The sequence below is a fragment of the Arvicola amphibius genome, chromosome 9 (genome assembly GCF_903992535.2).
Source record: "Arvicola amphibius chromosome 9, mArvAmp1.2, whole genome shotgun sequence".
NCBI lineage: Eukaryota > Metazoa > Chordata > Mammalia > Rodentia > Cricetidae > Arvicola > Arvicola amphibius.
In genome coordinates this window covers 10,315,397-10,387,485 of record NC_052055.2, presented here as the reverse complement: position 1 = coordinate 10,387,485, position 72,089 = coordinate 10,315,397, and positions in this window count along the sequence as shown.

Genomic DNA, 72,089 nt, shown 5'->3' with positions numbered 1-72,089 from the left:
TGTTAATATTAATACGTTTAAAGTAATTGTGAGAAAGGAGAATTTAAAACACATTAAAAGTATATTAAAGAATTATAACTTAAATTGCAATATAAACAGACTTTCAGATACTTATAGAAAACAGAAAAAATAAAATTCTAATAGAGTTTTATATACTGAAAATACCTGTAAACAGAAAAATTTTAGACATTTGAATCCTTTTACAAATATTTTAAAATATCGGTAAATGATGACAATAGAGTGCAATCAGATCTTAAAATGTGATGGACACTCTTTATACTCATAGTTTGAATATAATTTTGTAACATGTTTTACAAAGCTCAATTTTTGATTGCCAATCATCAGATAGCGCAGGTTCTAGTCTTCCACTGTGGTCTATGTCACTCAATAACTTAAACTGTTTGATTTTGTAGTATAATTTTTTGTAGCATACAAATTTCAGAGTAAAACTCTTGATGAATACAAGAAAAATGAAAAATCAAGTAAATTGAGGTAACAGGAACTAATAATTAGGAAAAAAGTATAACTTAAATATGAAAGCTAAACCAAAGTGAACGTTTCAGTGCATTAATGCAATGATCATACTTTTCTAACTATAGAAGAGGAGTAAGAAGAAAACTTTAAAGCTAAGCATAAAAATATGTAATAAAATTACTGAAGAGAAGAAAATAAAGATTAAACGTAGACAATAAAACTGACTTGCTATGACTCCCAGAAGGAAATAAAGGAATGGATCAATGGGGAAACCTTATGTTAAAATTTGTTACTAATACGTATATTCATTTAATTATGAAAATTATGTAAGTCCAATAAAATCAGAAATTAGAAAAACTAATAAGTTCTTTGGGAATTGAAATAAAAATTAAGATAAGAAACATGAGGATATGGTATAGAATGACTTTTATAGCACTAGCCTGTGTCAAAAAATATCTCAGGAAGAGCGTATTTAAAAATTGTGATTCAATAAAATATGATGATGTGCTCTTGCCACTGCTGCCGAGACTAACCTCAAGAAAGAAAGACACAGCTAAATAAGCTGGTTTCTCTCTCTTTAATACACAGTGACCCATGCTGAATTTCCAGCAGTGAGGAGAACAGGACAGTACGGTTACCCTGAAACTCAAGGAGTCTGTTCTAATGACAAAGGTTCCGACTCAAGAAATCAACCGACAATAATAGCAAAAATGAAGATCTTTTCCATTCAGTAGGCTGCCTTTTTGTCTTTTTGATTGTGTCCTTTACTTTACAGAAACCTCTCAGTAGGTCCCATTTATTTACTGTTGCTCTCAGTGTCTGGGCTACTGGTGTTAAATTTAGGAACAAAGAGGTTAAGAACATGATGGGGACACCCAGGGAAACAGCTTATCTGAGCTAATGGGAGCTCACCAACTCTGGCTGGACAGAAAAGGAACCAGCATAGGACCAAACTAGACCCTCTGAATTTGGGTAAGAGTTGTATTACTGGGGCAGACCATGTGGCTACTGGCAGTGGCACCAGGATTTATTCCTACTGCTTGTACTGGCCTTTTGGAATCATTCTCTCTGGATGGATACTTTTCTCAGTCTAGATATAGGAGGGAGGGCCTTGGTCCTTCTTCAAAGCAATGTGTCAATGTGGAGTGGGTAGGGTTTGTTTTGGGGTGGGAAGGTGGAGGGAATTGGAGAAGGGTAGAGAATGGGAACTGGGATTGGTACGTTAAAATGCAAAAGATAGCTTATTCTCTTTTTTTTTAAAAAAAAAAGATAAAATAAAATAAAGGAAGAAAGAAGTAAACCTTGCTTTACACAGAACTTAATAGTGTTTTTATAATGAGTATTGCATGGAGAATAAGCTTCTCTACAGAAGAAATTGCCGCAAATGACAGTTAGAAAGAGGTACACAATTTTTTATGAATAAAATATAATAAAAGTTCAAGTTATAATATTGAAACTTCAATTAACATGTTTTTCTGAATGGATATATGAGCCTCCTTCAAACAAATACACTGTTGTATTATAAGGCTACAGGTCGATTCACCTTAACTGCTAAGAGTTGGCTTCATTTGGAGGAAGAGAGTCTAGACACTAGAAACCCATAATACTATGTGGACATCTGAAGGATGCCCGCAGAGTGTGGAGATGTCTGCTCTCATTAGTTCACTTCTGGTCTTCTTGTCAGCATGGCAAAGAGCCAAAGTTAAGAAAAATCACACATAAGCGGTCAGTAGAACAACAGCAAAATTCCTGAAGACAGTATCAGTCATTGTATAATGTAAAAAACTCATTTTGCCTTCTAGTTTCTTGGGAACTGAGAATTGGAGCAGATAAAATATACATTGAGTGCCACTGTTTTTTTTTTTTTCCATTACACAGATAAGGATATGAGCTCAACATGATAGCGACACTTGTTAAGTAAGGTTCAATAACTACTAAGATGGAAAGACAATGTGTACGCGAGTAGCCTGACCCAAGAATGCATGTGTAACAACACTATACTAAACACTGCTTTTGTATCCCACAAACAGCACTATTGGATATATATATATATATATATATATATGTATATATGTATATTCTCTTGTTGTTTTATACAGAATAATCTTGCCTTCTACTTGGGATATTTGTTTCAGAAAATACACACTTTTCTAGATGTTGAAGCACATCTGGCTGCCATGACTCCTAGGGGTAAAGTTTAGAATGTACCTTAATTGGAGATCTCAAATGACTCAACTCTGAATTCAAGGCTACAAGGGAAATTAAAGCATCACAGACCCTTTTGGTGGTATCTGTTCTGTGGCAGTTCTGTGCTCCTGTTTTTTAAACTTTGCATATAATTAACTTCAACGTGAAGGAGGAAAGTGACTGATACATTAAAATGTGGCTGATAATATTCTCAAAGAAAGCTCCAGAAAATTAAATTAATAGCACTGATCACATTGCAGGTTACCCACTTAGGAGACATCCATGAGCCACATTGACAATACTAAAGGGACAGCAGTGTCAGCACTGATAATTATAAAGAGCAACACAGCCAGCTGCAAATAATTTGTCTCTGAACATGACAATGGGCTAGAGAGCTTCCAACATTTTATTGCGGCAACCTGAAATTCTGTAGTGAGAAGGAGCTCTCATGCACGCTGTAGGATGTCCCCCCCTAACAGGCATGTAAATACACACACACACACAAACACACACACACACACGCAAGCACGCACGCCATGAACACTAAATGTATAAATAAGTGGATTCTAATAGAAAGATCTTGTTTTTAAAAAAGTAATCAAACCCAGCTGATGGAAGACAATCACATGTTTATTTTCATAAACAGCAATCATTATTTGGAATTTCCTGATTTTGTTGTAAGAATTATTGCAAGTCAAACTGATTAATACAACCAAAATATGTTATCTCCAAGTCCTAAATTATAAAGTCTGATTTAATGTTATTGCCTTTTGGGACTTTGAGATTGTCTCTTCCATATTCTATTTCCTGGTGACAGACACCTGGAAGCTGTTGGTGTTCTTGGATTTTCAGATTCTTCATTTCAACTCTGCCTTTGTGTTCTCATGCTGTCCTTGTATCTCTCTCTTCTTTTCATGACAACATCTTCATGCTGGAAGAAGGCTTGAGCCTACTCCAGCAAGGCTAGCTCTTCACTTAGCTAGTCACATCTACAGCCTTCCAGTGAAGATGCAGCTGTAATGTTCTGGGGCAGGCTGCCTTACCTTTCCTTTCAAGTGACCAGTCTTTACAAATAATGTTTACTATTTACTGAAATGCTGTATATTAACAGGTATACCTTTAGCATGAATTGAGGGTGACCCTCAGATAAAACACACACTGAGCTTTCCTTATAACTTAAAACAAATTTTTAATTTTATTCCATAGACAAATTTATGATTTTAAATATGGAAACTCTAAAAAAGAAAAAGAAAAGCAAATGTATGATGAGGAACTCTCCTCTGTATGCTGTGAATACCATTGGTTTATAAAGAAGCTGTTTTGGGCCTGGGAACCCTGAGCATCTTCATTTCCCAGTCCTCCCAAGTCTGTCTCCTCACCCTTTTGACCTTCACCCATTTCCCCCAAAAAAAGGAAAAAGAAAAAAAAAAGAAGTCTGATTTATGTTGCTCATATACACACCGGATGATGGTCAAACTCACTGTTGTCAGCCCTTGGAAGAAAACCGAGTCTTTCCCCACCCAAACTTCCTTAGAGCCATCAGTTTAAGTGAGCTACATATCAGCATCCGAATCACAATACTTAAGAGTTCTTTTTGCTGCTACCTTTTCGGGGTTGACAGTCAGATTAGATATTGTCACAGTAGCATTTTGTGCCCAATTTTTCAATTGTGAATCTGCGGTCACCAATACCATGGAAAAAGCAGCTCCCTTGCCTGTAAAATTACTGGAAGCAGGGATCATGGACTTTATCATAGTCTCCAAGGTCAGTACTAGCCAAAGACCTCATCATGATTTCCGGTGGCAATGCAGACAATGTCCATCAACATGCCCTTCTACCTCTGCATGAGCCAAGGAAAACATCATTGCAATTTAATTATCTGTGTATATCAATCCAGAAATGTTAAAATAGTGTTCCAATGTCATGCTAATATTAAGTATTTTAGGTAAATGAATCCAAGTATGCTGTACACTATTTTATGACTAATTTAATTATATTCTCTTTTCAAATATTTCTTTCCACAATAATATCTTTCCAATTTCTGTGTGTTTTAATAAATGCAGTGTGACATATGGATGAACTGCCTAGATCACATATGATACAATTAAATACATTAACACAAAATTATCAAATTAATTGATAATAATCAATTAAAAGTAAACACTTTTAACACAGTCTGGTCTTCCCAGATATGAAACAGTTGGTTTCCTTCTGATCAAAGCCATGCCCAAGTTTTTAATACCACTAATCAAATCAACTACTTTATGTCTCACATTAATAAAAATCACATTTGCCTCTATTGTGCTTGTTAAAGTTGTTTTAGCATGTCACAAATATAATTTCTATATTTTTATTTTAGCAAAGCATTCCTTTGTACATACTATGTAACATTCAATTTAAAGTAGACAAGTACTCTGAACATATCTTCTGTTAATAATTACAGACTTTGTAGCATGGTCATGAAAACTCCTACTTGATTTAGAAGTTCCTAAAGAACTTCTGGGTTGTATTGTTATGTGTTTCTTCTTTGTCTTATTTTAAGTTCTGCAATATATTTGTGCTTAATTATTTTGTATACTAGGAGCTATATATAGTCTTTGTTTTATATTATTTTTAGCAAGCCATGATGGAATTCTTTAATTGATAGATAAATAAAAGGCAGACAGATGATACATAATATAGATAGATCATGATAGATGTAGGTAAATACATGATAGATAGGCACATTATATAGCTAGATGATAGAATATAGAGATGACCCATAGTTATAAATTCACAGTTTCTCAAGATTGGTGACAAGTCTCAGTATCACAACTGTGAAGGAGAAGTCCTAAATATTTTATTAATGAATTAAATGTGATTGATACAACACTATCACCTTAGTTCAAGCCACAATTATGAGCTGAGCTGATACAGTTTTAAGAATAAGAAATTAAAATGTTTAAAATTCTTGTACTATTTAAAGACAAATGTCCCCCTTTCTTTTTCAATAGATTGGATTTCATGAAGTATACAGAACTCTAGGGAACAGTGCTATGAACATTCTCATAGAAATTCCCTCACATTAATGTAAATGTGTGTTGCTATTGGCATAGTTTTGTGCTATTTTTAATTTCAGTTCAAACTTGAGCCAAAGTTTTAATAATTAGTAATAAATTTAAGTTTTAAAGTAATTCAGGCCATTGTTAATCTAAAATTCAATTAAACAAAACCCTATTTTAATCTTGGCAAAGCTCCTTTGTACTGCCATTGCCTGAGATATGATAGGGACACAGATTTTTATGTGACTCTTTGACTTTGTTTCAGTTTCCAACATCAATGGGTTTGTACATTCCGGGTTGGGGCATGTGAATTAAAAATGTTAGGCAGATAAAACAGAAATACAAAAGAAAAGGACAGAGACGCATAATTGATTCAAGAGGCCAACCCAATGAATACCCAGGTTTATTTGCCTTATGCTTTGCATACCCAATCCAAAAGGGTGGGAGTGATATAATATATTATAATTTCAAACAATAAATGCACTTTTGAAAATTAATGACATAGGCCTATAATGGGAGAAGAACTTACTGGAAATCTTTAGATAATGATGCACCATGCTATACAAACTTGCTGCCAAATGTGGCACAACCCTGGGGTAAAAAACTCAATATAAGGAAATGTTCTGTCCACTCATGGTATGGGAGATTCAGTGTGACACATTGGTATGGCTCCTTCAGGCTGGTAGTTGCAAAGTATATTACAGGGAAGTGTGTGGTGGAGCAATAACTCACTTCAAGAGAGTGCAAAGGGAAAGAGAGAGAAAGGCTAGAACCATGACATTTTCTTTAAGAGCATATGATCTAACTTTGTCCAAGTGGCTGACATTCCCTTTAAGAGCATATGATCAAATTCCTACAAGTAGCCTATACTTCAAAGGATCTTCACTTTGTCTTTTAATGCTTAAAGCTGTTGATTAATAAGAATGCAACACCCGTATTCTTTAGGGACCTGTGGACAAACTATTCTGTGTGTTGACTTGTGTAAGTGTCATTCTGTGCAAGAGTGCAAAGTACACTCAGTACCGGCTTCACCCTAATTAATTACCCTTTCTATTGTTCACTAACTGTGATGGGGATTGACCCTTAAGAAACTAGGCTGGACCTGCCCTGGAGATTTTTTACTTCCTCTAAATGTTACTATTCCATTGTTGCATCGTGATTCCTACTGTATTTTGCAAATTATTATGATGAAATAAAACCCTTAGATTATTTTTAGATTATTTGGTGGATGTTATTTCTCTTAATAAATCAAAATTGTTTATGATTCATCTCTGAACATTTTAATATATTTAATAAAATTGTCTACTAAGTGGAAAATATGAAGATGCAATAAAACATAGGCAAACCTCAGCTATTTTCCAAACTTCTAAAAGTTTTATCTACACATATGAAATTTTTCATTATTTTTAAATAGAAAATCTATTGCATTGTTTTAGTCGGTTTTTGTGGAAACATACCATTTAGAATAAATGAATTAATATAGTATATATAAAATTTTTATAAAGTTAATTTATTATATAAATTTATCTTTGTGTTTGCAGGTATTTATATGTACATTATTTTCCCAAAATTCAAAGATAAGATAAAATCTCAGTAGCACGGAGAAAAGAGGACAAAGTCACAAAACAACAATTAAGTTTGTTCTGTAAGCACAATGTGATCAAGTGAGCATTTGTGTGTATAATGATATCATTTATGTTGTACATATGAAAAAATACGTTTCATAAACAGGAAATTTATCTAATCATGTAGAAATAGTAAATGATGAAAAGTTCTGAAACTATGTACTTTGTATTTTCATATTTGAATTTCTAATCTCAGGGCATGAGCAAGGACTCAGTTTAAAGCAATGGCTGCTCTTCCACAGGACTCACGTTCTGTTCCCCATCTACATGATGGCTCACAACAATCTCTAACTTCCCTCTTGGGGATCATTTGGACTTTTCTGGCTTCCATGGCCTCTGGACACTCACACAGCATAGAGACATAAATACAGGGCAAACACTCATATACATAAAGAATAATTAAATAAAAACAAATCTATAATTACTGTTTTTATTATGTGTCTCATAATTTACTTAAATAATAAGCAAAGTCTGTTTTAACTTTTATTTACTCTTATATGAACATTATTTTTCTACAAATCTGAAATATTTGTGTTTTTAAATTACTAAAAGTCATTACACAGTTATTGACAATGTACATCCCCAAATTTTCATTATGAACTTTAGTACTTGTATGTTTTACTTTGTCTCAGATGGATATTTATCTAGAGAGATATTTTTGTTACATATATCACAAGTATATTTTTATATTCTTCAGTCATTACCAATAAATGACTAAACAGAAGGGATGTCAAGCCAGATGTAAATAATTGTTTTTTAACTTGAAAAATACTTTTAGATGATGCTTTTAGAAGTGTGTTGAGTTGAGGTTTTCACATAACCAGCAAGTTTTTCACTTATCATGTGGACTTTAGATTTATACTGAAATATACTGTAGAACTTTCATTAGTTACAAACTTTTTGACAATGTCCTTTAACAAAGCCATATCATGATTAATTAGTACAGTGCGCATCTACATACTAATAAGGCACAGATAAATTAGAAAATACCAAAACCTTGTCTGGTTTTTTTTTCTTTTCTTTTTTTTTTTGGTTTTTCGAGACAGGGTTTCTCTGCAGCTTTTTTAGAGCCTGTCCTGGAGCTAGCTCTTGTAGACCAGGCTGGCCTCAAACTCACAGAGATCTGCCTGCCTCTGCCTCCCGAGTGCTGGGATTAAAGGCTTGCGCCACCACCGCCCAGCAACCTTGTCTGTTTTGAGGAGGAAGCGGTTCACCTGATGTTTTAAGTCAATGTTTCCAACTTTCATGCAAGCTTAACAGAAAAACTGGTTAGAATATAAGAAGGCTTACAGCCATGGCCCAGTTCTGCTTCTCTGACTCCATGAATATACTATGCAGGGACTACCATATTCAGAAGGTGAGGTCACCTAAGGAAATTTCCCCTTGTGTATGCAGTCCAGACCATCTACTGGACACTTTCTCTTAATTTATGTTTGTCCAGTGTCTTACTTAAACTGATCCCACACTAGTAAGTCTGATCTGTGACATGTCCATCGAGAACTATTTTTAACAATGTGCTTTATGGTTCAATCTATTTGCCCCTACATGTTTGTGGAAAAAATTAAGATTAATCAAATAAACTGTGAAAAATTATAAATTTATCAATTACTTTAAGTTGTACTCAAAAGTAGAGTTTTGTAATTACCTTATATTTGAAGAAACTTATTTTTCTCCTACTTTCTCTGGAAAATAATTGTTGATTGCTGAAACAAATGCCCCTTTAAAAGATAAAGAAAAAAAGTACAATTTCTTCAGACAATCCACCTGAAGGCCATTAACACTTCTAAGAGACTCTTCGGGCAAAACCAAACACTTTCATTAATATCACTGACTTATTTGGAAGACATGACAAAGGGCTTTAAAATGTAATGGCTACGATTCTTCAAAATCACCCATCTGGAAAAACTCTAATATTCATGCTAATACTGTTTTAAAAACACTGTTTTATGTGTGTGTATATCTTGGAATGCTATTCAAATATTATACCCTGGAAAGCAGAATTCTTTTTCCTAAGAGTTTGAAAAAGAGTAATTATTCTTACCAGATATGATTTTGTTTATCTACTTATAAATGAAAATTGCATTCCTATTTATAACCATAGTTTTAGTAATTTTCTACATACATTTTTCAAATGTGAAAGATGTTTGTAGTTTGATTTTTGCTTACCACAGAGAATACGGGAAGTAATGTTTAACCTTGGAAATAAAACAGAAACATGATTAATTTATAACAGTATTAAAAGTCTTAGGTCAAAACAAAGCACAGTTTGAAAGGGGAATTTAAAGATAGAGAAACATTTTCATTTTTAAACCTGTATCAAAGTGTTTTTTTGCAGATAAGAGAAAATGTATCTTGATTTTGTATTGATCAGGTGTATTCCACAACTTCAGACACAGCAGCAACGCTAATTTACTAAATACAAAAAAAGGTACTTTTTCAATTACTTGTGTCAAACCCAGGGCTTTGCACATTCTAAGAAAGCGCTGTCAACTGAACTGCCACTACCACCCTATTCAGAATTTTCCTGAGTGAGCATTTGAGAAGCCTTCCTGTGGGTACAGTGCCTAGAAAGTAATCTCTCAGTGTTGGGGGTTTCAGTCAGTGATGAATTTGCTTATCAATCATGAGCACTTTGATTTGGATCCTCAACATCCATTTAAACATTAATTTAAAATTGCTGCTTGGTAGTGTGCACCTGTCATCCCATTGCTGTGGAAGCAGAGCAAAGGGAATGAACCCTAGCAGTGTGAACAAATCAGAACGATCTAGGATAGTGAGAGGCCTGTCTCAAAGCATAAGGGCGGGTAGCACTTGAAGAAGAAGAAATCTTAGGTTGACTCCAGACCTCCCCAACTGTAGGCACGTGAGTACACATGTACTTGAATCAGTGCGCACCAAATATTACACACTAATTAGGGAAGCTTCAAAAGAAAATACAACTAGAGCATGACTCTATCTCCATCATCTGGAGGAACTGTAGAAATAGATTTTTGCTTTTTTCTCTACTTAGCAAGTCTATATCACAGATTTAATAACTATTTTACTATGCATTCTTAGTGTTGCTTTTGTTTCATGAACTTAGGAAAAAATGTTAAAGATATTGCTATCAATTTAATTTTTCTCATAAATTTATGCTACATTTCTTTTTCAGAAACTGCGTTTAAGATTAATCAAATAAGCAGTGAACAACTATAATTTTATGAATTATTTTAAGATATATTTAAAAGCGTTTTCTGCCACCATTTCATCGTTCTATCATCACCATCACATGGTAAAACAACTTATCCGACTCATTCTGTTGCGCAGGAAGCCCTGTTCACACGGCCCTTAGTTTCAGATTAAACAAGAACTGATAGTGATTTTGTTGACATGAGAACTATACTTCAAAATTAGTGTTCTGAATCAGAAATTAATTTCTCAGAGAAAAATGTTTAATATAAAATCGAAAGCATTTACTTTGCTCAACTGTATTTAAAAATCATCCACACATCGACGCTTTCTCAGGCTCATTTAGCTCTTTTATTTACACTGATTTTATTGCCACCTCTGGAAGTTCTGAAGGTCACCATTCTTATTGCACTATAATAACTGTGAAAACATTCTCGATATGGCTTTTAAACTCCAAGGGGCAACAGTCCTCAAATTTATGCTGTTTACCATATGCCGGGAACCGTTCTGACCCTTAACATAATTCAATAGCTTCAGTCTCAACTGAGCCACAGTATTTAACATTAGTATCATTATTATTGCTTACAGATGTGGATACAGACAAAGGTTATTCAACAAACTACTCAAGTTCACATGCTCAATAAATAGAAGAAAATGGTTTTGAACTCAGACAGTCAACCTGAGTCTGGTACAGTTTTTACAAGTTACATTGCAAAATAGCTCACATGTGGAATTATTTATTTATTTGGTACTTACTTTCTCATGCTTTATTTGCTCCTTAATTGACAAAACAGCTGAATAAGGGAACAACACAGATTACAACTAGTTTATTTGCAGCCCTAGGACTCAATAAGGAATACATTTTCCTTTCACATAGGGTTTTAAAAATTAAATAGGTGCAAATTATCTGCATATATATTATATATACATACACATATGTGTTGTATATTTTTGTTAAATTTTCAAATGTCTATACACCTTCCTAAAAATGAAAGTATAACAAGTTTTAACAAATTTATTAAGGTTGAAAGGATATTGTACTCTTTATATAGTATTAATTGATAAATTTTTAAAAATACTATTTTTGTTAAAATTTATATTAGATATGTTGAAATAGAAGCAAATTATTGTCTCCACATTTTCACCAGTGGCAGCTCCATGGCTTCTATTGATTCTACCCTCTTTTTCCCAGCATTTAGTTTAGTTTTCCCCTCCTAGTTCTGATCTGCCATCTCTGTTATAGGCTCAAAGCAGTTTCTTTACTAACCAATTGTATTCACAGCATACAGAGGTGAATCTCACATCAGCTAACTTTTTTTTTTTTTTTTTCGAGACAGGGTTTCTCTGCAGCTTTAGAGCCTGTCCTGGAGCTAGATGGTCTCGAACTCACAGAGATCCGCCTGCCTCTGCCTCCCGAGTGCTGGGATTAAAGGTGTGCGCCACCACCGCCCGGCCATCAGCTAACTTTTTCTGTTTAAATAAAGAGGAAGGTTTAAACCTGAACACAGTAAAATTACATATAACATGTAACAGAATAAATTCTAAATAATGGGAAATATACAGTGAGAAGATCAAGTTATCCCACGATAACTATTTTTCCTAATCCATTGGACTTAGTTACTAAGTTCAGGACCTACAAATGGAAAATACATCAGGTTGTTATTTATTTTTTGTTAGCAGACAGTTTTGCCAGTACAGGGCCTCCTGAGATTGCCCTTCTCAAACTCCTTCTTTGACACAAGTAGAGAACATTGAATGTTTTCTGTGTGACCTTCCATATTGATTTGAGTAAGGTACTTATTAAAATATGTGCCAAACGAGTTGCTGTAAGGCTGAAAATCTATTTCTCTATTCTATTTCTCATTTGGAAATTAGGCATGGTTAGAGCGTACAACATAGCCTGTCAGAAGTTACTCAATGGCTTAAATGACTTCATTAAGAAATCTATTAATAAAACTGATAAAGCAATTAAATAATAAAATGCCAACATCATAACATGTTATAAATTTGAATCTAAGCCCTTTAGCAGTTTGAACTTTGCAGGAAAATATTAAAGTTCAAAGATTAAATCCACCTGCAAGTTAAATTTCAAAGCATTTCAACTTCAAAATAAAAATAGCAGACCTTAGCTGTTAAAAATATATAGGATTTTTAAAATCTGCCCTATATTATGTTCCTGTGTTTTATCTAAAGAGTTTCTCCAGCCTTAGGTGGTGATGGAGTTCTTGGAGAATCTAACATTGAGATTTCTTCCACCAGGATAGAGGCAGTTCCTTCAGATATTCAAAAACTAAAGACACTTAATTGTGAATTTAGAGGTACATTATATCTTCAATAAATAGAACAAAATAATTAGGTAGCTTCTGACTACAGAAGTTAAGTATATTTTCACCTCATGGGACTAAAATCCACGGAGAGCTGATTTTTTAACATCTTTAGTGAGGCTGAAGAATACTGCTTCAGATATATTTGCAGGAGAAAATGTCAATGACGCTTTTGGCTTTTAAACCCATGTGCATATTAATCAGCTAATGGCCATTGTTCAAATCCAGCAATGCACAGATGAGAATTATAGTAGGAAAACGATGCTAGAAAATTTGCTTTACTGTATGTGTTTTCTTTATCTGATCCAAGAAAAATGCTTCCAAGGGAAAGTTTTTGGCTCAAGTTCATATACCTTCACCTTCTAAAGTTCTTTACAGGAGTTCTGAACTGAAGCTAATATCTGCAAGTCTAACTCTGGAGTCCTCAAGCAGTGTGTTGTGTTCTGGCATTCTTATTGCAAACAGTTTGTTGCCTCAGTCATCTTAAGAAGCTTCCATTCTTTTCTTTAAAATTGTATACTTTATAGCTAGATTTGCACAGCTGTACACATTAATTCCATCAGCCCCCCCCCCCCCACGATTCCATGGGTGAATCATGTGTATTCAGGCTAATCCTTATAAACTTTCTTTGTCTGTTCATACATAATTGAATTCAGAGGAATAAAGTTAAAACAACCTATAAAAATCTCACACTTAATATTTCATGAGAGTGTCCTCGAACACGTAGATTTTATAAGTTTGTAAGTATAGAAAAATGTGAAAAAAATTTCCAAAAATGAAATGATTACATCCATGCCTACATAGAAACAAATGGATCTACATAGAAGGATGTATCACCTGCCATTGAGAACCTGCACATCTCTGCTGAAGCTTGTTGGCTAGCTTGATATAACATATGTCTACTAAGTTACATAATTTTTTCTATGTTATCCATGTGATTCTGTGTCTCTGTACAGACGTAAAATTTACTAGCTATGTTAGAGGTGAGTCACCAGTGAATAATCTTAGGAAAGCTGAAGTATGTCTTAATTTACATATCATAGTAACTTAATGTCACACCACTAGAGAGAGAATATGTCCAACTGAGCAGAAGCTTCTATTTAATTACTACTGACACACTACAGATACTTTGTGGTCATGTTAATTTTTTAAACAATTTTTGTACCATATCTATTTGTAAGACTTTTGTGATAGTCTTTTGTCTGAAATTATGTTTCTTAGCTTAATTCTCCTCTTATCAATATCTAAATATATAAATGTTGCAGACTCTTCAGCCTCAAACACACCTTCCCTTCTCCTATAGAATTCAGCCTCAGTAAAATAAGACCAGATGGTTCTTCAGACGTTCTTATGGTTGGCAATACTCCAACTAGGTTTTTGAAAAATCACAATGTTCTAGCTAATGCTCTTCAAGAGTCTATGTATTTAGCTGTTATGACCAAATTCCAAATCCTCAAAACTTCGCCATGAGACCACATCTGATGCAAAAGCAGAGTTTTTTTTTTTATTGCAGTTACTGCCTTAGGGGAAATTCCAAGACTCTAGGGACTCAGTGATTTGTTGGTTTTCTTGTTCAGTTTTGGTTGGGTTTTGTCAGGGGCACAGATTGCTCTGCTTCTGGGGCCAAACTTTGTTTATTTGACTCTTTTTATATTTTTCCTCTAATTTTGAAACCAAGGAGAATATCTTTGGTATGTTTTAAATCAGGGGCTTAGTGCCTTCATATTGGTCCTGGTTTCAGAATCTGGGGACTTTTTTCTGGCTCAAGGATTGGGAACAGAATGTCTCTTCCTCTAGATCTGGTATATTTACAGGGTGTGTTTCTTTCACTGGCTCTGAACCCAAAGCCAGGCTGCTCAGGAGTTGTGCTAGGCTATGGACTCACTGGATCTGTTGGGGCCTAGACCTCAACAATTACTATGATATCAAAATAATGTCAAGGGTACAATAGTGACAGTTACTGTCAAGGTAACACACAGTTGCATAACTGCATTTAAACCCCACTCTATGAGAGAGAATTTGGGTTTAATACTATAAACCTAGCCAACTTACACACACACACACACACACACACACACACAATTTTTTTTCTAAGAGGTGAATTAAATCTCAATATTGAAGATCAAAAACAACCCACCCCCAAAAAACACAACACCAAAAAAAGAAATAAACAAAGACATAGCTAAAATTTTTGTTGAATGGTGTATTTAATTTGGACAGACATTCTTCACAGTTGATCTTAAAAGAATTGAACAGTATTCTATTTGAAATACATACACTTTTAAAGATGTAAATTTTGATTACGTGAATGTGTGTATGCATTTGTGAGGGTATGTACTTGTGAGTTTAGGTGCAGTGAAGGTCAGAAAAGGGTGCTGGGTCTAGGAGCTTGAGTTACATGTAATTGTTTGCTGCCCAGGGATGGCCTGTCAACTAAACTGTGTTTTCCTGCAAGATCAGTGAATGTTTTGAACCACTGAGTAATATCTAAAATTCAACCGACACATTTGATTCTGTTAGTCAAAGAAATAAATTATCTGTTACTACTGTCAAATATAAATATTTAAGTAAATTAAAGAAATGTCTGTATAAAGACATTTATACATGTTGTTGCTCACTGAAAGGCAATACATGAATCATGTGGGTCACTCCTATAAAGTGACTTAAGAGTTAAATTCCACAGCAAAGTAATGAGATGACTTTCAGTTCCTCCTTTATCTACTTACCTGTACTTAATTTCATCTCACTTTTCCATAATAAGCTCCACCAAGACAATGGCAATGAGCTCTTGTATAATCATATTAAATGATTTGTTTGTGTGTGGAGATTTCACAATAGACACAACTTAAGGATAACACTTGAGTGTTAATTGTACCAGGCTTTTTCTATTGAACCACAAACTGGCTTCTAAATTATGACACAGAAACCTATTTGGTTTGAATGCTCAGACTTATATTAGTTCTTTTCTTATAAGATCTGATAATTTAATCTGTTTCTCTTCATGCACCTTTTGCTTCGGTGCTTATTATCTTTCTTATTTCTGTGTATATTGCTTTTACAGCTTCCCTTATGTCTGGCTGCCTGGTGTCTGACTGGTTTCTTGCCCTGGGCATGTCTCTTGTTCTCTCCTCTTTCTCTCATTCTTCTTCTCTCTCAAGCCTAGATTTTTTTCTCCTATTTATTCTTTCTGCTATCAACCTTGCTTTTCCTGTATTTGCCTAGCTATTGACCATTCATCTCTTTATTAGAACAATCAGGTGAAACAGATGCATCATATCTTCATACAACTGAACATATATTCTTACATCATTAAAAATGCAGCATAAACAAAAGTATCACACATTTACACAGTTTAATATTCTACAGCATAAGCAAATACAAAACATCTTTGACTAGTTATAATATTCTAGAATAGTGAAGAAGCATTAAAAGTTTGCCGGATAACACATATTATCCTATTCTTTAGTTATCATAAAATGATGAAAGGCAGGAATAGTGTAGCCAGAGTCAACCAAAGACTGACATGAACTCAGCGTTAGCTTCAGTGTATCTATGCATGCACATCAGGAATCTGAACTCCAAGAGACTGTTTTCTCATATGCTTTCATGAGCACCAGTAAATATACATGTAGCATACACTCACACTGACATAGAGACAGGCAGACAGAAAGACAGAATGTTTGCATTTCAAATAATTAAAATAAAGCTTAAAATATTTTAGTAAAACTATAAAAAATACTAAGTGTAAGATGACTTTTTGATATAGGGAATGCACCAGTAAAATTGACTAAAATTCTTTGTCTCTGTTAGGTTAATATATGACAATACTTACAAGTTCCTCACCCTTATTTTAATTCATGTATACTTATTATTTAAATATAAGGGTTTTTGAAGACTAATAAAGTATTATGAATGGATGCTGTTACTACTGCTGTCACTCGGATGATAGAAAAAATAAAAGTTTAAGCAACAAGGCTTAAAGTTGTCATAGATCTAACTAAGCACACTAACTCAGATTATATTGTCTTTGTCTTATTTCATTTCACCTTTAGGTAAGATATTCATTTCTCTTTTTTTTTCAAATCAAGATAGTCACAAATTTAACAAAAATTTAAATTTATTCATAAATATCTGGAATACTTCAAATGCAAACCTTAGGTTTGCTCATGATAAGAAAAGAACAAAATTATTTTACTGTTATTTGTAGATGACCTTGCTTTAATAATAGAAATAGCAATCTATTGCTTTGCATTATTTATGTATTTGAAAAGCATTGTTAATTAAAAGAAACTAGGAAGAACAGAGAGGAGAGAACTTCCCATAGTGTAGTGGTTGGGACTACTAAAGGATAAGGGGAGATAATCTGAAACAGAAAGTGGTGGTGTGATTAAAAGAGAGTGTGATAACAGTGGATAATGCTATATAGAATTGCACATAAACCCTTTTATGCAAAGTAGCTATACATTTGCATCCATGCATATTTTGCAGATAAGAAAGAACATTTGTATAAACAATATTTTATTCTTTCATACTAATGTAATTCTTTCTACAAGGATGCTAAGGTGTATGATTGTGTTCTTCTTGTTCATTTCAGGGGCCATTTTTCATATTGTTATATGTGTATATGAAAAGAAAATGTGACTGTGCTATGCTCCAAATAGAAGGCATGTCTGATTTACAGATTTAGGCGATAATGATTGACTCTGATTTTGTAATGCTTTTAGCTTCAACACATGTCCTGGCATTTCAACAAGGGAAATGTGAACTGAAGACCTTGCAAAAGGCTTAAGAATTAATATTGCTGTACAAAGCATAGAATATTGACATTGTGTAAGAACATCCATACTAGGAAACAGTCAATTTAGTCAGAGTAACTTAGGAAGCAATGTATCCCCTCAGAAAGGAATTATGACACATGCTGGAAGGTTTAGCTATGTAATACATGCTTTTATTTTTTATTAATTTATAAAATGTAGGCATAAATGAATTTCTGTATTGAAATTTTTTCAATTAGTCATAACATCTAATTTTTAAAATATTAAATTCCTAATTGTCTACATACTAATTGTCACATAAAAGTCATTTACTGAAAATCAATAGTTTATGGTCCTATTCTTTAATTTTAGGATTCAGAAGTTATGGCATCAAAAAGGTAACAGAGGATTTATAACAATATAAAACTTCATTTGTTTCTTGAAGAAACTAGTAATTTACATTTTACAAATAGTAATTACTTACTGTAAAACCTTATGACATATGTTTATGGATCAAATATAATATATTATCATCCCTTTAAGTATTTAATAATGAATTTTCAGTCCTCATTAGGGAAGTTTGCATTTGCAGAAGGAAGTGACTGGTATTAATACTCAAAACTGCTCAAAAAGACAGAAATAAGTGACTATGGACTGCCCAGTCCTTAACTAAACCTGTATTTCACATCTTATCATGAATTTATATTGAGGTCTTTAATCCATTTGGACTTGAATTTTTTGCATAGTGATAGATATGGATCTATTTTCATTCTTCTACAGGTTGACATCCAGTTATGCCAGCACCATTTGTTAAAGATGCTTTCTTTCTTCCATTGTATAATTTTAGCTTCTTTGTCAAAAATCAGGTGTTCATAGGTTTGTGGATTAATACCTGGGTCTTCAGTTCTATTCCATTGGTCAACATCACTGTTTTTATGCCAATACCAAGCTGTTTTCATTACTGTGGCTCTGTAATACCTAGATGTCCCTCAATGGAAGAATGGATAAAGTGTGGCACAACGACATATTAGAGTACTACTCAGCGGCAAACAACAATGACATTTTGAATTTTGCATGCAAATGGATGGAATTAGAAGACACTATCCTGAGTGAGGTAACACAGACCCAAAAAGATGAATATGGTATGTACTCACTTATTAGTGGATTCTAGCCATAAACAAAGGACACTGAGCCTATAGTTCGCAATCTTAGAGAAGCTAAGAAATAAGGTGAACCCAAAGAAAAGCATATATAGATCCTCCTGGAAACTGGAAGCAGACAAGATTGCTAGGCAAAAGTTGTGATCATGGGGGTGGGGTGGGGTGTGGGAATATAAGAGGGGGAGAGAGAAGGGTGAAGGGGAGGGTCGGGGAGAGCTTGGGGGAGTGGGATGGTTGAGATAGAAAAAGGATAGATATGGGAGCAGGGAAGAAATCTTAATTAAGGGAGGCATTGTGTGGTTGGCAAGAGGCTTGACTCTAGAGGGGTTCCCAGATGTCCACAGGGATGTCCCCAGCTAGGACCCTGGGCAGTGGAGGAGAAAGTGCCTGAACTGGCCTTGTCCCGTAGTCAGACTGATGACTATCTTGACTATCACCATAGAACTTTCTTCCGGAGACAGATGGGGATAGAGACAAAGCTCCACATCAGAGCACTAAACTGAGCTCCTAAGGTCCAGTTGAAGAGCAGAAGGAGGGAGAATATGAGCAAAGAAGTCAGGACTACGAGGGGTTGGTCCATCCACTGAGACAGTGTGCCTGAGCTAATGGGAGCTCATCAAATCCAGCTGGACTAGAACTGAACAAGCATGGGATCAACTGGACCCTCTGAATGTGGCTCACAATTGAGGCAGACTGAGAAGCCAATGATAATGGCACTGGGATTTGTCTCTACTGCATGTACTGGCTTTTTGGGATCCTATTCTATTTGGATGCATACCTTCCTAAGCCTGGATGGAGGGGGGAGGGCCTTGGACTTCCCACAGGGCAGGGTACCCTGTCCTTTCTTAGGACTGGAGGGAGAGGGGGAAGGGGAAGTGGAGAGTGGGAGAGAAGTGGGAGGAGCGGAGGAAGTGGAAATTTTGAATGGTATTATTTATAAAGTAATAAAAAATGACTAGAAAAAAGGGATCAAGGAGCATCTTAGAAAGGGGTCAAAAAGATTTTTAACAGTCAGAAGTTATTGTAGATTGTCATAAAATAATGTCTCCTGGACACTGTAGGACCATAGCACTCATGAATGCACAGAACTAGTATTTGCCTATGCAATTCTACCACAAGGTCAATTGAGTCAACATTCCACTATTGAAAATAGAAAAGGCTCATAATGCCTCACACTCAGCTTTGATGGCACTAGGCCCTCGGAAATCTTAGCCATCTAATGGTTAATGGTCATGGAGGGAGTAAGGAGCAATTATTTTCTGCTCTGTAGCTCATGGTAGGTTGTTCATATTCCAGTAGATTTTGGTTTTCTGTGCACTAGAAGCAGTTATCCATATGAATATTATTATATCTATTTATGTATTTCATTTCTATCATATTAATTTCAGAGCTATACTTCCAGAGAAATTTTCTATAAAATGTACCTTCAGGAAAGTAAATTTCTTAATGTATTGAATGTTAGTTAATATGCTAATACTTAAAATGTCACAAAGCCCCTTTGCTGCGTATCTAGACAATATATGAACTGGAGATTGCCTTACCAAGAATCTGAGTTTCAACTTCAATGTTTAATTGCTATCTCTCTCAATTTGTGAAACTGTTTTGTGCCTGTCTGTTGTTTCATTGTTTGGTTTTTGACAAAAGACCCCAGTAAATAGCATATTATGGCTTGAAAATATTCAAATGCTGAGCAGTTCTTTAAGTTTTCTTACTCCCAATATTTCCTTTCTTACTTCTTTCTCTCCCCTCTCCCTTACTTGTCTCCTTTCCTCCCTGCATTATAAAGAAGGGATTTACTTGTGTGTTTGCTTGATTTCAGAAGGAGAGTCATGACAATATGGTTGAGGGAATGGCAGTAGGCAAGCAGGCATGAGGCTTGAGCAGTAGCTGAGATATTGCATCTCATCTGACCCACAGCAGGGTACAGGCAAAGCTAACTTGTAATGACATGATCCTTTGAAGCCTTAAAAGCATCCCCAGTGACCTACCTCCCTCAACAATTAAATTAAACTCCAGTTATTTTTATACAACCATATAAAGTTAATCGTCTCTTTTATTTTCAAAGCTAACTTAACTATATACTAAAGATTACTTGAAAGTAAATCTCAGATTATATTGTCTATCTCCTAGAAGATATGTATACAAAAACAAAAATAAATTGTACTTTAGTTAGTCAGAATGTGTTTACTAATGTTTGTCAGAAATAAAACCAGGTATTTTTACAAAGCCACAAAATTGGAAAATATAAAAGAAATGGACATTTTTTAGATAAGTACCATATACCAAAGTTAAATCAAGACCAGGTGAACAATTTAAATAGACCTGTAAGTCGCAAAGAATTAGAAGTTGTTATGAAAAACCTCCCTACAAAAAAAAAAAAAAAAAAAAAAAAAAAAAAAAAAAAAAAAAAAAAAAAAAGCCCAAGACCAGATGGTTTCAATGCAGAATTCTACCAGAACTTCCAAGAAGAGCTAATACCTATACTCCTTAATGTATTTCACAAAATAGAAACAGAAGAGTCATTGCCAAACTCCTTTTATGAAACTACAGTTACCCTGATACCAAAACCACACAAAGGCTCAACCAAGAAAGAGAATTACGGGCCAATCTCACTCATGAACATTGATGCAAAAATTCTCAATAAAATACTGGCAAAACGAATCTAAGAACACATCCAAAAAATTATACATTATGATCAAGTAGGCTGGTTCAACATAAACAAATCTATCAATGTAATCCATCATGATTTATTTCAAATTATTAAGAAAATAATTGTAAAACTTTTACTGCTATAAAAATAAAAATCAATAAACAAAATATCAATGCAAATATCTGAAATCCATAATAGGGGCTAGAATAAAATTTATTTAAGGAAGTGTTTATTCTTTAATTGAATAGCTATTAGCTGACCTCGTAAGCCATGATGGGTACAGCCACTGACGCAGTCTACCTAAGCTAATGGGAGCTCACCAACACAAGCCAGACTGGGAAGGAACAAGCATAGGACCAAACTAGTCCCTCAGAATGTGGTTGACAGTTGCACGGCTGGGACAGACTGAGAAGACACTGGCAGTGGCACCAGGATTTATCCCTACTGCTTGTACTGACTTTTTGGGAACCAATTCTCTTTTGATAGATACCTTGCTCAGCCTAGATACAGTAGGGAGGGCCTAAGACCTTTCCCAAAGTATGTGCCTACCCTCCCTGAGGAGTGAATGGGGGATGGGTGGAAGAGTAAGTGGAGAAAAACGGAGGAGAGAGGGAAGGGAGTGGGAACTTGGATTGGTATGTATAATGAAAAACTATAGTTTTTATTCTCTTTTAATAAAAGAAAAAGAATTTTAAAAATTTTAAAAAAGAAAAAGGAAAAAAACTGATAATATAAAGTGCAATTGAATTCACGATACTATGTATGCAGTTTTTGTATAATAAAGCAAGGTTAATTTATTGATAGTGCATCTCACCACCACTGATTTCTCATAATGTTTGATTTAATAAAATACTATATCAATATGAAGCATCATGAATAGAAAATAGTAGGGAGAGGAATATAATAACGATGAATTATTATTTAAATTACAACCATAATACATTTTATTGGACTTTAAAATTTGTTTTATGTGAACGATCAATGAGAAATGGTATTGAAGAGTCTATAGCAGCAGAAGGTCATAAAACTGTGTCAGCCTAAGCATTTCAACAGATCAGTTTCTGACATTAAAAAGATTGTCTGCCCTAGAAGTCCTGAGAAGGATTCTGTCTCATTTCCTGGGATCAGACTCTACAAAATCCATCAAGAAAGATATTTCCAGGAACCATATAATATAAATTTATAAGCTATCTGGGCATCCTATAGAGAAAGAATTTTAGTGTATCAAGATGGTAAGCTGAATATCAAATCTTAAAGGATAAGAGTTATTTGAACATTCATAAATCTTTGAGTAATAACTCTTCATATTTTATCCTCATAGATCAATAAGAGTCATCTTCAGCCCAGTCTGCTGAAGGGGAACACTAGCCCCAAAAGGCTGATTGTATAATCATATGGCTTTCCTTATTTTTCAGTTTATCAAGTCTTAGAATTTTAGGTGAGATACTAGAAACAGATTATTTCTAGAATCCATGTTAATCTCTATATTTTATAGAAGATCAATGTATAGCACTGTCTAAATATACTGAATTATTTACATTGAGGATTAGTGCATCTGCCTTACAACTCTCTAACACTAAAAATGCCATGATTTCCAATATCCAGGAGGATTACTATATCTAATGGGAGATCACCAACTCCAGTTGGAATGGGACTGATGGATCATGCGACCAAACCCGTCTCTCTGAATGTGGCCAACAGCGGGGGCTGACTGAGAAGCAAAGGACAATGGCTCTGGGCTCTGATTCTTCTGCATGGACGGGCTCTGTGGGAGCCTTCTCAGCTTGATCGATCACCTTCCTGGACCTGGGGGGAGTTGGGAGGACATTGGTCTTAGCATAGAGTGGGGAACCCTGATGGCTCCTTGGCCTTGAGAAGGAGGGAGGGGAGGTATGGGTGGAGGGGAGGGGAGGGGAGGGAAGGGGGAGAAGGAGGGGAGGGAAGGGGGAGGAGGAGGGGAGGGAGGGGGGAGGAGGAGGGAAGGAGATGGAAATTTTTAAATATAAAAAAAAAATAAACCATGAAAAAAAATGCCATGATTTAGTCTAAGGATAACATATTTTAAATCCTAGGAGAACAAGAAATGGATCAGCCCATCCCATAAAATAGAGACTCAACCCATCACTGCCTACCCATGGTCCCCTAGTTCTTCCTTGTGATATCTTTCAAGCTTTCCTTCAAAGTTATCACTAGTTCTTTGTTACTCCATAGATGCACAAAATCTCTCTCTATCAGAGACCTACTTCTGCCATGCTAGACTAGTACTCATATAGACCTTCATTCTACAGCCCTCAGTTCTCCTGTCTCCAGATTAAACCTTATTCCTGTTGCAAACTGCTTTAGTATCTAGACCAATAATAAAAATTACCTTTGAACATAAATAAAATGGTCCAGAAAAATTGAAATATAGAACTAAACAGTGTTCCTCAAAGGTGGAATATATATCTGAAAAACATTTTTTTAAATGTTCAATATTCATAGTCATAAAGAAACATGGAAATTAATTCAACTTTAAGATTTCTTCTTACACCAAATAAAATGGCCAAGACCAATGAAACAACAGCACATGCTGGTGAGGATGTTTGGAAAGCAGGACACTTATTCATAGTGATGATTCTGTAAATCAATGAAATCTATATACTATTATGGATATTGCTTACTCATGTTCATTTTTGCTCCACTCATAATAGGCAGAATTAAAAAATGCAAAATGAAAAAATAGAAAATTTACTATATACGAAAAAAATTAAAGATAATTTTTGATAGTAAATTGTTCCTTTTTTTAAAAAAAATATTTTCCTGGCATTTCTGAGGGTGTGTGTGGGGGAGGAGGGAAGTGAGAGGAGGGGAGGAAGTGGAAATTTTGATTGGTATTATTTATAAACTAATAAAAATATAAGATTTCAAGTTAGCTATACAAAAAGTTAATAAATGCATAAAATGCAAAATTATGCAGTTGAAAAATAAAAATAATTTCTGAAACAGTTCTCTTAGAGTATTATCAAAACACACGATGAATAAATTTTGAAAATGTGGTTCTCTATATGGCTATTATCTGAAAAATCTTAAGCTGGAGAGTAAATGAGAGAGAGAATATGCACATGCAAAGAGAATTGCAACCAGTAACACTTTTTGTGAAAGTCTTTTTTCTAATATTGTGCTGTCTATATGTTCACTGTCTTATATATTGTATTATATTATATTATTTCATGTTATGGTTATAATTATCCTCTTTTTCTAAATATATGTTAAATATTTGAAACTATAATAGTTGATGAATTTTAATGAACATCTTTTGCAATTTTAATAGATTTATATATCAATCCAATAAATTTAATTCCTGGAATTTGTTGTTAAAGAGGTAGAAAAATACTGACCATCAAAGAGAAGAAGAATATTATGCTTATTTAAAAAGAGAGAGATGGATCAGTGGTTAAGGCACGACTACTCTTCCAGAGGATCCAGTTTTGATACATAGCTCTCACATGGAAACTCCTATAACTCCAGTTGCATGTGCCCTGATACCCGAAAACACACATTCAAGTAGGCAAAACATCAATTCACATAGAAAATACATGCATTTACTTGAATAACAGAAAATATAAATTTTAAAATAAAAACGTATTTTTTGAGTATAAAGTCATAGAGTATGTTTATATCCTTGAGTAATTTTTCTCTTTATGAGACAGATTTTCTTAAAGGTAAAACTAAGTATCAAATACCTCTATCTAGATTCTTTTGAACTGGAATGTCATTATATTATCTAAGCATTGCATATTAAGCAAAGCCATGAGATTTTAATTTGAAGTGGGCAAGATCAGGTTGCAGCTGTATATTTTAGCAATCACCAAGGAAAATATGCAACTGTCTCTGATGATAGTCTAAGTGGTATAATGTGTCATTTCACTGTAGTTTAAAATCTTAGTCTTCCCTTAAATTTGGCATGTATATATGTAGGTGTTTTGAGATGTACATATAATTTTAATTGAGGTCTTAAATCTTTTTCTTATGATTTAAGGCTAGGATAGCTTTCAGCTGAGAACATAGATCCAATTATTCAGTCAGAAGTCTTGGTTTTTGAAGTGAATCCTCACAAATTTGGGTATATATTTGCAAAGATATGTATTTTCCCTTTCCTCAAAAAATAAATTATCCGTACAGTAGCATTTCAGCCTGCTCCCTACATATAATTTTATTTCTATGGTGTTGGATTAGTCTAGAATAGTGGTTCTCAACCTGTGTCAGGACGGTACAGGAATCTCATATCAGATATCATGCATATCAGTTATTTACACTATGATTTATAACAGTATTAAAATTACAGAAGTAGCAATGAAATAATTTTGTGGTTGGGGGATTACCATGACATGAGAAACTGTATTAAAGGGACACAGCATTAGAAAGGTTGAGAACCAATGCTCTAGAAGATTCTAAACAAACGTTTGTGTTTATTTCTTTTTCAATCAGCATTCAAGGTGCTGAGTTTCATTCATGGTATACTCATACATGCTGGTTTTGTTTACCATTCCTCTCCACTCCTCTGCACCGCTTCTGCCCTCACGCTGATTGTTTTTCCTGACACCAAGCTGTTTTCATTGTGCGACTAAGTCACTTATTTTTGTCCTTCGCTTCACTCACATTCTGTTCTTTTTCTCCCTTCATGATCGATTTTTTTTATTTTCATGACTTATATAGATATGTGCACAGACACTCATATACACATATACTTATACATGTATGTAAGACGTTTGATATCTGTGTCTTTCTAAGACTGGCTTACATTAAATAAACATGCAGTTGAATTAATTTTCCTCTAAACATGATTTACTTTTTACATATAGCTGAATAATATTCCTCTGATTATATAGTATTTCTTTATTTAATCATCTACTGATAATCATCTAAGCAGCTTTCGTTTCCTTGCTATTGTAAATGGTGCAAAAATAAACAGATTCATCAGTGTGGCTATAGGACAAGGCCAGTTCAGGCGCCCTTTCCCCTGCTGCCCGAGGAACAAGCTGGGGACATCTCCCTGGACACCTGGGAACCCCTCTAGAGTCAAGTCTATCACCATAGAACCTTCATCTGGTGATGGATGGAGATAGACACAGAGACCCACATTGGAGCACTGGACTGAGCTCCCAAGGTCCTAATGAGGAGCAGAAGGAGGGAGAACATGAGCAAGGAAGTCAGGACTGGGAGGGACTGATGGAACATGTGATCAATCTGGACTCTTTGAATGTGGCTGATGGTGGAGGCTGACTGAGAAGCCAAGGACAATGGCACTGGGCTTTGATTCTATTGCATGGACGGGCTCTGTGGGAGCCTTGTCAGTTTGGATGCTCACCTTCCTGGACCTGGGGGGAATTGGGAGGACCTTGGACTTCCCATAGTGTAGGGAACCCTGACTGCTCTTTGGCCTGGAGAGAGAGGAAGTGGGGGTGTGGGGGAAGAGAAAAGGAGGGAAGTGGGAGGAGGGGAGGTGATGGAAATTTTTAATAATAATAAAAAAAGACTCAAGGACTTACAGTGAGTATAGGCCCATCAGTCAAATATCTTGTTAATATGGAATCTCTATTTTTTATCATTTGAAAATACTTTCTGTTGCACAGAAGTAAATACTATAAGTTTTAAATGTTAATGTTGCTGTTTTGTTTTTCATGAAAACACTTCACTTTCATCTATGAGCCTATTACACTATTCTTGAATTATTATCTCCCAAATTTAGATATTAAAATGGCAAGCACACATGTATGTCATAGTTCTATGGCATGACTAGATTAGAGCTGATAGACTGCCACTCTTATTTAATTGAATCTCTTAAGTTAGCATAACTCAGTGATGGCTGGAATTTCAACACGAACATCTTAATTTCTTAATCCTGTCTATAATCTGCTTCAACTTCTGAAATCTTTCTTTGTTAATGTTTCCTCCAGCAGGATAATTTACATTTCTGAAGTTTCAGATAAGACTTTCTTGATTAAACTTTTTCACCATCATGTGACTATCTCAATATTTTGTAAATAAAAACAATGTGTAACCCAAAAGAAAAGATCATTTCCCCTATTGATCATGGTAGCGCAGCTACATGTAGAAGTTAGTAGATATGTCCCATCCTATAATCAGAATTTTTGTGAAAACATATCAGATTTGTACTTGTTTATTAAATGTATGTCTGATACTCCATCATTAAAATTAAAGTATTTTTAATCAAGAATGTATTTTGTTTTTAAATTTCCTTTTCATGTAAAATATGATATAGCAGTTTAGCAATTTTCCTAGTAGGTCATATACAAACAAAAATGGCCACTACAGGTTAATCAAGGCACTATGTAAGCTAGAACGTTTTCTAGTTTGCATAATTATTTACATAGATCTTTCCATAATCCCTTAATCTACACAGTAATTTTATTTTCATTTTAAAAGTTGCAACAAATTTGAACTTTGTCGTGCAGTTGTAGCATATGTTATCACCTATTTAGAAGAGAATGAGAGGTAGTTAAAAGACAGAATGTGATTACCTTTAGATGAAACTCAGAAAAGAAAGAAAAGAATCAAGATCACTCCATATCACTAGAAAGATAAACAGCAGAGCTGTGATTTCCTAAGGACTTTGAGACCCATAATCAACAACATTTTCCTCTGTGCTTCCTGTAACCCTGCTCTCTCTCCACGGGAGCCATACAAACTGATATTGAGTATAACATGTATATTGAATCTTGTTTAACATTTATATGAGTTAACTATGATCATTTCCATAAATATAACTGCTATTCTTTGTAACAAATCACAATTTTGTCACTTGATAGTATTAAAAAAACAAAATTTGATGTCCTCATGCACTTATTTCTCCACTTATATTAAAATTCTTTCTTTATTTCCACAGTAAAGATTTTGTTTACATTATTTAATGAAGCTGTGAAAAAGACAAAATGGAACATTGGTAGTTTTATTACCCCAGTTAAAGAAAGGTGATTATTTTCTTTCGAATGTGTATTTTAGTCATGATATCTCTCATATAACTGGTTCATAGACAAACTTGGAACACTTTCTATTATGATTAGATTGCCTTCAATAGAATATAAACTATGAGTTCTCAGAATTTTAGTTGATACCCAGAATTTTAACCTTTATGCAAACACATCACAATTCTTTCAATAAGCTCCCTATTCTAGATTACTATGCCAGCTTTTGAAACATGCTGAATACTTGAGTAACACTATATTAAAAGCAACTGAAAAATACTTTTAACTTAGGCACTCTTTCACATATGTTGCCATCTGAAAGGGGAAAACCAGTATCTAATCCTGGTTTATAAATTAAGTGGCTTATCTGCTCCTACATAATATATATTTGGCAACAATCCTGTAGAGATTATGCATGTTTGCTAATCCTATTAGGCAAGGAAGCTTGTTATTAGAATTCTTGCAAGCTGTTAGTATTATATTTAAAATTCATAATTCTTTCATAGAATTGGTCACTAAATCTATTAAGTATCCATAGGGATTCATAGTCATCCTAAGAACTTACTGCGTCCATTTTATAGAACCCTAAAAATTACATTTGTTTGAAATCAGAATCAGAGTATCATGGGCATACTACTTTTTAAGCAACTGAACTTCATAGTAACTCTGAATATCATGTACAAAAGTTTCTTAAGTAAGGATAATACTGATGGCTTTTGTACTAAAAGGATATTAGTACATTGTTAAGTACTCATCCAGAAACTATGAATAATTTAGATGTTAAAATTATTTAAATACATCATTAATGGAACATGGTTAGATGCTATTAGGATATTTGGGTAGAATTTCTACAAAAGGATCAAACACCATTTTCCTATAGTCCATGATAGTAGATGGTAATTAACAAACTCATGACTGGCCAATAGTCAGAGCAAAATAAACTTTAAAACGTTCAAGTCCAAAGGGGATGGGTAGATTATACCATCCTACTCTGAAAGGCTCTATGCAGAAGATGGGGAGGAAAGCCTCTACGAGCCAGAGATTGTGAATAATTTCAGAGTTTTCCTGACAGAGGGATGAGAGCTCCAAGAAACCCTGACAGCATGCACAAGACTGGCTGAAGCTCAATTCAGAGAGAATCAAAGATTGATGTGGGCACAACGTTCTGTCTCTAGCCCAGAAAATGTCAGAACTTTATTGTGTCTGGATGAGGGAAAGTTAACTTTCCTCAATGGAATGACATTCAGTGTATTTGTCACTTTCCAGACCTGAAAGTGTCTGGAAAGTGACAGGGGTGTTGTCAGCCAACACACACTAAACTCCATTTTATTATGAGGGAGAAGGACTTGTAATTGGGTAGGGAAGTAGGGCAGGTTTTAAAAGGAGTTAGAAGAGGGAAGAGATAAGTTAAGAATATATTAGATGAAATTCTTAATGATTCAATAAGAGAAATCCGTTTTAAAAAGTCGAACATTTTACATATTTAAAACTCATTTTAATTTAGATATCTTATTGAGTCACGAAAGATACGAGATGGTTTAAATATGCCCTTGATATTAAGGAAGGTCAGTATGTTTTTCAACATTCAACTTAATAATTATAGCTTCTGATTTTATTCTTTTTCTCATTCAAATCCTATTGCTAATTACCTTCATGGACCACACCACACAGAAACAGAGACACACAGACACACTGCACAGACACACACACACACACACACACACACACACACACACATAAACACACACACACACATACACAGTTGCCTTTGTCTTGATTTCCTACCTAAATATTTAAATTTGAAATATAAATATTTTCCATCAGTGTGGTTATACGTACACAATACCACATACATTATATAGAGATAGCGACCTCCAGTTTTATGGGAACTTGCCATTGTCAAGTCATTCATAACAAGATTCAGAACTATTGAATAGTTACTCTTATTTCTTGGTATAAAGTAAATTGCACATAATACATTATGTGGGTTAAAAAGCAACACTTTAATATTCATGTTTATTACATGCCTTATGATAACTATTTTGCAGCTTTCATGGTTAATGAGAAACTTTTTCTTATTTGTTTATATTCTCACTAATTTGACACATAAAACTTGTGTGCTAAAAAGCAAATGGTTAAGATTGTGAAAATATTTTCCCTCAGTGAATATAGTAGAGAAAGTACTAGTCAATACAGTCTCTGGTCTGGTAACGGGAAAGAGATAATAGACATCCACCTTAAATTTTCTTTGATAGGCAGCAAAAACCTTTACTTAGAACATTTTAAGGGCTTTATATTAACCTATAGATATTATTGGGATCGTCAAAGACTAAGAATAAAAGTCAATATTTTAAAATAAAATGAAATTCTACATCTTAGCATTTAAAATTATGATGATGAAATTAAAAATATCATAAATATAGTGTTATGGAATACTATTTTAACTATAAAAATATGTTACATTTCTTTACTTAAAAATATTAATTGTGTAATCACATGTTATATTTCTTTATGCTGCTTTTGTTTAACAATGTAGAATGTGTGTTTAATTATGAAAAGATGTGTCATATTTGTTTCACCTTTCCTGACAAAGTACATGATTATTCTAATAAAAAGCTGAACTATCAATAGCTAAGCAGGAGAGGGATATAGCTGGGGTTGCTGAGCAGAGAGAATAAATAGGAGAAAAAGGAGAAGAGAAGACGGGAGAAGAGAATGAAGAGAAATAGGGGGATGTGTCCAGGGCAAGAAGCCGAATAGACTCCAGACAAATATCACAAGAAACTGTGGAAGTAAAATATACAGGAGGAAAGAAAAGTCAAAAGCACGGAGGCAAAAGGTAGATAAAGAAAAACAGGTTACAGAAAGAGCCTAAGCTCAACCAAGTATTCGTAACTGGTGAGAAGTAACCATGTTGTGATTTCGGGGCTGGAAGAGCTGAAGAGGTGACTGAGTGGTGTTAGCAACATGTGCTGATCTTCCAGAAGACTGAGATTTGTTTTTTTTCTGCATCTATATACGTCAGCTCCCAAGTACCAGTAACTCCAGGTTACAGGTTACAATCCATCCCCTCTGTCTTTTGAAAGCACCCACATGTGCATGTGGACTTAAACTCAAACAGAAACGCACATACACATGAAACTTAATAGAAAAAAGTTAAGACCTTTACAAAGAAATTAAGAATGTATACAAATATAAATTTTAGAAGATATTTACAAAGAAAATTTTATGGATGAAACACTGAAAAGATCTCATTTAAAGAAAATAATATATCTACACTTGATCTTAGCCAAAAGATTGGGTAATAATAATAAAGATAATAGTACACCTATATGCTTAAAAAGCTTATTATCTTTAAAGTGATAATTTATTTGTAAATATAAGGCAATTTATTTCAAATCTGAGTAGATACTTGCCCCCACACAGCAACGAACTATTTCAAAATACAGACAAGATACTCTGGGCAGCCGGGCGGTGGTGGCGTACGCCTTTAATCCCAGCACTCGGGAGGCAGAGGCAGGTGGATCTCTGTGAGTTCGAGACCAGCCTGGTCTACAAGAGCTAGTTCCAGGACAGGCTCCAAAGCCACAGAGAAACCCTGTCTCGAAAAACCAAAAAAAAAAAAAAGAAAAAAGAAACTCTGGGCAAAAGTCAGAGAAAAAGTCAGAGAACTTTTTCTGCCTTATTTCAAAAGTTAACATTAAAAAGAATGACAAGAAAACGTCAGACTAGGTAGCTCTGAGGGCCCATCTCTCTAGCAAAATAATGAACTAAAGCAGAATATGTCAGAATCAAGTTCTCAGGACTCTAAGAAACACCCAGCAGGCTGCAGGAGCCAAGTGAGTGGTAAATCAAGGACAAGTCATCCTGAAAGTTATCATGTAACTTTACATCCTTTCCCACTTCCAACTCATCAGCCATCATAAGGATGGCAGGTTGTTCCCAGAGTGTGACCCTTGTCCTGGTTTTAGGCTCCAGACAGACCACAGAATCCTGTTTTTTGTTTTGTTTTTTTTTCAAAGAATGGTCTAAACATCTACACGAAACACCTGAGGAGTTGATGCAACTGCTTCGTTAGGTTTCAGCTGCACTTGAACTCTCTCTGCTAAGAAAGGCAGACCAGTTAGAGAAATCCTTGAAAAGGATATAGCAGCGCTTCTGCCACCAGGGACAGGGGATGAAGGTGAGATAAACAACACGGGTCTGATCTCTAAAATATATAAGGAACTCAAGAGACTAGACGGTAAAATGCCAATTAACCCAATTAAAAAATGGGGCGCTGAACTGAACAGAGAATTCTCAACAGAAGTTCAAATGGCCAAAAGACACTTAAGGTCATGCTCAACCTCCCTAGCTATCAGGGAAATGCAAATCAAAACAACTTTGAGATATCATCTTACACCTGTCAGATTGGTTAAAATCCAAAACACCAATAATAACCTTTGCTGGAGAGGTTGTGGGGTAAGGGGTACACTCATCCATTGCTGGTGGGAATGCACACTTGTGCAACCACTTTGGAAAGCAGTGTGGCGGTTTCTCACGAAATTCGGGATCAACCTACACTAGGACCCAGCAATTCCACTATTGGGAATCTACCCAAGAGATGCCCAATCATACTACAAAAGCATATGCTCATCTATGTTCATAGCAGCATTATTTGTAATAGCCAGATCCTGGAAACAACCTAGATGCCCTTCAGTGGAAGAATGGATGAAGAACCTGTGGAATATATACATGCTAGAATACTACTCAGCGGTAAAAAACAATGACATCTTGAATTTTGCAGGCAAATGGATGGAAATAGAAAACACTATTCTGAGTGAGGTAACCCAGACCCAAAAAGATGAACATGGGATGTACTCACTCATAATCGGTTTCTAGCCATAATTAAAGGACATCAAGCCTATAAATTTGGGATCCTTGAGAAGATAAGAAGAAGGTGAACTCCCAAAAAAAGATATAGTAATCCTCCTGGATATTGGAAGTAGACACGATCGCCAGGCAAAATTGGGAACTTGAGGGTTGGGCAAGACTGGGCCAAGGGAAGATGGGGAGAGAAAAGTGTGAAGGGGAGAATGGGGGGAGCTCGGAGGAATGGGATGCTTGGGATACAGGAAGGGTAGATATGGGAGCAGGGAAGCATATATCTTAATTTAAGGAGCCACCTGAGGGTTGTCAAGAGACTTGACCCTAGAGGGGTTCCCAGGTTTCCAGGGAGACGCCCCCAGTTAGTTCCTTGGGCAGCTGAGGAGAGGGAGCCTGAAAAGGCCAGTTCCTATAGCCATACTGATGAATTTCTTGCATATCACCATAGAACCTCCACCTGACGATAGATGAAGAAAATGACAGAGCCCCACACTGGAGCACCGGACTGAGCTCCCAAGGTCCTGATGAGGAGCAGAAGGAGAGAGAACATGAGAAAGAAAGTCAGGACCGTGAGGGAACCTCCATCTGGCGATAGATGGGGAAAATGACTGAGCCCCACATTGGAGCACTGGACTGAGCTCCCAAGGTCCTGATGAGGAGCAGAAGGAGAGAGAACATGAGGGAGAAAGTCAGGAACGTGAGGGGTGCGTTCACTCATGGAGACGGTGGGACAGAACTAATGGGAGATCACCAACTCCAGTTGGAATGGGACTGATGGATCATGCGACCAAACCCGTCTCTCTGAATGTGGCCAACAGTGGGGGCTGACTGAGAAGCAAAGGACAATGGCGCTGGGCTCTGATTCTTCTGCATGGACGGGCTCTGTGGGAGCCTTCTCAGCTTGGTCGATCACCTTCCTGGACCTGGGGGGAGTTGGGAGGACCTTGGTCTTAGCATAGAGTAGGAAACCCTGATGGCTCCTTGGCCTTGAGAGGGAGGGAGGGGAGGTATGGGTGGAGGGGAGGGGAGGGAAGGGGGAGAAGGAGAGGAGGAAAGGGGGAGGAGAAAGGGAGGGAGGGGGGAGGAGGAGGGGAGGAGATGGAAATTTTTAAATATAAAAAAAAAAAACCATGAGAAAAAAAAAAAACAACACGGAAACCTGGGAGAATGATTTGAAACAGGAGGATATTGGCAGAAGTGGGTCATTATAAACATCCTCTGCTTACCGCAAAATGTACAGCAGGGATATTTACAGACAGACATTTTCCCGGGGCAAGGCAGGTGCTCAGAAAAGACTTGTGATGGCGTGAAGATTTCCCCATTGACTGGTTTTCAAGCTCAAAATACCACACTATGATAAAATGACAGACAGAGAATGGCAAGCATCAATGGGAGAAGCTGGCAAAGCCAGTCCTCGTAGACAGCAAAAATGTATGCTGTGCTTTTCCTTTCTCTTTTCTTTACCTCCAGGCCCTTGAAAATCTGTCAGTGAAGCAGCCTGTACCTTATAGAGACACTTTTCTTCTAAGAGCCTTTGAAAAGTGGTTGCTTTTTGAGTCAGGCAAATGGTAAATAGGTCAAAATAGCAGACTCAAATAAAATGCATGTTTTCTCAAATATATCCACCAATCTGGTAGTCGTTTTGGTTCCAGGTAAAATGGAGGTTTTGTAATAGCTTGGAATACTCATACCCTGGAGTACTAAAAATTCCTCTGAAATGAGAGATTCAGAATTTTGTGAGATATATTTCCTATCTTGAGATTCACAAATGTCACACTGTCATGTCTAGAGGAGTTTATATTCCCTGACCTCTAGTCCAAATTAATATGCCTTTAAAATAGTGGGCCAGTGCAATATGTTATCGAAAGGCAATGACATTAACTTTCCTACTGACATAACTGGGGAGTTGGTGTACTTGTCCTCTAAATATGAAGGTATTTTCTCTCCTCTGCTAAAATGCCTTTCTTTTATCAATTTGCACCAATAGATATATAATGGATAACACTGGCCACTTTAGCATCATATATGAAAACCTAGGGTATATGAATGTGCTCAACTAATGAGACAACATTTGCAACAGCAACTGAAATTTTAAGTATTTCTGAATTAAACATATGACAATCTAATGTCCTCTTCTCTGAGGTTCAAATATTTTCTGTGTATGTTAAATATATCAGAACTCATGCATCTTTCAAATCTGTGACATTGCCACAAACCTCTGTATCTTCCTCCAAAAGGAAGTATTGTTTCTGGTTATAATATTTTAGTGGTAAGCAATTACATTATCATATATTTGAATATTCCTAATAAAACTTTGCTCTACTGGTCAGAACACTGAGGTTAGCATTCTCCCAGATATTGAAGATGAGTATTCTCAAGTTTAATTTTAAACAAAGATAAGAATAGAATGTATTCATGTACCAACTCTTTTACAGAGTGATGAATCTGAGTTAATTTATGTGACTTAACACCCATATACCCTCAACTCTGCCTAGAAGGCTCTAATATTATTTAGTGCTTTTTGAGTGACTGCCTTTCAGAATTGATATTCAGTAATCTCCAAATATATGAAAATTTATTTTCCCATTGTGTTCATCCTATTTTAGTATTTAAGGCCTATTTGGGAAATGCTGGAAGAAAGTTCTTTGACAAAATACCAATATTTTGTAAATTGAGCCTTATTTTGAAACTGATTCATAGTATTGAAAAATCTATTACTCTGTTCTGGAATGTGCACTGGATTCTGTTTACTTGAATGGAACTCCTCTAATTACTGACTTTAGTAGACTGGATACTATAATTTTTTTTAAAAAAAAAATTGGGTACAAGAAGATTTAACATCCAATACCAGACACACTATGTTATCTTTTTTTAAATTAGTTAATTTGTTATTCTGTGTATATTAGTATTTGCCTCTATGAGTATGCATAGTGTCTGTGTAGATCAGATGAAGTCATCAAATTCCATAGAATTGAAGTAATGGGTTTTTATAAATTATTATTTGAGTGCTGAAAGTTGAATCCTGGTCCCTTAAAAGAGTGGTAAATTCTCCTACCTGTTGAACCCATCTCTCTAAGTCACTACTGCCTATTTTTAACAAAGTTTTCTTACTACAAAGGGAAGGGAAAAAACAGAAAATGTTTAATAAACAGTTTTGTCTGTAATTCCAATCAATTTCTCAGTTACTTGTATGTGCACCACATTTCTTTCAGGTCATACTTCACAACCTATATTACTGAAACATGGATTTAGTTCTTGTCTAAAACCGAAAGAGCTGAAGCGATGTGATTTAAGACCTAACACACACCATCAGTGGATGCCAATGCAACTACCTCAAAGGATGTCATAAGCAAGTGTCTTCAGATAAGGAAGGGCTAGAATATCAGGCAAGTGGAAAAAATGCCAGCTTTTGATGGCAAAGACAGCTCAAGGGGATTGTGAAGGGGATTGTGGTGTAAAAATTTGTCTGTTTATTACTATCTATGCTGACTTCATATTTCAATTTTCAAGATTTCATCCGGTCTCATTCAGGGTTTTCTCTTTATTAAAAGGTGAAATGTGGGATTAGAATTTCAATGTGCATTGCAATTCGCCACCCACATAATGGAACTCCAGATTTCTTTTGCAAAAACCTTGATCTTGCAGGTTCATAATAGGTGGGACAGGATAGATAGAGGTATTTTTTAGGTCATTAACAAAGAGTTTTAACTGGAATTTTGAGCCTTAGAACCCTTTCCTTTCACTGACTACTTTCTCCACAACAGTCGGCGCAGGGAGCCAATACCATTAGCTTATACAAAATGTCCTATAGTATTTTTAAAGAGTCATGTAGTACTTACTTGCTATAACTATTTGATTAAAACTCCATCTGCTGGCAGCATTTTTCACACCATTATCGTCATATCATGTCCCAGGCCATCACTCTTTCCTTTATCACTAGAAACAGACTTCAGTGTTTTTATATCTATTCATATTTCACAACTAACTCTAGATATCCGGTACCAACTAAAGAAATTCCTGTTTTGTATTCTGTGGTCTCAGTAGGATTTGGTACCAGAATATGTATCACTTAGAGTTCCCTCACAGCATGCAAATCAAGCCCATACTAAAACATCTGGTGTAGGAGATTAGCACTGTAGAGCTCACTCAACTTGGATGAAAACTCTGGAACATGACATTAAGGATCTTAGTACATAGGCAGCTGCTGATCACACTGGACAGCATTAGGTGCTTTAAAAGATATCAGATTGTGTTAGTCATAGCTCTCAGGGAAACAGATGAGAAGAAAAGTTCTTTTTAATTAAGGCGAATTACTAGGCTCCAGCATAAATCAAAAACTTCCTTCTTCTATATCCTTGTATATAGACTATCCCTGAAAGTATAGCCCATGTTTAGAGTGCATCTTCTGCCCCCAAATTATCAGTATTTAAGGTGAGACTTCCTTCCTCAAATGGTTCAATGAAGAGAATTCCTAACAGGCTGTATCCAGTTGTTTGGGTTTAAGTTAATCACGATGTAGTCATGCTAAAAACAAAAAAATAGTCATTACATTAATGTACCAGGTCAACTGTATTAGTCAAGGTTCCCTAGAGTAACAAAACTTACAGAACGAATTTCTCTGTCTTTCTGTCTGTCTGTCTTTCTGTCTGTCTGTCTCTCTCTCTCCGTGTCTCATTTAATAAAACTGGATTTATTAGAGTGGCTTTTGAGTACAGTATTTCTAATCCAACAATGACTGTCTGTATATGGAAAGTTCAAGAATCTATTGTTTAGTCAAGGAGCCTGGATGTCTCGTATGATCTTTAGTATATGCTAGAATCCCAAAGAAGTAGACTCAATTAAGTGAAGGAATAGATTTGTACTACCAGTTGTAATGTGTTATTGCAAGTTTGAAATTCCCAGAATGTTTCATCATCAAAACCTTAAACACAAATTGTAAAAATTCTTTTCATATATCACCCCTGACCCCTAACTTGTGGTTTTTGCTTTAAAAAGGACCCTACTTCCTCTATTTGGAATCACAGAGTCAGAAACTTACCCGCCCATGGCAGTAACTAATTTTTTTTTCTAATATCCCACGGAATAAAGTTGCCTCTGCTCATCTAAATTTGGTAGACTTGTCCTCAGTATTTGTGTGATTGCCAGACTCATCAACAATAAAATACATTCAATAGTCAGTTTTATTTGAAAATTTCTTGTTCCTTTGAAACACACATATTTAAAATGCTCACATTATTTGAAGAAACTAGTTTTTATCTTTTCTTAAATGTGTCCCTTTTCATTGGAAATACATTCTTTTCTCATACAATATATCCTAATAGGGTTACCCTCTTTCCTCTTCTTCCCTCCTTCCCTCTGCCCCTTTCTGCCTCTCATTAGAAATAAACAGACTTCTAAAAATTAACAACCAAAAATAACAAAATAAAATATTATAAGACAGAACAATCAAAGAAACCATTTACATTGAAGTTGACAGGACAAATAAAAAAGAGAAAATGAGCCCCAAGATAAAATTCCAAAATCAGTGACCCACTTGTTCACTCATTCAGAAGCCCCATGGGAACACTAACTGAAAACTATAGCATACACACTGAACTGGTGCAGATCCATTTCAGCCCCGAGTTTGCTGTTTCAGTCTCTGTGAGTTCATCCGGACATTGCTCAGTATTTAGGACGCCCTTTTCCTCATGGTGTCCTCTGTCCACTATGGTTCTGATATTCCTTCTAGCTCTTCTTTCTCCAGAATTACCTAGCTCCTAGGGCTGGGAATTGATGGAGACATCTCTCTTAGACTTGTGTGTTTCGTGATCTCTTTCTCTGTGTGTTTGGCTAGGAGCCTCTACATTTGTTCTCCTCTGCTACAAAGTGAAGGTTTTCTGATGATGGCTAAATAAGTCATCGGTCTATCCGTGTTGTTGAACATCATTAGGAGTCATTTTATTGTTACTCTTTTTTAGACCAGTGGTGGTTTTACCTCGGGGCTCTTCAGCGGTGCTATTGGTTCTATCTTGTGGAATGTGCCTTAAGTCAAGTCAGACATTGTTGTTTACTTCCACAAACATTGCCCTAGCATATGTTGTAGACAACAGGACAAATTTTAAGTCAAAGATTTTATGCCTGGCTTTGTGTTTACATTTCTCTTTTGGCAGCCTGAATTTCTCTTTTGGTATTTTTCTATAATAAACACAATAGAATATAGAGGATAAAGTTCTACGTAGGATCCAGCTTTACCCCTATACATTCAATGCGTAGTGTGGGCGTGGTCTTCAGCAATGGGCCCATGCTGCGAATTTCTGGAGAGTAACCTATTTTCTCTGGAATAGCCTAGATGGTTTAGGTATTTCCATGGGACCTCTTTGGTCAACAACACAATTGGAGGTAACCCAGTCTTGGTACTGGAAGCTCTGCTTGGTGACAAGAGATCGCTAAAAAGTAATGTGTCTCCTTTATTATTTGAAGACTTCATTAGAATAGCCTTCATATATTTTAGGATGATTCTACTACACTAGGTTTCCATATTATCCCTCAAGTGCTTCTCAGTTCTAGCTGTTTCTCCCCATTCCTCTTTTAGTCACATCTCCCTTTCCATCCCTAACTAGTCCTCGAATCCTGCTGTCTCTGCCCTGTCCCAGTCCGCCCATAAAATCTATTCTATTGCTTCCAGGAAGATATATTTGTCCTTTCTAGTTTCTTCCTGTATGACTAAGCACTCTGGGTCTCTGGATTATAGCTTGGTTATGATTTACTTATCAGTTAATATGTACATATAAGTAAATAAATACAATATCTGTCTTTCTGGGTATGGGTTATGTCATTAAGGATGATTTCTTCTGGTTACAGCTTCTTAAATAAATTCCATATTTAAATACTACTGTGTCATCTCATTGAGATGAATTTTCTATGACATTGCCCAATAATATTAATTTATCTTTATTATTTGATTTAGAAATAATCTTAATTTCTCTTAAATTATGAAGATAATTTTACTTTATTAAGTGAAAAAATGATTAAATATTTTTAAATGAACATCTTGCAGCTAGACTACTCATAGAGTTGAGGGATTTCAAGCAACAGTGGGATAATGGGTACTAAGACATCTGAGGAAAGACTCATGATGTCTAAAGATATATGACACCCAATTATGGAATAATTATGAATATGGAAAACATATTCAGAAATATTTATTATTTCTTAAGTTTGAAATGAAAATTGTTTTTCTTACATGTTGGAAAACTCAATGATGTAAATAAGACCAAATTAAGATAAAGTGTTAGACATCTGCTATGATAATTTGACTTAAAGATATGCAAAGTATTAACAGGAATATGATTGATGAAATGAAATCCTGATACTGCATTCTGCCAGATTTAAAAAAAAATACTAAAACTTCCTGACAAATTCATAAAATACACCAATGATGTTAATATTATGTGATAAAAAGGTGATTACAAAAAATGTTACTTTACTGGAAGATAAAAATTCTATGACTTTAATAAAATTACCACTCATCTTTAAAACTATGCTGGTGTCAGGAATTAGCTCAATACGGGAAATAACCAGGCCAGCATAAAGATAACAATTATATTTTTAATGATTATAATGGGAAACTCAAACCATAAGAATGGGAAGTCCGACCTCCTTTGTGTCTGGTGGGAATCACCCAGAGAGAGAGAGAGAGCGTGCCCTTGGTCCCTTCCAGTTTTTCCTTTTGGGCTTCAGGTAGCCATGCCTTAACTAGGTGTGATTGGTTAACAGAGCTTCCCCATCATCTCCCCCTTTTGTCTAAACAAGATTGATCCAAACCCAATACAACTATATACAATAGGAACAGATGTCAAATATAAAATTACAAACAGTAAACAATATTAAGCAAGAAATGCATAACAAAAGTTTTACTAAACATTCTATTTCAAGGAGTCTAAATCTTGCATTGAAATTAAGCTTGGCTAAATCATGAGGAAAGTAACTATAATTATCTAATCTTTAACACCATCGAAGATCTGAAACAGGAAACAATATTACTTGAGTAAACAGGAAGTGCAATTGAGCAACTTCCAAAATGTGCAACAAATGACAGAGATAACTGACTACCTGAGCAATCACCCAAAGTCTCATTTGCAATGGTGAAGCAACCAACTTTGGCTAAGGCCTACATAAATGACATTATCATTTTAAAAGGCAAGAAACTTTTCAAAATTATATTACCCTGTCTTGGCAGGATTTGACAGTACTATTTTCTCCATTTACGGATACTATGTATCTTTGTAATGGTTGAGGTATGGGCATTTCTTTGCTCAAAGGCCAGTTCTGGCAAGAAGAAAACAAGCTCCCAGTGGAGTGTCTGTAGCGCTCAGCATTCTCTCTGGAATAGAACTGTATTGCCAGGAGCGATTGTGTCTCACTACCACAGAACTCTTTATGCTTTTGTTGCTTCAGCATTTTAGCCATGCTATTTTCTTATAAAGGCAGTTGATAATATTTGGAACCCAGCCTGATAATCTAAGTAACTCTTCACCTGAAAATCCTAAACAGAAGCATTTCTGCACAGATTGTTTTATTACATAATATAATACAAATGTAGATACGAGAGCAAAGATACCTGATTACACAATGTCTAATTCGGTGTCGGGAAAATCGGGCTGATGACAACCATGATATATAGTAGAAGTTATCACCTTTAAATGTGCTTTTCAACAACTATCAAACTGGCATGCAAAATTATTAAGTATATTCAAATTAGGAAAATATACCCAATTAGTGGCTGAATCTTACCAGTATTTTAATAAGTAAATATATAAAGAAAACTTACAGTTACGATAGTAACTGTGCCTTATTCTTGGTGTGAAGACAGATACGGAGAGTCGAAACTAGTCCCCTGACGTCAAAAAGTGTTCTCTGAAAACTGCAATAGGGAAAAGAGAGCTGTCCTCGAAGCAGAAATAATGTACAGAAGTCCCAGTTGTGAGGCACGCATTACAAAAATTAGCTTACAAACTGATACAGTAAGGCTGGATTGAGATAATTTGGCCAGCTCCATGATGCTAAACTAATTCAGTTGTACTGTTTAAAGTCATGAATACCTTAACAGTTCATGGTACTTTTGATTTCTAAATGATAAATATAGAAATATATATATATATATATATATATATATGAAATATGAAAGCAGTGCTGAAAACTGTTACCTGACAAAAAAAAAAGAAAATTGTTGAAATTCATGTTAACATGAACTGCTTTGGGCATTTCATAGTTAAAGAGAAATGCCCAAAGCAGTTCATCCTTCTGCAACTAAAAGTCGAACTGAACCATGAGAGGGTTGAGACTTGTGCTGCCAGGAGAACATTTTCTTGAGTACTGTAACCAGCCGATATTTGACAGAGGTGGCTTTGCCACGGTTCTCTATCCACAGGTAGGTTCACAAAGCCATGGTCTATTTGTTCACACAATCACACATATGGACGGGATAGCACTAACTCCACTTAATCAGCTAAGACACAAAGGAAGAAGTGAATATGGCATAGGAGGTGTGTGCAGAGAGTTGAATGGCAAAAGAGGAATTCGAAATAAATACATTTCATTCTGTACTCAATTAAAAATAAGAAATTAAAAATATAAAATCTCAAAAAGGATGCAAGTTCTATGATAGGTATTTCCATCTTGGGACATGATATAACAATCTTTATTAGGAAATCAGCAACTACTTCAAAGATGAAACTCTTTGTGGAATGTAGAACACCCAAAATGTGAAATTTTATACCTTTCCCCAAGTTATTGGTCATATCCCAAAAACAGGTACACTGAAAACAATGGTTAAAATAGCCTCTAAGAAAGATTACTAAATTACAAGGTAAAACTAAGATTTCAGCAGGATACATTAATGAAAAAAATATAAATAGGGACCAAATGCGAAATCTGAAGTTTTTCTAGTCCCAAACATCACAGATAGTGGATTCCTTAATTATATGTTATGAAATATTAAAAACTGTCACTTAAACACAAATTTTATAATTAACCATACAAAATAAAACTCTTCTCAGGCATTTTAATATCACTTACTCTCTAATTTTGCCATTACTTTTATGTGTTTCTAGTTTTACTTTTTAAAAGTTACACTAATACTTTTTAAAATATTTTGGAAAATTAAAAATTATTGGAAAATAATTGTTCATATTGGATTTTAGAAATAATGCAAATTTATGTACCTGGTTCAAGTTAATAAAAGTAAGTTCAGTGAAAATTTTATATTGAATTAAATTTAGATTTAGTAATTATATATGATCTATAATTATATTCAATAATAAAATTTAATATAATTATATGTATGAGTATTTAAATAAAGTAATAAAATTTGAAAAATGTTAGGTGTTTTGTAGTATTAATTTTAATATGATCTTTTCTTATCTATAGAGTAACAAGAAGGGTGTTTAAAATTCGTCGAAACAAAATACAGTTAAAAGCTGCAAAAGTGTTTTCTTTTTTTAAGGATTCATCTTGGACAGCTTCGTGTGAGCTCTCCAAAAGTGAATGGCTCCTAAGTCCTTGGATATTGCCACAGGCTTTATCTGTTCTGTATGACTGACATGCCATCGTCTGTTTCTAACTCTGAAAATCCCTTATGATCTGTGTTCTTTCTTGTCCCTGATATCTCAATCTTGCTCAAAGATGAAAGGGGTTATTTTGGACAACTTTCAGCTTATACAGGTTTGAGATGGAAAAGAGCTGTGAAATTTTTGACTTATAAATCTGTAAGTCAGATATGGTATTGTCAACTGCTTTTGTGTAGCTGCATTATTCGTTAGGTAAATAGACTTAAAATACTATTTCAGCTATATGTATCTGTGTATGTATAGACACACAAGCACATGCACACAGATGAACACACATGCACACACAAACACAAATGTATATTCTCAGAAGAATAGAAAAGAAAGTCGTGTGAAACACTGGCTGTTTTTTTCCATTTTTTGTGGTAGATTTTTTTATTTTATTTTTTTATTACTTTATAATAATACCAATCAAAATTTCTACTTCCACCCCTCCTGACACTTCCCTCACGCTCCCCCACAACCCTTCCCCCTCCCCCTCCAGTCCTGAAAGAGGGCAAGGTACCCTGCCCTGGGGGAAGTCAAAGCACCCCCCCATCCAGGCTTAGGAAGGTATGCATCCAAATAGAATAGGATCCCCAAAAGCCAGCACATGCAGGAGAGACAAACCCCAGTGCCATTACTCAGTATGCCCCAATTGTCGGCCACATTCAGAGAGTCCAGTTTGATCCCATGCTCCTTCAGTCCCAGTTCAGCTGGCTTTGGTGAGCTCCCATTACCTCAGGCACACTATCTCAATGAGTGGACCAAACCCTTGTGGTCCTGACTTCCTAGCTCATATTCTCCCTCCTTCAGCTGGACCTTTGGAGCTCAGTCCAGTGCTCCGATGTGGGTCTCTGCCTCTATCCTAGCTAGCATCTATGCCGTTTTTCTCCACTGGCTTTCTGTACTACCAGCAGTAGGATTCAGCATTAAGAGTGAGACCAAAAATAGACTGGATATAGAACCAGCACTTTGCTTTTCTCTGCCTCTGGCAAGACACTTCAGCAAAGCCAATAAATCAGTTATGTACTAAGTGTCCAAAGCCAGCAAGCCACTGGGATGTTGTCTCTGACAAACAAACAAGCAAACAAACTTAAGAAGCAGTTTCCTTGGTACTGAAGATTTTATTCTTGGCTTCAAAAAATCAGAAATTATTAAAATTGATCTAAAAAGAGCTGTGTGCGTATGTTTACATACAAGTGGATGTGTGTGTCCATGAGGAAAAAAAATGTTTGAGGAGAGAACATATTTTATGGGAAAATAAAAGTAAGACTCCCTTGGACATGCTTGCCAAATATGTGACAATGATGATATCAACACCTATAATGAAATATATTTTAATGTATTGAATAAGAGGATTATTAAGAATTAATGATACAGTTGGGATTAAATGTGAGAGAAGACGCTTTGCTACAGTTCTGTATCAAAGACTAAATTGTAAAGCTTGGTAGAATCAGAACAATTGAACATTACCAAGTGTCCAGGAGTCGTCCGTGTATAACTCATTAGGAGCATAAACGAGACTAATAATACATTATACAGAAATTACCACATGGGATCTCAATGACATCATGAATTGTTAATATCATTATTAAGGGACAAACTCAGAATCATACACTGTACAGGAAGCTGCACAAAGTCACTTCTCTCATTTTCCTTTCACACAAGTTTGGAACTAGAAGATCCCAGGAAAAAGAAGTGAATTAAAGGCATTAGAAGAACTAAAGAAGCGTAGATATTTCTAATCTGATGCTTTAGCAAATATTAACCTCTTGACGTATATGTAAGTCAATGAGAAGACAGGACAAATTAATATTAAGTGTGATGATGTATAGATTATTTTTGGAATGAAGTAAAATTCAACTGGAGTTTATAGACAAGGTGGCTGTTCTTATTTAGAATAATAACATCTACTTTTTAATATTTATACCATATATTTGGAAGTGTTCTGGCCATATATTGGTCTTTAGTAATTGACACAAAACTTAGTCACTAATATAAGGAAATGAAGTAAAGTTTTAAATTATGAAATTATTCTCATAGTTTTCCAGGCTAAGTATATTATGAAAGGTGATTCTCATAGGATTGCAACAACATCAGAGAGTGGGGAAAACTAAAGGCATTCATCCTCATCCCAAAACCTTGTACAGCTAACTATATGAATATAAATCAAATTAGAAAACAGGATTCTCAGTTAGAGATACTGAGCAAGATCATCATGAAGCATGGGTAGATCATGTTTCTGAATACAAGATCTCAAGACCAGTTATTTAAAAGTTAGCTTTGTGATTTCAAAAATGCCCTTTCTGCACTGTTATATTGATTAAATGTTAGGATACCTGACCTCCAAAGTAAATGTAAGTCATTGTTTTCAATGAAGAAGCTACAGATAACAATTGAGAACATAAAACTAAGGAAATGTATCTGAGCCATCTACTTAAAGCATTATCTGACATAGTTCATATGAAATATGCATTACTAAAGCATTTCACTACAGGAAGGCATCATGTCTTCATAACCTTATTAACTTTAGTGAGTAATAATTTAACAATATAATAACAACACAGTTCATATCTCTATATTTCTACTCATCTGTGTACCCACTTATCTCTATATCAGACCAAATAGTGAAAGAGCAAACTGGCCTAGTATTAAAATGGCAAATGGTTATGACATGCTTTGTTTTCCTTCTTGCAAAATTTCTTTTATGTATGAAATTATTTCAAAGTGGAAAAGCACATCAATTAACACAATGTATTCTGAAATGTTTATAGTGAAAATTTATTCATATAATCTACTAACAAAGCTTGATGCCTGTGAATTTTTTTAAATACTAAAACAAATTTCTATCAAGCATTAACTTGTGAGATGATGATACATTCAATGCATGTGCAAGTATACTATTTAGGGTTTTGACATTATGTTTGTAATAAATATTTATTACTTTTATAGGGTAGTACAACAAAAAAAGTGGAGCTATCCCTTTCTGATTTACTGTAAAATTCATGTTAGTTTATAGAATTAAGGACAATCATGTATTCATTTTGTGTATCTCACCTATAAGAGAATTTTGGAGAATAGTTAGTATCTAAGAAGAGTTCATGCCAAAGGAAGCCGATATAATTTCATAACTCTACTTGTGAGAATGATTTTTATTCAATTACTTAAAAAATATATCCTGTCAAGCCCCAAATACACACAAAGTAAGACAGAATGCCTAACTTAGATTACCAAATATACAACTCAGCTTTATGCAATGCTCTTCAAGTACACTTTACAATGGAAGTCTTTCATTGGTAACAGTGTTTATTTCTATGGATGATAAGCTAAAATTCAATTTTAATATATTTTGTACAATTTTTTTCTCTACATAGAGATGCATCTCTGAATATATACAACAGGACTAGAGAAACTGGTCTATTAACCTCAGGCCATTGATTACTGAGTTGTATACAGCCTGGCTCCTTGCACTTACTGCATACTCCAAACATGTCTGAGTTTCCCCTGTGAGGACTAGTGCCTGCTCTGTTGTAGGATTTACACATCCTTGAATTTATTTATCCTCTCTATCTGTTTTTCTTTCTTCCCTCTTTTCTCCAAATGAGATACTAATTATTTTCAGTGTTTAAGAATGCACTTAGTAGGCAGTAGGGGATAGCACCTTTAATTCTAGCACTCAATAGACAAAGACAGACAGATCTCTGTGAGTTCAAAGCCATCCTGGTCAACAGAAAAAGCTTCAGGACAGCTGGAGCTACACAAAGAAACCTTGCCTCAAAAACAAAAAAACAACAACAAAAAAAAAACCAAGCAAACAAAACAAAATTCCTAATATGAAAGTCATCTTTTAAACAATCATTTTAAAAGTCATCTCTACATCTATGTATTTACCATGGTCTGTGGAAGCCCAAAAATGTGAGACTATTTCCACCTTGTCTGAAAGTCAGAGTTTCAGTTTCCTCAAAATTGTTACCATTCCACCTTGACCAAAGGTCAGAGTTGGAAAGAATACTTCTATTTCTTCAAGGTTATTGTTAGTTATTGTCAACAGGTATGGTTAATATACAGACCTTATATTTCAGGAATAGATATGTAGATATGTTTCTACACCAAACAAAAGTCTAAGGATCCAATTAAGTTCCTACTCCCTCAAGGAGATAACAATCGATTCATCCCAGGGAGTGGTTTGCCTAAAATGTTTTGGTCTAGGGTAGGAGTCTGACATGCCTTGTTCTAGCAACAAAATGTTTAACCTGGAATGTAGCCCACAACCTTCAACTTGTCTGCTCACTTCCTTGTATCATGTTAATGATTTTTTTAATCTTATTTCTCTCTTTTGTTGTCAGGGTATTATAAGCATATAGAAATTAAATGAGAGTGATTTCAGTATTCACTGAAACTCCCTCTTGTACTATCCTAAGTTTTCTGTTTTATTATTTTCACTCAGGTCTTTGTACCCTTTTACTAACCTTTCTAATTCCCATGCCCTTACCCTGGTAAGTGGTATTTTTCTTGCTGGTCTCCAACAAGAGTCCTACATTGATAGCTCTCTATAGACCTTTTCAAAATGATTACTTGAGAATAAGAGTCTGAAGTCTCATCATACATTTAATAGAGTAGAAAAGACAAAGAAGGAAAGAAAATAACAGGTAAGAGAAAAGAAAAAAGGATGAAGAGAGGAAAGGAAATAGGAACAAAAAGATAAATTTATCCTTAAAAGTTGAACTATGAATCTTACTAACTAGAAACATCATGTCCTTCTGTGCCTTATAATACCAGATAATTGATTCATCCTTGACTTATTTTACTTAAATTTTTAATTAGTAATAAACCTGAAGTTTCATTCTATTACCTGAAGAGGATTAGAAAACAAACATGAAGAGAAAAATTAGAAAAAAAGAAAGGTTGAAAAGGAGATTAAAATTTATCTGTACCCATGCTCCTAGAAAACCCATAGAACATGAGAATATATTAAACATTTAAAAATAATGGAGTGGAGTTAAGCAATTCTAATTTCAAAATGACCAAGTAGACTTAACAAAGGCCAACTTGAAAGAGCCAAGTTTTCAAGCAATTTTAGTGCGAGATACTACTATGTGAATTAAAGTAATACTGCCAGCAATGAGGAATTTTGGACAGTTGGTCTATTAAAGTCATTAACAAAACTGAAAAAATTGAATCAATATGCTCTAGAATTCTAGCTTCATGACACACCTCAAGGCTGAATTTACTAAAAGCCCTGACCCACCACCTGGGCATTCAGCTGCTGCCTCTGCTGTGGTAAGCTGTGGATTAGATTCCTGTCAAATCTGTAAATAGACTTATTATCATTTAAGGAGATAAGAATCTGCATTCAGAAGTACCATCTCCTCAACGGAAACCGATAAATTGGAAGCTACTGGCTGAAACAAGAGTGGATTCACGAATATAATTTCCACTATGTGGTTCCAAGGGATGGAAATCAGGGTGTCAGAGTCCATGGCAAGAGTCCTGTCTTCTCAGCCAGTTTCCTGGTCCAGACACAGCAATCCTGAACCACACAAACCACATGTACTACTCATTTACTCTCTATATTTGGGCATATTATTTTAATCTTGACTTCTTGATTTTTTTTTTTTTTGGTTTTTTCGAGACAGGGTTTCTCTGTAGCTTTGGAGCCTGTCCTGGAACTAGCTCTTTTAGACCAGGCTGGTCTCGAACTCACAGAGATCCGCCTGCCTCTGCCTCCCGAGTGCTGGGATTAAAGGCGTGCGCCACCACCGCCCGGCTGACTTCTTGATTTTTGACAATATTTTTATCTTCCAAATATTTTGGTCTCACAATCAGTCATGCCTTTTGCATACCTACCAAGTGAATATATCATGAGGAATATAAAAGTCATACTTTTAATGTCTCAAATTAGTGAAGTCAATAATTGGCCTGTTTTTAAAGAAATTATGAAAAAATCGGAAGAAACTAAAGACAATAGTCTGTCTTGGCTGATAATAATCTTAGACTAACAAAGAATTAGGCATAAACATACAGCAACCAATATGGGGCTAATTCTGTGGAGAAGTAAGAGAGCAAATCTCCCAGATATTTGAAAAAAAAAAAAAAAAAGAGTGACCAGAAGAAAAGGGAGTGGCTGGAAAAAGAGTTTAATGTTCTAGATGGTTGTGATTGAATATATACATTCCAAACAGTGATACTCAAACTCTAGACATATAGATGACAGACGGACAGACATATAACTCTAAATAACCAGAAGTGGAATAAAGGTTTTAAGGAAACAAGAGAGATTAAAAGTGGAAGGATTACAAATAATGTACAGTCTGGTTTGTAACATTAGAATATTGATTTTATGTAGCCTTTGCCCATCATTCATTATAAGATATTTCAGCTGGAATTCGTAGATTATTCAATTCCTTGTTTTGAAATTATATGTATAATATATTCTCTTTTGTTGAATCAATCTTTTCATGTATTTCCCAACTTCCTTTTGTAAAATGTGGTTATAAAAAATTATCTGACCTATCTTTCTGTAAACACTGTGTACTCTTGGCATTTGATTTCATGTTACTTTTCAACAATCTGTAGATGAGATTACGTCTGAAGGATCAGTGAGTAAAATGTGATAGCATAGTTTCTGTAGTGAATGCTTGCAACAGATTTTTAGGCCACATATGAAAGAGATGTTAGTCTCGGGTTTCCTCAGAGTAAGTTAACTGTCAAATGTGATACCTGGGTAGACTTGGAGACAGAATTTGAACTGAATATAAGCTAAGTGGGTAAAAATAGAGAAAAAATCAAAGGAGAAAAAAAGCAGAGGAAGAAATGGGTGGGGATATTAGCAGTATGTTATATGAAAACAACAACAAAAATATACAAATAAAAAACCTGGCCTCTTTCATTAAAATGATGGCGTGTTGCTAAGATGGAAAAGCAGCCCTTCAGTCTCTCTGAATATGCACACCGTGTGGCAAGCAAGCAGGATGGAAAGAAGCTAATTTCAGGTGATTCACTGTTGGAAATAATTGAAGAAAATGATAAGTGGACAAAATATGACTTAGGGAACAACACAGACAAGAGATGAGCACTGTGGGAAAGACAGAGCCGAAAAGGAGGATGTAGAGTAAACGTAACCTAGGAAGTAAAATCAGGTTCATTAGAGATGTTGAACTTCATATTAGAGAAAGACAAAAAAATGGAAGGTCAAGTTATGTTAGTTATGTTGGGATTTAATAATTCAAAACAAAATTAGCTCTGAACCTAGAAATTCTGCATTCATTTAGTAGAAAAACATCCCATTTTTCCTTGTCAAACAGACATGTGGCCAGTGTTTGATGCATAGGGGTATTTCACTTAGTCTCTGTGTCAAGTACACAGGGAAGTTTTACACAGCATTTCAAGCTAATGAAACCAGTGACTTGCTTTCGTGTGAGATTAGACAGCATTTCTTTCTCTCATCATTTATATTGATGTTACCCAATAATTGCTACAATAATCTTAGATATCACATAGACTTTACTCCAAATTACAAATGCATACTCTATATCTTCTTGACCGCAAACAGCTTTGAACTTTGGATCAGTTGTACAGGAAAGTTAAAGTCATCCTTCCCCATGCCTGCTCCAGTCCCTACACACCTTACTCAAGTCAACTAAGACATAGCAAGTTCATAATTTTACATTTCCAATGATAATATTATTATTATTAATATTATTATTTTGAGACAAATTTTTTGTAGCTTTGGAGCCTATCAAGGACCAATTCTTGTAATTATTTATAATTATTTATTTATTTATAATTATTTATATCCAGTGTCTGGTTTTATTAGATTGCTATACTATAATAATATCAACATAATTTATGTATGGAACAGACACAGGGACACAGCATAGTGGGGAATCAATTGGGCTGTGTGTGCTTTGATGGAGCCATACTTACTCCTATAAAACAAACTGTAACCCCAATGCTTTTATTGTGAGCACTGAAAATGAGGGCTTATCTTGTTTTTGCAGTAAGTCTTAGTATTCATGCAGTTTTAGCCTGTAAACATCCTGGAGTAGAAAGTCGCAGTTGCTAGAGTTTGAAAACCCTGGCCAGTTTGCAGTCAGACCTTAGGAAGGATTTGCCATCTCCTCAACCTCATCCCAATATGCACAAGAGGATACAGGGATTTTGCCATTTCATGGGTCTCAGATTTTGGTTCTGGGCATGTTCATGCCCATTTCAACGATAAACACCCACTCATAACTTAAACCACTCTACATATTCACTCATTACTTGCTCTAGTCTGTTTTTAGGTATTACACTTATTCAATGTCTTCTCCTAGGTGGTATCATAAGATACAAATATGGTGTATAAATTTTCAGAGGACCATGGATACTGTAAAGACAAAGGATAGCTGAGGAAGTCTGTAAGGAAATAGTGTAAGGGGAAATAAACGTAATTAATCATTGTGAGAAGGATGTGTTTTGGAAGAAGAGGAGACACCTCCACCTGCCAACATTTAGCATTTACAAAATGTTGTGGCGTGTATGTAGGCAGAGACTACTTGTTTGTTCCTGGCTGCCCAGACCTGAAATAATCACACAGAAATTATATTAATTAAAACACTGCTTGACCTAGTAGCTTAGGCTTTTTATTAAGTAATTCTTACATCTTAAATGAACTGATTCCTATTAGTTTGTATTTTTCCACGAGGCTTATGGTTTATCTGTAAGATTTCAGGGCATCTGTCTCCTGAAGCAGCTACATGGTGTCTCCTCAACTCTGGTACTCTTTCTCTATATAACTAACTGTTCAGATTTCACCCCTGACCTTAATCTGCCCTTCCATAGGCCCAAAACAGTTTCTTTTTAAACTAATGGTTATAAAACATATTCACAGCATACACAGGGGAATCCCACATCATGTGTACACTAACAAGGAATGCACATATGTGACAGGTTTATTCCACAGTGATGTGTGCATGGATACATTTCCCTGTTGTAGTATGTGTTGTACCTGAAAGATAAACATCACACAACCATTCTTTACTATTTTCACTATTTCTAGAAACAAATCAAATGAATATGGAAATTTACTTAAACTATGTCATCTGTCACTTTCATGGAAAAATAATGATAATTAAGAATAAGCTTTCCAATACATACCAACCTAAAGAAGGATGCAATTTATTAATACATGACAGGGAATTATCACCATGCCTTTTGTGGTACACAGATTATTACTTTTAAGTTCTGTATAAATTTCATGAATATGGGTCATAAATCAATAAATTATACATTTTTGGACTTATATATATTTTAGTATTGATTGAAGGACAAACTAAAATGAATGATAAAATAAATTACATGTCTCTTTTTTTGTGGTGTATGTATATGTTCATGTCAGTGTCTGCATGTGAGCCTTAATATTCTCTTTTTCTTAATTGCTTTATAAATAATACCATTCAAAATTTCCACTTTCTCCCCTCCTCCTATTTCCCTCCGGCTTCCCCAATCACCTCCCTCTGTAGTCCTAAGAGAGGGCAGGGTACCCTGCCCTGTGGGAAATCCAAGACCCTCCCCCCTCCATCCAGGCTTAGGAAGGTATGCATCCAAATAGAATAGGATCCCAAACAGCCAGTACATGCAGTAGAGATAAATCCCAGTGCCATTATCATTGGCTTCTTAGTCTGCCCCAATTTTCAGCCACATTCAGAGAGTCCGGTCTGATAACATGCTCGTTCAGTCCCTGTCCAACTGGCTTTGGGGAGCTCTCATTCGATCGGGCACACTCTCAGTGGGTGAAATAACCCCTCGCAGTCCTGACTTCCTTGCTCATATTCTCCCTCCTTCTGCTCTTCAGCTGGACCTTGGGAGCTCAGTCCAGTGCTGCAATGTGGGTCTCCGTCTCTATCTCCATCTGTCACTGGACGAAGGTTCTATGATGATATTCAAGATAGTCCTCAGTCTGACTACGCGAGAAGGCCAGTTCAGGCACCCTCTCCTCCACTGCTCAGCGTCTGTCCTAGCTGGGACTTTCCCGTGGACACCTGGGAACCCCTCTAGAGCCAAGCCTCTTGCCAACCCCAAAATGGCTCCCTTAATTAAGATATCTTCTTCCCTGCTCCCATATCTGTCCTTCCTCCATCTCAACCATCCCACAACCCCAAGCTCTCCCCAACCCTCCCCTTCTCCCTTCTCTCACCCCTCTTCCCTTTCCCCCACCGCACCCTTACTCCCATGCTCCCAACTTTTGCCTGGTGATCTTTTCTGCTTCCAATTTCTAGGAGCATCTATGTATGTTTTTCTTTGGATTCTCCTTATTACTTAGCTTTTCAGGCAAAGCTAGTGCAAATGCAATCATTATAGATTTAACTGTAACATATGTAAATCAAACTGCACTTGCTTCTTCAGATCTGCTTTCATAGGATCACATTTCCTTCTTGTTCACTTGAATTCTGACCCATTATATTATTTTTATTTTTTTTTATTTTTGGTTTTTCGAGACAGGGTTTCTCTGTAGCTTTGCAGCCTGTCCTGGAACTAGCTCTTGTAGACCAGGCTGGTCTCGAACTCACAGAGATCCGCCTGCCTCTGCCTCCCGAGTGCTGGGATTAAAGACGTGCGCCACCACTGCCCGGCTTCTGACCCATTATAAAGGAAGGTATCGTGAGCAGAAACGATTTTATTGTCACATTATAGGTACTATTATGTGTGACTGCTGTGACTTTTCCTGTCATTTCTGACAACACTGTAATGATGAGTCATTGGGTACTCAGTCACCATGGTAAGGTTAATGGTTTGAGCTCACAGCAAATGTCTGAGTACATCAATAGGCACCAAGGTGGAGCACGGGCAAGTATGTTGACAGCAATTGATTTCTAAATTGCTCTGTTGCAAGAACATGGGAGTGAGAATGGGGTGCTTCTATAGCAATGACAGATCTCTGGAGACAATTGAAATGTATAGCACAACTGTCAAAACGTTAACAGTAGAGATGACTCAGTATTGACCACTTGTGACCTGAGTGAGGAGAATGGCCACAGAGGTGGTAATACACAGAAAGTAGAAATGGAAGTCCTGTCCAACATATAAAGGGGTAAAGGAAAGATAGGATGGTAGAGACCATTGAACACCCACTTTCAAAGTCAAAAAAAGTAGCAGCAGCAACAAAACATTTAATCTTCTACCCATAGACAAAAAAATGCAGCAAGGAACATGAGATTCATCCAAGAGCAGTTTCAAAGTCGCATATCTTTCTCCCAATTCTTCTTTACTTGGTTTAGACACAGCAAATTAATGTTTCTTGTTCAATTCTATTTTCATAAAAGCTTAGTAAGTAAATTTATGTGATGTTTAATTGCAAATCTTTTAAACTGTCTAAATTTGATTCAGAACATGTGTGGGTTTCCTGGCAGAACCGAAGTGTTTTTGATACTTTTGGTTCTAGTCCCACTATACCTAATGCAATAAAAACAGTAAAACTTGTCTGCAACTGTCAATGGTCTGAAATAGTCTACAAAACCAAAAGAGAATAAAATTTGATACTAGAATGTTTTTAATTAAAACATCAACTGGATCCTAAAAATAAAACACTAAATTATAGAAAGATAAAAATGACCAGTGACTGCTCAGCCATCATCAGAGAAGCTTCCTTAAGCAGCAAATGGGAACAAATCCAGAAATCCACAGCCAGATATTATACAGAGACTGACAGACCTTGGAACATCTGCCCCAAACAGTATGTTTCCTCCAAATCCCTACTTCAGAGTTCAGGGAATCCCCATGGAAGAAGACGCAGAAAAGTTTAAGAGCCAGAGGGTATGGGGACCACCAAGAAAACATGACCCATTGTATCACCACCAAACAGCACATATGAACTCACCGAGATTGAAGCATCACACATGGGAACTTTACAGGACTTCTTCAGGTACACTGTGCATATAGTATGGCTTCCAGTTGAGTGTATTTATGGGATTCCTGAAAAAGAAAAATCCTTGGCAAATTTACTAAAAATGTAATTGAAGTGTATGAAGAGATTTTTTATTTATTGTTTTTATTTTATTCATGCCAATGATGAATCAAAAAGTTATATACATACTACTAGTCAGTTTAATACAAATCACAAACCCCCAAGATAAATAATTTAAAAATGAAAAAAGATTTATTTTAGTCCATGTGTTGTTGTGGTTTCATCCATGGATAGTTGGTGTGAATGCTTCTTGACTGTGGTAAAGTCAACGGTTACATTAGGATGTGTTAGAATACAGTTGTTCATCACATATTTATTAGGAATAAGAAAGATTTGGAGGTCTGAGAACACTCGTCTGTCAAGAATTACCTAGAGGGAATCATACCTTATCATTAGGCTATTTAATATGTATTTATCAGTGATCAACCTATGAAGTTGTAGCCATTGTTATTTGCTTTTCAAGCCTTCACTTCTTCTTTTTTTTTTTTTTTTTTTTTTTGGTTTTTCGAGACAGGGTTTCTCTGCAGCTTTAGAGCCTGTCCTGGAGCTAGCTCTTGTAGACCAGGCTGGTCTCGAACTCACAGAGATCCGCCTACCTCTCTGCCTACCGAGTGCTGGGATTAAAGGCGTGCGCCACCACCGCCCGGCTAAGCCTTCACTTCTGAACCTACTATAATAGCATTAAAGCCTTAATATATCAGGCACAAAAAAAATCACACAGTCTAAAAGAAGCTTAGACCAAAATTCATATGAAAATATTAAAATATAATTTATTTAATAAGCATAATTTTAATGCATATTCTTTGCAACAATGATCCAGAAAAGATTCTCATAAAAATTAATGCATATGATATTTAAATATAAGTAAATTTGACAACATAAAAGTAAAAACAATACAAAAAATTTCAGGTATATTCAAGGCCAGATAACAAATATGTTCAGCTTTAAAAGGAACTCAAAATTTAGGTCTTTGTATTATGGATTTCAACTTTCTGCCCTGTTCGTTAAAATAAAGTCTTTTTTTAAAAAAAGGCACCACTAAGACAATTTTAAAAGAAATAAACTAATTCCCAGCATATATTTAAACAATAAAAATCAGATATGTATCTTTTTAAGTTCCTAATGAAAAACAGAAGGATATAAAAATATAATAGTGAAAAATATAGCACCTTAATAAGAGGTACTGATTAGCAAATACTTCTAAACATTTATCAGTATATCTTTCTTGAAAATAGATGAAATATAAAAGACAACATTTAAACAACTATGCAAACAGAATTCAAAGGAATGGACTAAATATAGAGTATAATCCCTCTTACAATATAGCGTATAATCCCTCTTATAATATAGCGTATAATCCCTCTTATGTGTAATGTCACCAGCGCCTACATCTAGGGCACATGTAGCATCATGGATGATGGGATGGAAGGATGATAAGAGTCAGAGGACAAGGATACCTATTGGGACATTTTACCTTCTGTAAGTGATAAAAAAGGCCATACTATTAAAACTTTAAACAATATGCCCATCTAAAAAATGTCCTGAATAATAGCAACTTTAATTTCCATGCCAATATGAACAGGAAAATCCCACATTGTTCCACCCCTAAATGAAGTACACAGTTAATGAATGATACAGAGAGAATGTAAATTAATCTTTTCTAGGCATGACTACCATAACTGGTAATCAAGAGCAAAGTGTCAGTTCCTAAAAATGAATAAATATGAACAATATATTTATAAAAAAAACCTGGATACCTTAGATAGTCTGATGTACTATGAAGAAAATTATCCTGCAAGTCATTATAATCAACACATTTTTTGTCTTTTGTTGGATATAGAGAGAAGAAAAATATGAATATCACATGGCAAAGAACATTGGAAATTAAATGTAAGTTGGAAGGTTTTATGAAGGAGTGGGTAGAGGGCTTTCTTGTGTTAATTAGTGTACTATGCTCAAAGGCAGAGATGTACATTTGGGAATGGAAAAGAAATCTAGAGAATCAAAATAGCATCAACCAACACGTCCTCTGCCTTTCCCTTCTGTGGAGGGAAGGGAACTGACTCTGGTTGTCTATTACTGTTCCCTAAATAACATCACAAGTTGTTACTTGGGCAATTTATCATGCCATTTGTTAAAGCACTATATTTTTCTAAGAAACTTGGCTTGATGGGTAAAGATGAGCTTTTCTTACTCAGATGTTCACTTTTGACAACTTTAAAGTACACTTTTATCATTTCATGTTTTCTCAAGTTTAATCTCTGTGGAAAACAATGTAATATAAGGCAGATTTGTTGAACAAGTCTTGCAGAACCTCAGAAATCTATCTATCTAGAGATGCTATTTTTGATGATATAATGCATATAGATATTAAGGAAAAACAAAAACATAGAACACACATGAGGACAAATGAATCTATGTCTTTTTTATACCATTTTTCAAAACTTTACTAATGTGGAGCTCAATCTAAAAGAAAATCCATCCAGTCTGTTTTAATAGTTCAGAATCATCATGTTAAATTTAATGCTAAAATAATTAAAATTTTCTTCTGTGGAATACATTGCCTGATAGCATATCTTCCAATCATGCCATTTCATGTTAGCTCAGATTGTGCATGCTTGTGTTGGCTGAAGGTAATTGATATCCAGCAAAAGATTTAAGTGGCCATGAAAAAAAATACATAATTGCCTTTTAGATAAAATCTAGGTTTAGCATCTATTTGAGTTCTTTTTTTTTCTGAGTTGTTCCTTTAATTTCAAATTGTTGCTAGCCTCACATTTGAGGTAGAAAGTCCTTTTGTATATGTATTGCCTTTATTGGTTAATGAATAAAGAAGCTGCTTTGGCTTGTAATAGGGCAGTGTAGAGCTAGGCAGAAAAACTAAACTGAATGCTGGGAGAAAGAAAGCAGAGTTAGTGAGACACCATGTAGCCGCCAGAGGAGAAAGATGTGAGCTGCTAACTGGAACCTTGCCAGTAGGTCACAAACCTTGTGGTAAATATAAAGTAATAGAAATGGGTTAATTTAAGTTGTAAGAGGTAGCTAGAAATAGGCTTGAAATATTTGCCAAACAGTATTGCAAATAATATAGTTTCTGAGTGATTTTTTTGGGGTCTGGGCAGCCGTGAATGAATGAGCAGCTTCCACCAACACACATTGCATATTTTAACTCTTCAAAGCCAATTATCATCCCAGTTTCTCTACCTAGACTATGAGCTTTTGAGACTATGTCAAATAGGTGATCAGTAAAGGCTCCAACTTCCCAGAGTATAGATTTGCCTGGTGTCTGCCTTTCTCTTGTTAAGGACTGGTGCTCATTTTCACTGTGTGATTTAGATGTTCTTGTGATCTTCAGAGCACACTGTGCTTGGCTTGCCTTACAATATTCTAATGGTCATGCAGAGGTGATATTTCCTCAGATACTTTTCATGGTGCTTTCCTGGTCCCAAGGTAAAATCTGTGATATCTTTAACAAGTAAGGACTTTTTTTTTTCAATTAAATCTTGTAGCTGCATTTAATTGGTCGAGACCACAGGCTTGTGCATCTCTGTCCAGTAAATACATACTACAAATATATAAATATATACTTCAAATAAATATCACACTTTGGTATATTTTTAATAATTAGGCCAGTTGTAATTTGTTCTATATGAATTGCTTTCCAATGTCACCTCCAACTGTTGCCCATTTTCCAATTTATTTTTGTTCTTGGTACATCATCCTTTATCTATTTTAGCATTAATAACATTTTTTATCCCCACATCAAGCAAAGTTCCTATACTTTTAAAAAGTTGCATTCCTGCCTAATATGTATGTGCTTCTATAAAAAAAAATTCATAGCTTGGGTGAATTATAAAGACATGGAGAGACATAAATTTGTTTTCCTTGTGGTGAGAAACTGAAGATTAAGTTATTGCCAATTTCAATTTTTTGTCATAGTCTGCTTTTTCAATTTCTAAATCATACCCATCATGTCCTCTATATGGCAGAAGCCTCATGGTTTCTTATCCTGTGCCTTAGTAAAATAGTCTAACAAATGCTACAGAAACATTTCTCAACCAACTTTAGTCCTATTCAAACACAGATTAACCCTGGAAGCTTATTCAGTTCTCCATACCCCATCTCCTGAGAACCCTCCATTAGATATTGTATTTTGAAATATGAATTTTGAAAACAATATATTTAAGATTCCATAATTGGCACACGATAGAATAGATAATTTTGTGCTCCTGATATGTTTCCAGATACAAGAAGCACCACAAGCAAGCTAATCAACATAAATTATCAGCTAAGATGAAATGTGGTTTTCATGTTTCCATTTTGCTCACCTTGTTTACTTTCATATTCAGCAATCTTTGTTCTGATTTATAAAACTAGAGAATAATTTTCATTTTCTGGCCTTTTGTTAAATATTTGCTCTACTGACTATGTTCTTTTCTCATGGTTCTCACTAAAAATATTTATGACATCAACATGTAGCGATACATATCAATAATTTGTTGTCATGTATTCCTAAGTGATTTGTGCTTTATAGATATTTATTTATTATTTGTTTATTAAATTATGTTCTAAGTTAATAAACATTATTTATTTATTTATATGTTCTTTCATCTTTCATTCATTCATCCCATGTATGTGTATGTATAAACTAGTATACATAAATATATATACACTTATATTTACAGTTTAGTGTTATTATAATAAATTTTCTATGGACAATATAACTGCTTTTACATCTGGCACACAAGTACCTCACTGTATAATGCTTGAGCTATATGGCGATCTATATTATTTGAGGAATCCACAAGTATTTTGTGAAATAATTGGGACATCTTAAGATGCGTGACTTCCAACCAATGCACATCCCTTGTCTACACGTCTATTTATATTAGATAACTGGTGAGAATATAATATTGTATACAAAAAAACAAATTCCTTCACATCTTAGCAGGAACTACTGCTAATTTTTTTCTTAATTCTGTTTGTTCTATTTCTTAAGGATTAGTTGCTCAGTAATGCCCAACTCCTAAAGAACAACCTTACATTAACCTCAGCTGGCAATGTGCAAATACTCAATTCCTCATTTGTCTCAAGTAAAAGGGAGAGAGCTCTACCACAAATGAGAAAGATTGCCAAAAATGTTACTCATAACAATAAGAGCATCAGTAACACTAAAAAGAAATGTCATTTTGAATAAATTTTATTATTATAAATTTTTTAACTGTTTTGCAACGGAAATTGATCCATGTGAATAAGACAAGATACACAGACTTTATATTCTGAAGATATTTTAAAGATATTCTTCTTAAAGGGTAACAAGTGAATATCTTACAGTGTTGTTGCACCCATGATTTCCCAAGGTCCTGCCTTCAAAATAGCAACAACAACAACGCAATAAAGGACATTATTTGTGCAAAAGTTGAAGCTATTTCCTAGACTGATACCTTTCTGTTTATAGCATTGGGCTGAATGCTGGTCCTCTTCTCTGTACCTCTGCCTTCTCTAGTTCTATTGCTTACTGTCAACTGAACCTTGCATGGCTACATATCTATCAAAATGTACATATTAAAGATATTTTAATTTATTAATAAATTTGTTTTCCATTCCTACAAACACTTGTTAAAATATTATAAGAAGAAATTGCAAGGGTAGAGAGGTTGCTGCTCTTGCAGAGAACCCAAATTCACTTCCTTGTGGTGTGCTGAGCTATTCATAAAAGCCTGAGCCTCAAAAATGAAGTGATGTGAGCCCCTTTTCCAGGTCTCCACAGGAACTCTCACATGTGGCATACATATACACAGACTGACAGACAGACAGACAGACAGACAGACAGACACACATATATAAAAATAATGCAAATTACACTTTAAATAAGATTAAATTAACATATTTTCTATGCATTATGTTCATTTAAACTTAAATGCAAATGTGTTTTTCTTACATTTATGCCTCAAAGGACCTCACCCTCTCTGAGGAGTGGATGGTGGGTGGGATGGAGAGTAAAAGTGGGGATTGTGGAGGGAGCAGGAGGATGGGAGTGAGTGGAAATGGATTTGGCATGTGAAATGAGAAAAGATAGCTTTAAAAAATAGAAAAATAATAAAATAATAAAAAAGTCTTATTGTTTCGACCTCACCAGTGTTCTCTCTGTCTTTTCCAAATACTATTATAATCGCTTTGATATGACACTGTAAGAAGCAGATTAATAATAAGCAGTCTGCTGAGAGGCAGGGATTGGGCCATTCCTAGGTAAATCAATTGCCTACCTTTTGCTAGCCTAGAGATCAACGCCAGGCACTCTGCTTCAGGTGCTAGGGTGCCTCTAACATCTCCAGGTTATTGCTATCTCAGTTTGAATTACAGAGTAGACAAATTAAAAAAATAGCGAGCATACAAACTTAAAAAGTGTGACTTCTTTGCTTTTTTAAATTAAATCCTATGAAAATACTGAGAAATAGGCTATATTATTTTAGTAATTATTTTATAACATATTACTTGTCAAATATCCATGAAAATCCTGCCACCCTTTTAGAATTTTAATTGGGGCCTTTGATTTAACAGTTCCAATACTTCTACCACCATTAACTTTCTTAAATTTTAATATGTTTAACATAACCTCAACAAAGTCTTCTAAAGCTATTAGAACAGTTAAGGCTCATTAGATTTTAAATTACATAGTACTAAAGTTTTAAATTTTTTGCACTTAGATATCATTCAGATTAGGTAAACTTGAAGTATTTGTTTGAAGAGACAAAAGAAAGAAAACAGGATGTTAGGGCTATAAATTAACCTACCTCCAAGAATGGTGACTATTGCATTAGGGAGTATTGGGTGTCTTTTGTCTAGAACAGAATTCCGTGGGTTTGAATATTATTGGCTCTCCTAATTCCTGGCTTTACACTAATTAAAATATCACTCAATCTGCTACAAACTGCTGCCACAGAATAGTAAGTAGTACTTGCCCTTAGGAAACTGAAATTCTGAAGTCATGATATGGAAAATATATTTTTCTATCAGTTCTCACTCTCATTAAGAAAAATGTTTTATTCATCTATGACCTGTTTGATTTGTGACTTTTCTCTGTGGTGAAATTACATACTAAACTGATCTTAAAATTTTAGGAGATAAAGAATAGATGGTTGTTATCTTTCTTCCTTTGAGTGTAAAGAATGTGTTCAAGAAGTATGGTTTGCTTATGAACTGAAGAGGTACAGCAAAGGACAGGCTCAATTTGAAGAAACAACCAAAGGGAATTATTGGCATCTGTTGGGACATCATGAGCTCTATAGGGAACTGGATTTTCTTACAGAGGTGGCAGTAACAGTAGTACTATAGCTGACAGAAATAGAATCAAGAATTGAATAGCATCTTTAAAAGCAATTCCTTACCCAATCTTGCTTTATAAAAAATATCTCTTTGAGAGTTAGATTTAAAGTTTATACTTTAGCTATGCCAAATATTCCCTCACAAGAAATTAGCACTTTTAAAAATTACTTTCTACCTGATAAAATTCAGACAGCGTGTTAAAATAATAGTCACTTGAGAAATTATACTTAAATTTTCCCAATCATCATGTATGACTCACAATGAATCTAGGCTTCCATTGTCACCTGTTACCTATGTTTAGCTAGTAAACTAATTTACTATAAGCTGATTGTGTCTCTTTCACTGGATTCAAAACGATGTCAACCATTCCCCAAGGAGGCCGGTTCCAGTGGGAAATTTCCAAATATAATACAGAAATATTAGGAGAAATCTTGTTTATTTTATTTTATTTTGAGATTTCATAACTAATTTTATTATTATTTTCTATAAGATGCTATCTTTTTTGGAATTATGTAATACATTCACAAATAAAATAAATCACAAAGCTCTATTAAGGTAGTAATTAAAAAAAAACACTTGCCAGGTCCCAATGTCTATTTCCCTCGATGGACTTCTATACAGTTAAACATCAATTCTGGAGGAAAAGGATTTAACTTGGGGTTTTACACTTTCACTATTAATTGAACAGATTTGGATTTACAAACTACAAAAGAAAAACAGGAAAACAAATTCTATGACAAATTTGAAACTTGAAGAATAATTAGCTTTATTTTTTCCTTTCATGTGTGCATGCTTGTGTCTCACATGTTAACAGGTTGGCGGATGCTGGAGGATTTGTAGCAGTTATACCAAACACCAGCTGATTCTCAAATCATAGCTTCCACTTCTGTTCTGGCTGCATCATAAAACTGTTTTGGGCAATCATGTCTGCTCTTTCTCCTGCTCTGAGTTGGACTTGATGTGGTTCTGTGTTTATTACTAGGGTGATACTTACCAGTCAATTTAATGTTATTTATTGTAACCAGAAACATATCTCATCTGTTTTTGTTACTAATTAGGATATCAAAAAAGCCCCCAAAGAATTCTTTATTGTTATGCTAAATGAATAGAAAATGATATTCACTGTGTTATGAAAGAATTTTAAAGAGTCTTTATGTGGTTACATTTTATCAAACAGCAGAATGAAAGGCAGAAATCTTAAGCACAATGGCAATTACTAGGCAGTGCATAAAGAAATAACTGGGATTTCAAAGGGGAGAAGAGCCTCTAGCTCAGACATCTATCAAAATCCTCTTTCCAGAGAAAAGCAAGAATTCCTGACCAATGTACAACAGTTTATGGCTCTTCCCACTCCCAGCTACAAACTTTCAATATTCCAGAAATCTCACCAGAAACCATATTTGCAAGAAAAGATGTATTATACTTTCGGAATCACAGTGGCTCCTGATTTATTTCATTAGATTATAATTCAATCCAAGGCTGCTTTTCCTATAATATGAATTATAAAAGGAAAGAAAGCGGGAACAAAGGTAACCTTTGAAGAGACAGCTATGAGTTATCGTAACTCTGTGGCTAAGACATTGAATTGTGATGCCCCTTAAGAAACCCACACCCACATCTCAATGCCTACTGCTGAAAGCATTTTCTGCACTGAAGCCAGGAATACCAATTTGTCTAGAGATGACATCACTAGAAATTATGGGGACAGTATGGGACTTTGTCTTTACCATTTCAAACACTGAATATAAATGATGTACATCTATTTAAATCTCTTTTTCAGCATTTAGAAAATTTCCAGTAGTTAGGTAATGTAACACACAAACATGGGAGTGATTGCTAGATGAGCCTATATTAAAAAGTGATTTTATATTTCATAAGTTATTTATTTTATAGTGCTTAAGAAAGTTCACATTTATTCTTCAAACTTTTCAAAAGTTTGAAGCCACTATAATGTCTCAATATTTAGTTTCCAAAATAGAAATAGAAAGCATATATATATAGTATATATATATATATATATGTATGTATATGTATACACACACACACACACACACACACATATATATATATCTTACTCAGGTTTACTATGCAGCAAGACAGTCTTTGGTTACTGATTCTTCTGAATATTGGATCTGAATACTGGAATTGCTGGCTCATGACACCATGTCTGGCTTTATCTTTGTTTTTTTCTAGTCTCACTTCTGTATCCCAGACTGAGATGGAGGCAGTGAATAGAAATACAGGATAGATGAAGAGAGATCTGGAAAGGCTAAGGCCAGACATGACTTCACTACCCCCATTTTCTAATGGACTATATCACAGTACTTAACTTTAACACTTTGTAAAATTAAGATGAGAACTATAAATTGTTATTATGAATCCCATCTTCTATTTAAGTTATTTATTTTTCTCTATTTTTAAATAACCCATGTACACATAAATGATAGCTCTGTGTGCACCACACAAAGGTGTTCTACACTGAATTTTAAAAATAGGACCTATTTTTAATATCAAGATGGTGAAATTGTTTCTAATATCAATTAGAAGAGAGTAAAATGTCAGCAGAAGAATCATGAATGTTGAAATTACTAATTTTACTCCCTAAGATAAAGTTTTAATAAAATAAATTCACGTTCTACTATTTTTATATTTTGTGTGCATTAACAATGGCTTTCATGTATGTTTGTGCCCCAGTGCATGCCTCAAACTCATCCATGTCAGAAGTGGACGTCAAATCTTCTGGAACTGTAGTTACAGGCCATTATGAATCACAATGTGGGTGTTGGGAACTGAGCCATTATCCTCTGAAAGAGTAAAAAAATGCTCTTAGGCATTGATCCAACTCCCAAGTCCCTAATTCAATCATAGATTGTAATCCAGTCATTAGTGATTAAGATATAGAAAGAGTAAATAAACGTATATGGTAATAAAATTTAAAAACAACGAATTAAAAATAATGATAGTTATATTGTGAATGTATGTATTTAATATTTTTTTTATCCTGGAGGGAGTAGAACCCTTTCTTAATTCAGGATTGGTATTAATTTCTCCTTTTCTCAGTTTTGTCTTCTGAAATGAACATCTAGGTATATGCCAATTGAAGTGGAGGTTCTGTTCTTGTATCATGTAAATTAGCCCATTGCTCATTTCTCTTCTGTCCTCATAAAAAGTCTTGTAAATATGTAAGGACTTGTAATCAAGGCTTATAGATGGGAAGAAGACTAGATATATCAGTCAATGTTAACAAAGATTAAAATGTATTGGCTAGGCTAAAAGAAACTCAGTCTTCAGTATCATATGAGTTTCAAAGTAATAACATCTATTAAAATGCAGTAAACAGCCAAAATATTATTATTCTATTGATTCAAATAACACTACTTGCATTGCTTTTAAGATGATATATTAAGCAAATAATTGGATATGTAAATGTTTTTAATGTATTTTACAAATTAACACATTGAGTCATAGCTTACAATTATATATATTTTGTTTTGCACATGTGAAACTTAGAGTCATTTTGGCTTGTGTGATTACAAGATAAGACAAATCTTTTTATTTCTTACATTTAACAGTCTGCTCCTCCTGTACATCATAGCTTAAAGGAATATAGAAGACCAAAAAGCACATTTTTAACAGTGAAATCAATTCAAAAATATCAGAATTATTTAATTGGGTAGTAAAACATCACTCATAGAGACATAGTCATAGCCACAAGGTTTAAAACAAAGGCACCATTTTCCATAGCTCTAATTACATGCTAATAGATATTTGAAGATATATGAATAAATATATTCTCTGAAAAAAGGTAGGGCCCTTTTTTTCCTAAGAATTCTAAGACATATGTTCTATTCTGGGGAACTTGAAGAGGCTTGAGTAAGTCAATTGGAATCTTTGGTCAGATTGTCCCATAAAGATTAATGGGTAAGGATTTAGGACTGGTCCAGGGCATTTCAAGTATTCTTAGGAAGACTTCCATGAGATGGCAAAGCTTTAGTTCTGGGATTGATAAGAGTTCACACTAAAATGCCTGATGCAGGCAGTCGTCTCTCACAGGATGTTTCTACATACAAGTTGAGTAATCGGTTAGGACGAGCCCAGAGAATTCTTAAGATGATTAAATCCCTACTTAGGTTATTCCTAGGTCTTCAGAAGTTATTTAGCTATTTGGACTGCAAGAATGAGCAATTGTGCATGTCACACAAATATTCTAACTTCCTGTTAGCCAGTCACTTGTTTTCCTAAATCACAAAATACAAAACACTTCTTCCAGAAACTTTAATAACTTCAATTCCAAGAGATTTTAGAAAATATTATATTTCTGTTAATCTTTGGTGTAAATAGAGAAAATGGGATAACTTCAATCTAAAATTAAAATAATTAAGTCCAAGTGTTTTGTAGAACATGAACAATTTGTGAAAATTAACATTAGCACAGGATGAGGAAGAATAAAAGAGAAGTGTATAAGAGCTTTAATACTAACTGAGAAAAAGACCCTCACTACTCTCAGGTGTGGTGGAGGAAGATGTAGAAGGAGCTGTGGGCCTGCTTCCAGCCACCCAGCTCCCGGCCACCGGTTAGCTTTACCCAAAATTATTACAAGGAAACTGTATTCATTTAAACACTGCTTGGCCCATTAGCTCTAGTCTCTTACTGGCTAACTCTCAAATCTTGCTTTAACCAATATTTAGTAATCTGTGTAGTACCACGAGGTGGTGGCTTACCAGGAAAGATTCAGCATGTCTGACCTGGAGGCTGGCTTCATGGCGTCTGACCCAGAGAGGAGAGGCATGGTGATTGCCTGAAGCATCTGCCTCACTGCCTTCTACCCAGCATCCTTTTCTGTTTACTCCACCTACCTAATTTTCTGTCCTATCAAAGGGCCAAGGCAGTTCTTTATTAACCAATGAAAGCAACAGAAAGATAGAAGCCCCTCCTACATCAGGAAGAGGCTTTTTTGTGGATGTGAGGAAAAGTATAGCTCAGACATCTGGAAGGGTCCAGATTGGAAAAGACTATGAGAGCAGGGGGGTATGAGAGAGGAACAGTAGCTAATGGAGAGAGCGGCAAGAGGACTAAGAGGGTGCATGACATCCAAGAGAATCAGAAGCTGGCTGAAGGGAAGAAAAGCACAGACTCTGGACCAGAAAAGTTTATGGCAGGAAGTGGGTGAAAAATGCTGGGAGAAGCCACACGTTCTGAGTGAGGCTTGTCTCTGTTTTCTATCAAAACTGAGAGACATATGTGTGTAAACTGATATTATGACAACTCCAAGCATAGTTACGTGGAAAGATTTTGTTAATATGAGGGAGGATACAGTCAGAGGCATCTGGAAGAGCCCAGGGTAGAGAGAGAAACAGTAGACTGACTGAACATAGGTGGCTGACTGAACTCAGCCTTGAGAGAAGTGAAAGATAGAGAAGAGTGAGAACAAGAGAAGAATAGAATGAGATGAAAAACAAAAGAAGGGGCAGGAAAGAAGGCATGCAGAACTGACTAAGAGAGGAAGGCAGAAGGGAAAGAGCATAGGCACAGTTGCAGGGCTATATGGAGAAGTGAGTAGCTGGGGGAGGGAGCACATGAGCTGGATAAGCTGAGGATAAGGGATGGGCTGAGAAGAGCAGGGATGCCAGCATGGACTCTGAAATGCATAACAGGTATGTGTCCTTACAGGATCTGGAGACCAGCATGTGCTTTGGTAAGCTATTAGGCAATAGAGATAGTCTGTTCTCCCTTCTGCCAGGCTTCACAAGTTCCTGAGAAATGCTGACTTCTGTCTAACTAACAGAATTTGGACTTGACAATAAGTATATTTGGTTTACAATTAACCCTGTGGATATATCTGCAATCATCTGTGAACCATCAATAATCTATTAGGCCAATGCTAATGACAAAATTAGCTAAAACTGAATCTACTTCAAATATTTAAGTTTTTTATTTTACTGTTCAATCATAATATTTTATGCTTTTCATTTACTATGTCTCCTTCCATTGATATGATTTTAAGTCCTTAGACTTTGGTTTCTTTCTTGAATTCTGTTTGACAAAGGATTCCATCTGTGTCATCAAATTTCTTTCTAAACTTTTGCTTGAAGGTGATCTTCAACTGTCCTTAAGATCTCTCTAAATCCCAGCTCTCATAATTCTCTCATTTAACTGTAATCACTTTACTTTTTCCTCTACCTGTCTAGAGAGGCAACTCAAACATAATTTTATTTTTATTCAGAAATTTATTTCAAGGACATAATAGAAAACACAATCAATTTTGTCTTTATTTCTTTGTTACTTCATTATTCATTGTGTGTGTTCGTTGTTTGCATGTGTGTATGGGCGTTTGTGTGTGCTTGTGTGTATGCCTGTGTGTGCATGTCTTGTACATTAATGTGTAATTCTGTGTGCTTGTCTGTATGTATACATGTGCTTCTGTGTATATCTGTGTGTTGTGTGTGTGTGTGTGTGTGTGTGTACTTGCATATGAATGCCGCAACATATATGAAGAGGTAAGAACACAGCCCAGCAAGACAATCCTACCTCATTGTGTGATCCAGGGATTGAAATCAGGGTGTGAGGTTTAATGGCATATACATTTACTGAGTGAGCTATTTTGCTATCCCATTAAATGTCTACTAAAAACTTTGCAAAATGATACAAATAAATTAACGTAATAAACAAACAAACACACACCTCATATAAGTATATCACCATACAGAGAAATCTAAAATGAGAAAATTTAATCAATAGTGTGTTTATTCATGATTATGTTGTAAATCTTAAAAAGTAGACGTCTAAGTAAATATCACAAAATCAATTTTCATATAATGTTTAGCAAAGATGGTCTTACTTTTTTTACATTTTATCTACCTTACAGAGGATAAATTAAAACCTATAATAGTATTCACATGCTTGCTACTGAAAAATATAAGCCTTTGATAAATAGAAAACACAGTTGTGATTTTGTAGTAAGAATATGCTTGTAGCTTGGTTACAAATTGTTTACTGAAGATTGCTGTGTTCAAAGTTTGACCACCAATTTTTGAATCCCATAATTGAGAAATAATTGGTTAGTGGAGGTCCTAATTTAGTTAAAACTTTGAACTCATTAAGGATTACTGGGAATAGTGAGAAACCAGGGGGTGAGACCTATCGGTGGAAGTGGTCTTTGAGGGTGTCTCTGGAGGAGAATATAGCTTCCTGTCACTGCTTCTCTCTCTATTTGACTTCAGTCCAACATGAGGTAATCAAAGTCTCTTTCAAAATCCTTCTTCAGTCATGATTTCTGCTTCAGTTATGGCCCAATTAATAAATCCATCTAACAGTGGACTGAAATGTCTAAGAGCAGTAACCAAATGATATCCCTGCTCATTTTAAGTTGTTGTTCTTGATTTCATTTAGCAGTGAAAATTGATCAACATCACACTATAGCAAAGGGTTCAAGGGAATTTTTACCCTACCTGCTGAAATGATTTGAATTGATGACAGCTTTGATGATAGCAGGATTATTCTCGGACAAACGAGACTGGTGTTTAATCTCCGCATTTCTGGGTTTCTTACACCCTTCCTAGCCTAAACTTTTGATATTAAAAAGTCAGTATATACTAGTACACAAAAAGAAAAAGCTTAGGTTGCATTGCGTATTTACCATTCACAGCATTTGTTGATATTTTTGTCAATAAAGAAAACATTCATATATAGTCTTAAACAGACATACTTTCAAAAATGCAATAAAAACATTGAATTCTTACATTACTTTAACCTAGCTATATTGTTTTATAATCCTGAAATTTACAATTCATTCTCTTATTATTCTCTGATTTCTCTTAAAAAGTAGTCAATTTTGGTATATGGTAAAAACAATGACATCTTGAATTTTGCAGGCAAATGGATGGAAATAGAAAACACTATTCTGAGTGAGGTAACCCAGACCCATAAAGATGAACATGGGATGTACTCACTCATATTCGGTTTCTAGCCATAATTAAAGGACATCGAGCCTATAAATTTGGGATCCTTGAGAAGATAATAAGAAGGTGAACTCCCAAAAAAAGATATAGTAATCCTCCTGGATATTGGAAGTAGACACGATCGCCAGGCAAAATTGGGAACTTGAGGGTTGGGCAAGACTGGGCCAAGGGAAGATGGGGAGAGAAAAGTGTGAAGGGGAGAGCGGGGGGAGCTCGGAGGAATGGGGTGCTTGGGATATAGGAAGGGTGGATATGAGAGCAGGGAAGCATATATCTTAATTTAAGGAGCTACCTGAGGGTTGTCAAGAGACTTGACCCTAGAGGGGTTCCCAGGTTTCCAGGGAGATGCCCCCAGTTAGTTCCTTGGGCAGCTGAGGAGAGGGAGCCTGAAAAGGCCAGTTCCTATAGCCATACTGATGGATTTCTTGCATATCACCATAGAACCTCCACCTGACGATAGACGAAGAAAATGACAGAGCCCCACCTTGGAGCACCGGACTGAGCTCCCAAGGTCCTGATGAGGAGCAGAAGGAGAGAGATCATGAGAAAGAAAGTCAGGACCGTGAGGGAACCTCCAGCGGGCGACGGATGGGGAAGGTGACTGAGCCCCACATTGGAGCACTGGACTGAGCTCCCAAGGTCCCGATGAGGAGCAGAAGGAGCGAGAACATGAGGGAGAAAGTCAGGAACGAGAGGGATTCCTTTGAGATGGTTGGACAGAACTAACGGGAGACCACCAAGTCCAGTTGGAATGGGACTGATGGAACAGGCGACCAAACCAGACCCTCTGAATGTGGCTGACGGTGGAGGAGGACTGAGAAACCAAGGACAATGGCGATGAACTTGGACTCTTCAGCATGGATGGGCTCACTGTGAGCCTTGTCAGTTTGGTTGCTCACCTTCCTGGACTTAGGGGGAGTTGGGAGGACCTTGGACTTAACATAGTGAAGGGAACCCTGATGGCTCTTTGGCCTGGAGAGGGAGGGAGTGGGGGTATGGGTGGAAGAGAGGGGAGGGAAGGGGGAGGAGGAGGGGAGGAAATGGAAATCTTTAATAAAAAA